At 47.1% G+C, this 70491-nt stretch overlaps 13 protein-coding genes across 13 annotated transcripts in view; 3 read left to right on the forward strand and 10 right to left on the reverse strand.

The window, feature by feature from the left end:
* Positions 1 to 3473: 3473 nt before the first annotated feature.
* Positions 3474 to 5732, forward strand: TRIVIDRAFT_163839 (uncharacterized protein; the record flags this gene model as incomplete). Its single annotated transcript, XM_014094794.1, has 2 exons — positions 3474 to 3664; positions 3752 to 5732. 2 exons carry the CDS (start codon positions 3474 to 3476, stop codon positions 5730 to 5732), a joined length of 2172 nt encoding a protein of 723 aa, XP_013950269.1.
* Positions 5733 to 9635: 3903 nt separating this feature from the next.
* TRIVIDRAFT_228001 (uncharacterized protein) lies at positions 9636 to 10054 on the reverse strand (the record flags this gene model as incomplete). Its single annotated transcript, XM_014094795.1, has 2 exons — positions 9636 to 9870; positions 10020 to 10054. The coding sequence occupies 2 exons, from the start codon at positions 10052 to 10054 to the stop codon at positions 9636 to 9638; spliced, it is 270 nt and encodes an 89-aa protein (XP_013950270.1).
* Positions 10055 to 17395: 7341 nt separating this feature from the next.
* TRIVIDRAFT_228002 (uncharacterized protein) lies at positions 17396 to 17936 on the reverse strand (the record flags this gene model as incomplete). Its single annotated transcript, XM_014094796.1, has 2 exons — positions 17396 to 17630; positions 17896 to 17936. 2 exons carry the CDS (start codon positions 17934 to 17936, stop codon positions 17396 to 17398), a joined length of 276 nt encoding a protein of 91 aa, XP_013950271.1.
* A 5876-nt stretch (positions 17937 to 23812) lies between these two features.
* TRIVIDRAFT_18203 (uncharacterized protein) lies at positions 23813 to 24331 on the reverse strand (the record flags this gene model as incomplete). Its single annotated transcript, XM_014094797.1, has 1 exon — positions 23813 to 24331. A coding segment is annotated over one exon (519 nt), but the record flags the coding sequence as incomplete, so codon positions are not given.
* A 3557-nt stretch (positions 24332 to 27888) lies between these two features.
* On the reverse strand, positions 27889 to 28266 carry TRIVIDRAFT_228004 (uncharacterized protein; the record flags this gene model as incomplete). The annotated part of the gene is made up of 2 exons (XM_014094798.1): positions 27889 to 28111; positions 28223 to 28266. 2 exons carry the CDS (start codon positions 28264 to 28266, stop codon positions 27889 to 27891), a joined length of 267 nt encoding a protein of 88 aa, XP_013950273.1.
* A 7997-nt stretch (positions 28267 to 36263) lies between these two features.
* TRIVIDRAFT_206729 (uncharacterized protein) lies at positions 36264 to 36962 on the reverse strand (the record flags this gene model as incomplete). The annotated part of the gene is made up of 3 exons (XM_014094799.1): positions 36264 to 36365; positions 36477 to 36729; positions 36919 to 36962. The coding sequence occupies 3 exons, from the start codon at positions 36960 to 36962 to the stop codon at positions 36264 to 36266; spliced, it is 399 nt and encodes a 132-aa protein (XP_013950274.1).
* Positions 36963 to 46846: 9884 nt separating this feature from the next.
* TRIVIDRAFT_228006 (uncharacterized protein) lies at positions 46847 to 48547 on the reverse strand (the record flags this gene model as incomplete). Its single annotated transcript, XM_014094800.1, has 4 exons — positions 46847 to 46885; positions 47007 to 47112; positions 48113 to 48183; positions 48248 to 48547. 4 exons carry the CDS (start codon positions 48545 to 48547, stop codon positions 46847 to 46849), a joined length of 516 nt encoding a protein of 171 aa, XP_013950275.1.
* Positions 48548 to 56270: 7723 nt separating this feature from the next.
* Positions 56271 to 57518, reverse strand: TVC15 (glycoside hydrolase family 18 protein; the record flags this gene model as incomplete). The annotated part of the gene is made up of 4 exons (XM_014094801.1): positions 56271 to 56523; positions 56628 to 56854; positions 57015 to 57317; positions 57453 to 57518. The coding sequence occupies 4 exons, from the start codon at positions 57516 to 57518 to the stop codon at positions 56271 to 56273; spliced, it is 849 nt and encodes a 282-aa protein (XP_013950276.1).
* A 1454-nt stretch (positions 57519 to 58972) lies between these two features.
* Positions 58973 to 61155, forward strand: TRIVIDRAFT_80163 (uncharacterized protein; the record flags this gene model as incomplete). The annotated part of the gene is made up of 2 exons (XM_014094802.1): positions 58973 to 59583; positions 59640 to 61155. 2 exons carry the CDS (start codon positions 59022 to 59024, stop codon positions 61004 to 61006), a joined length of 1929 nt encoding a protein of 642 aa, XP_013950277.1.
* A 1691-nt stretch (positions 61156 to 62846) lies between these two features.
* Positions 62847 to 63813, reverse strand: TRIVIDRAFT_195946 (uncharacterized protein; the record flags this gene model as incomplete). The annotated part of the gene is made up of 2 exons (XM_014094803.1): positions 62847 to 63260; positions 63352 to 63813. 2 exons carry the CDS (start codon positions 63811 to 63813, stop codon positions 62847 to 62849), a joined length of 876 nt encoding a protein of 291 aa, XP_013950278.1.
* A 361-nt stretch (positions 63814 to 64174) lies between these two features.
* On the reverse strand, positions 64175 to 64612 carry TRIVIDRAFT_206733 (uncharacterized protein; the record flags this gene model as incomplete). Its single annotated transcript, XM_014094804.1, has 2 exons — positions 64175 to 64451; positions 64575 to 64612. The coding sequence occupies 2 exons, from the start codon at positions 64610 to 64612 to the stop codon at positions 64175 to 64177; spliced, it is 315 nt and encodes a 104-aa protein (XP_013950279.1).
* A 3924-nt stretch (positions 64613 to 68536) lies between these two features.
* Positions 68537 to 70034, forward strand: TRIVIDRAFT_184533 (uncharacterized protein; the record flags this gene model as incomplete). The annotated part of the gene is made up of 2 exons (XM_014094805.1): positions 68537 to 69329; positions 69384 to 70034. 2 exons carry the CDS (start codon positions 68537 to 68539, stop codon positions 69815 to 69817), a joined length of 1227 nt encoding a protein of 408 aa, XP_013950280.1.
* Positions 70035 to 70152: 118 nt separating this feature from the next.
* TRIVIDRAFT_39447 (uncharacterized protein) overlaps positions 70153 to 70491 on the reverse strand; it is a gene marked incomplete at both ends in the record, with an annotated part of 1620 nt that continues 1281 nt past the window's right edge. Inside the window, one exon of the mRNA XM_014094806.1 lies at positions 70153 to 70491. This exon is cut by the window's right edge and continues 1281 nt beyond it. Coding sequence (XP_013950281.1) covers positions 70153 to 70491 — 339 coding nt within the window.

The following is a 70491-nucleotide window of genomic DNA, read 5'->3' on the forward strand; positions in this document are numbered from 1 at the left end:
ACTCCTGTTGTCACCCCGGTTGCTCCCAGCTCCCCTGCCAGCGTTCCTCCGGTTGTCATCGCTCCTCCTCCTGCCCAGTCTTCTGCCGCCGCTGTCACCCCTGTGGTTCCTCCCTATGCTCCTCCTCCCGTTGGAACTGCTCCCGCTGTTCCTCCTCCTGTTGGCACTGCCCCGGCTGGATCCCCGGTGTACACTCCCCCGGCTAACCCCCCGGTTGTGTCTCCTGCTCCTCCTGCCGGCACTAACCCTGCCGGTCCCCCAGCTGGTGGCAACCCCGGCTCTGGCATTCCTCCCGTCAGCGGTGCTGGCCGTGTTGGTGGTAGCTTCTTCGCTGTCATTGCCGCTGCTGCAGTCTTCCTTTTGTAAATTGGATAAGCTAAAGTGTTTTTTGGGTTTGGAACATGTACACTTGGGAGTCATCCATCTCATGATGTTCAGAAACGTGTAAATAGTATGATTTAGAGGAAGGATTTTTATTGCTTTATTCTTACATAGCCGCACCAGATCCGGTAGATTTGGATACATGGACAAGGCTTCATATGGTAACGAAAACCATTTTTATTTCTTTATTCTTATTAGTTTTGAATGGGATGGCAGTCTAAAATTATCTGATCTCTCTCCCTCGTGATGTGATGTGATGTTTACTCTCAAGTTGTGAAATGAATCTTCCTGCAAATTCTAGGCTAAATTACAATTTGACTCTGAACTTGCGGATGCATCGGATGGAAGATGCTTTCTTACTGCTCATACCCAGTAGTAGTACGATTTAGCGCTGCAATCGAACTTTGTCGTCGATGCTAGTCAGGCACCGAAAGAAATGGCTCAGATCCAAAGTTACCTTGGAACGTCCTAATCTACTTAGTTAGATCTACAGTGTATCTTCATGCGTAAAGTGGTGTCTAAGACAGGATGAAGATGCCAGTAAAAGTGGAACAAGCCCCCCCACCTATTTTAAGACAAAGCGGAAAAAAGAAGGAATAAAGAAGGAAGAAAAACGCCGCACTGCGCCGGCTTCTTCGGCCTTGCTTGTTTGGGTAAGGTTGTGGCGAGGAAGAGGGGGCGGGTGGACGGCATTGGCCGAGAGGGGGATAGAGGGGATGGAGATGGGCGTATTTTTACGTGGACAAGCTTGGGAGAGTACAGTATGAGTTCAGGTACCTGCTGCTAAGAGATGAGCTGAGAAGAGATATGTGCTCGTACTGATTATACGAACATGTAGCACAGAGAGCCAATCAGTGCTCGAGGCGTGGATGCTTCTTTGCTGATTGAGAAGTAGGTTTGCGCTCGAATTAGTGGAGATGTGTCTTTGCGCAGCAGTGTTTGTCTCGTCCATGATGTGATGCATACACGAGTGATGTATCATTGGTGTCAGCACCATACATACAGTACAGTGCTTGTCGGTTGTAAGCCGATCCTGGTCTTTGTATCTTGGTTCCTGACAAGATGCACTGTACGATGTGTAGAGTACTTTGCACTGAATCCAGGGTGTGTTTGAGATGGCATGCCACATATGCACGAGACAGCCATTAACATGGCACTTCTGCAGGTACAAAAACCATGACACCCCTCGGAGGGGACTCTCCGCCGCGATCTCTCTGCCCACTTTAGTGCTAGCTAAATTACCCAGGGGCATGCCTGGGACCCGGCACCTGTTTCAAGCAGATGCTTTTCCCCGTAGAGGCTTTTTTTTCTGTCGTCCTTGTGCCTGGCAGCGGACGGGATGCCGGATGTGGCGTTCATTGGTGCGCTGGTTTTGCTGAGGCGTTTTGTAGTGGCATTTGCCTTTCGGGCTTGTCATTTTTTAATGTGACGACGCAGCCGTCGTAGTGCCTGGATGAATGTCACTCACTTTGTGTGTTGCGATCGTCGATGGCTAGTGCGAGACGGATAAAATGGGTGAGACGGCAGAGTTGCATGGGAGGTGTGCGATGATCGATCTGGGACTGGCCACGCACGAGTTTTGCGCAGCGCCGACACACAGGGTGAAGGAATGAGACACCATGTGGGAGGGCATGCCGAACTCCGCACACGGTACGAGCACAGTGTCTGTACCTGTAGCTGAACCCATGCCTGCAGCCGAGCTGAACGTCTCATTGATTGAATGACATGTAGCCGCATTTCTTTGGCGACGCGAGCCATCCTCACCGCTCGCTTCTCGTCGACGGCGCTCAGAGTAATCAACCTGCCCTGGCAGCTGGCACGAGTCATCAAGTGTTTGTAAGGGAAATCTCCTTTTCCCACCGCTCTCCTATTTGGTTATGTGGAGCGGCAACCGGGGCACAGGCACAGCCGAGCTGCTGCGTTTGCCTTCCGGATTAGAGCCTTCGCGTGGTTGTGATCCTTGCGGAGCCGGTGCAAATACAGGTATTTGTGGTCGCTCTTGGCAGATTAACTCGTATAGCACGGTATCCCCCCCCTTTTTTCGCACCATGTCAGTCGGCGTATATTCGCTCTTTTGCTGGAGGCATGTTAAAGTGGGCATTGGGAAGTCTTGAAACCCGAATGTTATGCAGGGGCCGAGAGAAGAGCGCAGATGCCAGCATTAGTACAGGTACCTGCAGAGCGGCCTCCGGAGGCTTTCCAGCTGACCGGGGTTTTGCTGCAGCAGCCGGGCGCTGGTTGCCTGCTTGTGTGTGGACTAGATGCATGCGGAGTACATACAAGGATGGACAAGCTTATGCTGCTGTTTGTGCTGCGCATGCAAAAGGCATCGCTTCCATGTGCATTCGAAGGATCGTGTTAGGTAATCTAGAGGTTGCTGCCTTGAAGCCTGGTTGACCGCAAAGCGACCGAGAGAAGCTGAGCCACACGTCTTTTGGCATGTCGAGTCCTGGCTGATGACTGACGATGAAGAGCCTCACTCTTTCAAGCGAGACAAATGGCTCTGGTGCTTGTGCTGTTGGCCGGATTCTGACCTCGCAATGGGGGCGGAAGAAGTGAGGGGAGGAAGAGGCATCTTGTAATCCCACGACATTTTGTCCTGTCTGACTCCGCCACAACAGCCACACCCTCCTGGAGGCCAGCGTTGGGTGATGGTTGCGTGGCGCAGCAAGGCTGGCCAATCAGGCTGCGTCAGGCAGCTGGCTTGCATTGGGCATCACAGGAATGACCGCATCAACCCGCGAGAAAAAGGCATCGTGTCGCTCCAACAACGGTTCGCGGCCGGCCGTGAGACCAACGGATGCATGGAAACTGCTGCAGAGCTTCTGCAGAGCTGCCTCCCTCTGGTCACTTGATTGCCTGCTCCGCCATGGTTTAATGTTTGTTCAAATAGCGCCAAAGCCCGACCAACATGATGCATCTAACACTTCTCTCTGACTTGTTGATGCGGGCTCGGCTGCCCCGTTGCCTAGTCTGTGCTTCTGCTGCTGCTTCTGTCTTTGACTTCTGAGGAAACCGAAACGAAACACGGACTATCTCTCCCCTAGCTGGATCGCAGAATAGCGCTACGAGGGACCATGAGCGGACGGCCAATGCCCACGCTGGCTATACCAACCCAGCCGGCTTCACCCAGCAATCAGCCAACTAGTCCAAATGGTCGTCCCGCAACATGGTCCGTGTCTGCCCAGCGCAAGATGGCAAGGCTCTATCTGTATACGACGCTGCCTGTTGAAAAGATTCGCGCCATTATCAATGGACAGCAGCCTCCCGACAAGACTATCCAGTAAGCTCCTCCATGTCCAAGGCAACTATATCTGCCGACTATACTTTGTGCAATTAGATCACTAACATGTATGCAAAAAAGACAAAGTTCCGCGAACAAGAGACTCCAGACGCTCTTCGATAAGGAGCCGCGATGGCTACATCCTCGCGATGAAGATGATATGGGGCGGCGAGTCACCGAGCTAGCTAATTCGCCAATCCAAGTTCGTGCTGCATCTGAAGTGGAATTCACTTCTGCCCACGAGGGCCGAGACCAGTCGCCCCTGTGTGGTGGGAGCGAATATCTTGATGTAGGATCAAGGCCATCGAGTGCATCCCCAAGCGACGCTTATTCGGGATCAATCCATGGTAGTGATGCGTTCCCGGAATCACAAGCGTCCCGGCCCTACTTCCTCTCCGATATACCAGAGGAATCTCCAAGCCAGAATTGGGGATGTCGAAGTAACTCTGGGGGTGTTCATCCACGCGAGAGTCCGTTTGCCAAGTTCCTCCGCGCAACAACCTTCATGACCGAGTCAAGCGCGAACACCACGGGCACATTCAGGAAGCACCTTTCGGAATATGCAGAGCCTTATGTCAAGGTAGTCAAGCGTCTCGTCAAGAGATTCACCTCGCCAGCAGCCGGCCAGCTGAGCACGGCTCCAGAGCACAACTTGCACGTGGCTTGGAATGAAGATTGGATCAGCGATACCGAGGCAAGGACTGTGTTTAATATCGACATCCCTTTACCAGGACACCTCCTCAGCGCGGACTTTTCTACCCGATTCGGCCATATCCCTAGCATAGAACCGATGTGGGGGGACAGGATATCCAACTCTCCAGGCACTTTCCACTGGATGACACCAGAAGGACCATCGCCTGGTGCTTACATGTATCTTTCCATGGAAACCAACAGACACGATCCCATGGTGTTGGACCCCCATCAACACACTGTGCTTCATTTTCTAGCAGCCCACGCCCCATTTCAAGTATTATACCAGGTTTTATGCCAAGCTCTCATGAGCGGTACTCTCAAGGACATTATCAATGTGCAAAACACCGCGGGGCAAACATTTATGCATGTCATTAAGGATGATGAACTTTTTGGACCTGAACAAGTCGAAAACTTGATTAGAGTTGTACGGGCTTTGGAATTCAACATGCTTGCACGGGACTGCTACGGTCGCTCCTCCTTGCACGTTCTCACCATGCTAGGCAAGACAATACGCTTCCATTCATTGCACGACCTTGACCCTCGCGAGTATCTTCAACGCGATGCGTTCGGCATCGTACCGCTCATCGAAAATTTTAACCCAGTGCCGCCACGATTTGGTGGTGGGATGAGTTCAGACGTGTTGGGGTTCAGTCGTTACGCAATACCCCATCCGGCACTTGACCCTGCATTGAGTAACAATCCTGCGGTATCGCAGGAGAGCCAACTTGTACAAAACATTAGAGTATCGATGGAGAATCGGTTTCATGAAGATGAATTCGGCCATAATGGCCTCCATTGCCTTGCCATGGCGACGTTGAGTGTGGGCAGTATTGCAGAGAAACACGGATTGGAGAGGGGAACAGAGAGTTTCGGTCCGCACGAGAATCGGAAGGTGGTAGATTCGTCAGAGCAGATACTGGAGCTTCGACGCGACACACTGAGCGCCTTACTCGATGCTGGACAGGACCCAAACCACAGGGACATCTTCGGAAATACACCTCTCATGGCCTTTGCTGCAGCGCTGCCGGAGGAGAACGAATACAAACTTGGGCCCTCCATTTTGCAACTTCTCATTTCGAGAGGAGCCGACGTAAATGCACGCAACCAAAGAGGTGAGACGGCGTTGCACATTGCTGTGCGCTTTCACCGAAAGCTCGCTGCCAGAGCTTTGGTCAAGATGGGAGCCAATGTTGATGTTCGGAATTCCGAGTTCCAAAGCTTGCTCGATGTCTGCGACGAAAAGATACAGTCCGAGCCCCAGGCGTATGCCAAATACTCGGCATGCAGAGCTTGGTTGAGTGGCCCAGCCCATGCGGTGCAATCTCCCTCGTTCTGGCAGGAATGGGAGGTCAAGAACCGCGTTGTGGTTGATTGAGGGTTAGATGCTTGAGCCTCCCTCTTTTTTGGACTTGGAGTCCTTATTTAATTTCCCACCTCTTTCTCTCTTTCTCTCTGTTTAAGTGCTTATTTGTTGCCCTTGCTATCATTTTCGTCTCCTCTCTTTAATTGCTGCTTTGATGACGGCTAGAATTTGTTGGGCGCTTTACATGCGGCGCTGGGCTCGCGCCTTTTATTGGAGGTTTTCTCGTTTTGTTTCCAACGGATTATAGGATAGATAACGATAGACTGGAGGATACTTTGCCACAGACCGATTGGATAGGCTTTGCATGCAGGTAGCTTGAGGATTGATGGTGAAGATGGCTAGGAGCCTGGTAGAGGTATGTTCGAATGAACCCAGAGGAATTTTCCCCACCCTCCTCTCTCCTCATCATTAATTAATACTTTGCTAACAACTCATCTCCATCTACAGGATTTCTCAAACAATGGAATATTCCGGCATAGCTAAGGCCCCGTTCGCCACCTCTTGATATCAATCTCTACTTAGCAAAGTCGATTTTAGCTTCTTTATTCACTGCATCTTTCGCATGGAAAAATTGGAGAAGTTGCTGGACATTTACTGAAATCGTATCAAGCGATGGCTATGCCATATTTTTAACCCGCAGCTCAGAAGCGGCAGTGTTAAAAATATCGTAGCTAGTGTTTGGTAATGCTTACAGCGTGGGCACAGAACTCAGCGAATAATTTTCAGCAACTTCTCCAGTTCTTCTATGCGAATGGTGCAGTGGATAAAGGAGTTTGAATTATAGCTAAGATGACTTTGGTTCTCGGGTGGCTGCCTTTTGTGATGCACGTGAAGTGAGGGTTGGGCCATGACGATTCTTTGGGTTTCTGTTAGTCAGTCTAGGGAATATAAATTGAATTGAAGAGTACTGCTTTAATTGTTTTTTGGGTTTATAGCTGCATGGAGAAAGAAATACAGACGCGGCCTTTGTCGTAGAGTTATTTAATATGGCTTGTATTATGATGGCTGCTATGTGCGTGCGTGCTGCCTTCTACGGTACTTTGTAACAATCTTGTCTAACTAAAATACTACTACGTAGGCATGTCTCCGTAATACGAGCTCTTAGGGAAGATATACTACCCATCGATTGTCATATCAGGGTATACTTTTGTACTGTTACTTTGTTTGACAAATTTGGACTTCGTGGTCCTATTCGCCTGCCGTTTGATGGGGTGATCTAGGTATTGGTGAGGCTGGCTCGAGTAGCCTTGTCCGAATATATGATGAATTCGTGTGTATTGCTTGTTTTAAGGCATTGTATGCTTTTTTGTCGCCGCCATTTAAACCATGTGTTGGAATAGCCTCTGATGCCACTTGTGCTTCCTGAGTACATGCCACCCCCAACTAGATCCACAGCAGTGATGACTTCAATGAAGATGCCGTACGCTCAGCATGCTTTCTAGAACTGGCTTTGACGAAGCTAGTATGTGTTTTAGAACATCCCAGTACAATGGTTGCCCAGAGCCGTCAATCAGGGATCATGACTCGCCCAATTCTCATGGCGTTTCTGCCGAGCACAGATCAGTTACGCAGGGAATTTCCTTCCCAGTTGGGCATCAGTGAGCACGGTGATTGGCTGACTGATCCGGACCTCAAGGCGGTTTACTCCGTAGCGAGGTGGAGTATGTTTCGTTAGTCTGTCGTACCAGGGAGTAGTTTATTTTTACTTGCCGCTTTGTGCGTCTGTGCGAGGTTGAGCCGTGTCCTGAATGGCCTCTCGGGGTTTCTATCGGGGTAGTATTGAGTACAGAAAAGTAGCCGTTATTATGCCAGTTAACCTGAGACGTCGTCTGTGTGACTTGGTGTGAAAGGGGGCGAATGAGCTTTGACTGTCCTCATTTGTAAGCTTGAACTGATTAGCTTGATGACTTATTAGATCGTGTACTACTTCGTTCCTGACCTAGACCAGTTTTTGACACAGGAATCCGGCCATTTTTCGGTACGGCATCTTTTCAATGCCGCGGCTTTACACCGCCTGAATGACAATACCGGAGATGATACTGCATCTGGCCATCTTTAGGCCCAAACCCCTGAAAACAAGAGGCGTTAGGGGTATGGACTCTAGATGCGCGGTAGGAATGTTTCTATGAAGCTCCGAGTAGTTGACTGGAATGCAACCTCGGCTCTCGCTCCAGCCCTATGAAAAGAGCCCACTTCTATCGGCCTCCTGTAGCATGAAGCAAGCCTCGGGCTGGTGGTACTTGGAGCGTTTGAGTTTAGGGTCCCCGGCAACTTGTTTCATAGATGAGCCCACAAACAGCAGATTCCTCTGAGATTGTGGGGATGTGCTGCTCCCATGGAAGGGATGGTCTCTGACGTTGCCAATGTCAGGCCAGCCACTTAAATCCTTCCATCAGCCACTCGCCTTTCTCGATCTGGCATGTGCTTATATTCAGCTCTGAAGGATGGCGATAAGCCAAAAAATAGTTGCAGGACTTTTCGCTCCGGAAATGGATAGCTTACACGTCTATGCCCAATCAAACGCCTGGTTTTGCGTGGAAGGCAAGGCGAAGACGGAGATGCTTGAACCATCCGAAACAGGTAAAACTTACGTCTTCCTCCCCGTTGTTACATCTCTGTTGTTACATCTGTAACTTAGTACAGCTCGACGTGTCGTGGCTGTGAATGATGGCTGCGTGTGCCGAGGGTATTGGCCGAAATACACCGAGAAGAAGGCTGCCAGCCGCATGAGCATTAGCTTAGCTTCAACTACGTGTCCCTTGTATGACAAATATCGAAACGCGATAACAATCCGAGACGACTGTTGCAACAGGAGCCTCAAAAAAAAAAGAGAAACAAACGGAAATATGGAAGGAAACTGCAAAAATAGAAATCTCAGTGCGTAATCTGGGAATCGAACCCAGGGCTCCCCGAACGTTGCGGATGGCAACGGAGAATTTTACCACTAAACCAATTACGCGTACCTGTTGAAAATGGGGAGTACTATTTTCTTTCATAGAGCTTCTATTGTGGCGAGCCAAATTAAGGCTCGTATTCGGAGAATGGAATCATTGATGCTGCCTCGATTCTGTTCAGCTTCGCTTTGGAGGGGGCAGAGTGCGTCTGCACCCCCAGTTACTACGTCTTATTGAGCTAGCCAAATATTTGGAGATTTTTCTGATTGGCTAGTATCGTGTAGACTCACAATGGCCCTGGCGGAGAATTCTCTATTCCCCCATTTCCTATTCCCCCATTTCCTATTCCCCCATTTCCCCTATCTGGTCATGTATGTATGTACTCCGATTCATCATTTTGGCCCTGCGTATGCGCTCGGGCGATCAATCACATGCTGCTCCGAAAGACGCTTTAGTCATGGGGAATTTCAGGGAAGAGCAAACACGGGGAAACCTGACTCGTTGATTTTCGGCTGTATTTCTGCCTGCTAGCCTCATAGCCTCATTGACCCTCCGTATACAGCGTTTCAGCCGCCAGTTACGAACACCACACCACCCTCATGTAAGTAAGATCTCATTCTCCTCTCAATCCAACATCCGCGTATCCGCTTATCCGCCCATCCGCCATTGGCTCCCTTTCAGCCTCATCTCACGCACAAGGCAAAAAATTTGTTCAACTCATCCCCAGAATCCGCTGCTGACCTTGCTATCTTAGCGGATGTGCGCTTCTGCTTCGCCGTTGTATCGTTGACATGAACTGCTTGGGCGCTCCAAAGGCTTGTCTAGGCTCTAGAACAAAGTAGCACCGAATCTTCTAAGCTCGAGGATGCACATTGAGTTCGGCCCGCCGCTATGGAAAGGCTACGACTTATCGCCGCAGCACTCCCTTTTCTGGTTCCCTCTTAATAGCTGCAACCCGAACGTTGGTTCCTAGGTGTTACTGCTTACATGTATAGTAGCACAATGCTGTGGTGATAGTGTGCTATTGATGCGGTGGTTTGTAACCTGGGTTGAACTGCGTATCGAAGGTATGTATCACGGCAGATGCACGCGCTTGCGATTGTGCTATGGCTGTTGTTTCTGCCTTTTTCTGACTAAACCCCAAAGGGGCGCGTGAGGATTGACCGTTGCCGCCTACAAAACGATCTATATTGTAAGTCGGGTTGTTCGGGATAGCGCGGAAGGTGGCAGTTTGAGCGCCCCGGGTGGAATCGTCCCTACATGAGCTCGTGAGTATATGGCATGTATTGACTTAAGCATAAGCGACGTGGTAGAAATTTGAGATGGGGAGAATGAAATGTAGCAGCATGGATGGGGATACTGGGCAAAGTAAAAAAAAAAAATTCTTCCTTTGGACTTGGCATACCTAGAGCCATTGTAAACGGCGCTGCGTGAAGACATTATAGCAAGGACTTATGCAATTGCCTCGAAAAGTAGAGTTGAAAGGAGAATATGAGACAAGTATACTGCAGTCAAGATTTCACCAACTACTGAGAGGCGATGTAGAATAAGTCATGGATAACACAGGTTTGGAGCATTTAGTGGTAGAGAAATAGGAGACTATATATACTCCTACACAGATCTCTGTAGCACCACTTACAACACCATCAGGTACATGCGTAGGCATATCGCATGGAGGTCTTCAGGATTGGTACCATAGCAAGTCATTCTTCCGGGCTGTCTCTCACTGCCGGCGTCCTTACTAGATGCGGAAGCAGCTTGTCGCATGACAGGTCCCAGACATTTAGACAATTGCTTGTGAAACACGTAGTGAACCTGCGCTTGATACCAGTACTTCGCACGGGCTGCTGTGGGAGCACGGCGCCCAACTCGTAAATACTTTCACCACCTTGCCGAAAAGATGCCGAGACCGACATCTCAATCACACGGATCTGGACTCTTGGCTCAGCCGTTTGTCATACATGTCGGTAGCCACGACATGCCTCGTGGCTATGCGCCCAGGTGTGTATGGCGCTTGTCAAGTTGGGCAGCGTATCTTTGACTATGGAGAGCCGGTGGCTATGAATGCTCCAAGCTGTTCGTGGCTGTGAACACCCAAAGTAACAATGTTTCATTGGGATTTTACTATAATGACTATTCAAGTAAGGTCTGATGTTTTGGAATGGCGTTTCTATTTCTCAATTCAGTCACCAATACATGGCTATTGAACTACATCCCGGCCTTTAAATTTTGAACCTTGCTGTTATGACGTCTGCTGTTACCCAGCGGTTTCTGTTCTCCCGCATAATCGGTGATAGGACTGGCCTATGGGCTTGATATAGGCATTTAAGCGCCGGAATGTTCAACCATGCGCGTTATTCTATAGATTGAGTGATCGAAAAGACTGTATTATTGGAGATCCAATATTAGAATTGCAGTTGGCGTGGAAGCTAATGCACAGGGTAATCCAAATTGATCAATCAATGAGGCCCTTTTGAGCTGTGTCTCACAAAGAGAAAAGATGATGAGATGTGTTACGCCAACTAGCAAAAAATCGCCCAAACGAGCGACCGAAAAACATGCAAATAGGATGGCTATCTGAATAGGCACCAAGCTGATCCTTTACACTGTTGCATTATAATAAGGAATCAGCCCGTTGGGCAGCAGCTAAGACACGATCTAGGCCTCGGGACGGATAGCATACATATACGTTTAATACGAAAAAGATTTATAAAATTCTCCGACAGAACACGCGGCCAGGTACTTATCCCCCAGCATACATATTACCGAAACATCGGATGAAAACTCCCATCGTCTTTTCGGTATTGCATTCGCTGGATAGCTAGGCCGGAAAATCACATGCCACAGCCAAAGTCCCCGGACGCCTGCTCGGCTCTCGCTAGGTAGGTATGGTGATGCATGCTGACGACTCAAAAAGACCAACCTCCAGAGGGCAAAAATACGCGCAGCTTCACAGGAGCAAGGCGATCGAGGATCTTATTGGGCGATGCCCATATTGCGACCGGAACGAGAGCACAGAAAAGCGTTCGGTTCGGACAAGCCGAGTTTGTAAATCGCTGGCGAACCGCCGCCCGTTTGCAGCTTTTTCGTCCGACGCCTCTTATCACCGTGCATATGCAAGGGGGAGTTGATGCGCAATACGAAGCGTTCGGCGGGAAAACGAGTATTGACAGTGATCAACAGATGGTTCAACATCACAACACATTTCTACCAAGAGGCTGAGTCTTAGACTGGTCGATAATACTGGGAGTGAGAGTGGTGGTGGGGGTGCCACAGGCTGGCTGTTGTAAGCCAACCACTCTATATAAAAAGTTACTAGTACTTTCATGCCCTGGAGACAGGCCCAACCATGAAAAAGAATTGAATTTATTCTCAGAAGAAGATGAAGCAAACAAAATGGCAGAACAACGGTTGATTGATGCCGTGAATGCTTGCCTTAGGTTCAATGCCCCTTGGATAACGGACATAATAACCACTGAGGGAGATTTCATCGGAACAAATACTAATTAGTGTCGGGTCCAATGAGAACGGTCAATTGATCGTAGTACTTGGGTTTAAACGAATGCCTTCTTTTGCGTAAGTCGTGTGCCATTCGAAATTAGACCACGAGCCAGGGTTTCGGGGAACGTAAAGAAGTTGGGGGTCCTGCAGGGATACTGGTCTCCCATACCCCCCAAAAAACCTAGGTATCGAATTTTTTTCTCGGTTTGTGTGTACTGTACTTTTAGGCAGTGGTATGGCTTGGGTGGAGTGGAGCAGAGCTGGACACCAATTGCTCAATAGTTCCATCGTGTATACCTCCTTTTACGTGCAGCTCGGAGTACACAGACTCAAAAATGAGGCCTCGCAATAGCTCAAGGCGGCTGGAGAGTCGTAGGCCGGGCGGTAGTCCGGTTGCCAGTGCTGGTTTGAGGCATGAGGCAACCGGATATACTTGCAGTTATAGCTCTGGACTGTGATGTGCCGCGCTCAATGTTTAGGCTCGTTGGGCAGGTACGAGGCATTTTATGGCGTTTATTTGTAAGTATACGTGGCAGACAGAGACAGGTTAATTGTTATATGAATGGATGGAATATCATCTCTTTGGCTGCGTGTTTTCACAGAACAAACTAATGACGCTTGAAGGGCTCAGCACACCGTGGGATAACAGCAGTGTATTTGTCGAACATAGGCAGCTGGAATGTTCTATCGCTATCAATAAAATTTCCATCTCGTAGAGGTGGTCTGCTAGGGGTGGACTCGTGACCTTGTGCAGATTTTTCCCCTCTTCAAAATGACGAGGCTGCGGGTTTTAGATGATAAGAGTGAGGCGAGGACATTGAGTCATCATAATATACACCATAATGTATGAGAAATAAATAATGGTTAAATAGACTTGAACTGCAAGATTCCAGCGGCTGAAGTGAAAACATGGAAAACTTGATTATATTAGCGGGTTTATTGAACATTCCCAGTCTGCTAGGGTCATACTTCCATGTAGTTTTTTTTGAGCGGGGTTTGATATGCAATTTCGGATTACATCATGGACAAGAGACAGTGAATATTTCACGCAAATATATCTAATTATCCCCTGTAAGTAAATTTCTTCCTCCAACGCCCCCGTCCTCATTGACGCCGTCACACTCAACAAAGTCACACTCAACGAAGTCACACCTCGCCGCCATTGAGTCGCTACTGAATCTACCTTAAAGGCAGCAACTTTCTGCTATCAAATTATGCGAAGATGGAACAACGCAACGACTTATAAGAGCTAGGCAGAAAGATGGCGCGCAAGTTGGGGCGTGAGGAATACTTGGAGGTCGTTCAATGGTTGACACGGGCCGCCTTGATAGAAATCCCGATACGAATGTACGACTGTACATGCACCATTATTGTGCCTTGCGAGTGACCTAGCTCACAATGCCGGACCAATTTCGATATCTGGATCGTGCGCGGATCGCCGCGAAGTACAGCCTTTCCCTCCTGACCTCCCGAGAAGATGCAATACGATCCTTCATCGCCAGAAGCGGAATGGCAATTCAAAAGAATAGCTGCGTCCTACTCAGTCTATGTACGCCACAGGCGGGTGGGCAAGACAAAATGGCCTGATTCCCGCGGTAGTGAGTTGCCTTGGTTGCCTTTTTCTTTAGCGAGTTTGAATCGAGGGACTAGACAATTGTCCCTCAAGCTTTGAACAAGGTATGAGCTAAAGAAGACAACAAACAATATTAGGATTGATAGGCAGTCCCGAAGATTTGTCAAATAGAGTGCAAGCCGAGTTGGGCATTTGAAAGGCAACCAGCAGGACAGAAGAGGCTTCTCTTCCCCGCCCCCCTTTGCGGCCGATCGACCATATACCTGGCACATTATATTAGTCTGGACCAAGGCAGACAAGTGATTAGGTTGACAGCTAGGCATTGCATCGGTGGATCCGTGGCCAGCTCATACCTTAGCCCATGACTTGAGGCCTCTGAGCAGGCGAACTTGGCTAGACATACGCCTCTAGTTGAACTCCACAAGGGTGGAAGTCCTGAAAGTCACAGGAAGTCGCTGAAAGTCTTTTGAAAGTTATCCGGGTGTGGACGCGAACCGATTAGCGTTTATGGAAGTGCTTCAGTGGGCGCCTTCTCGCGATGCTATCTCTCAGTCCTGGGCTCCTTCACCCAACAACAAGCGGATGGGATTGAAGCCCCCTCCCCCCTATTTGAATTGACTGTGATATTATTGGTATTCTGCTTCTAAAGTTCTCGCTTCTTTTTTAAGAATGAAGAATTGTATGGAATCTATCTAACGAAATAAATTACATTGATGACCATTGACTGGCTTCAGATTCGATCTAATAAAGGTGGAATCAGCGTTGCACCTTTCAAGTTTAGTACTTACAGCGAGAGTAGCAAGTGGCCCTGTACTCTGGCCTAGATTTACCACATGTTTGTTGATCTTGACCACCTGAAACCTACCTTAACCTTACTTTCACTTACGTGTGCCTGAAAGGGACGTGTCACTACTTGGTTGTCCGATCTGCCCCGTACCTATTCAAGAAGAATTCAGCTAGTCAGTCGCCGGCATCGACGGGCTAGATGGTTCACTCATTGGAAGAAATAAACGACCTTGGATACGGATTACCATTGGAGAAGAGCCATCAATCTCCGTTTCTCTCATGGAGAAGCTTCCGAGATTTCTTACATCCAGACAAACTAATGATGATGAGTGGGGCTCTCTCATCAGTAGAAGACTCTCGGATAGTCACCGTTGTACCCGATTTTGTCCCGTTAGTTTCACTTGGTTGACTTTCTGTCCTCAGTTGCTCACATCAATGGATTGAAGGTTCTTTGTGCGATTTAGAACGAACCTGCGATACTCGATCCAAGATTGACGAAAAGGCTGAAGATTATCTAGTTAGGGTTTGATCCCAATGACCTTCTGTCTTCTACAACGGGAACTTGTGTGCGATGAGTATTAATGTCAATCCAAACAACTGACCACCTGAAAGATGTCATTGAGTGGTAGAGCTCGTGGAGCCTCTTGTTCGGGATGTCACAGTGGAGACTGGAAAACACGCTTGGCTGGGCGGATTTAGAGAGCTGGCACTAATACCCTCATCGACACGTACTTGGCTACGTGTTCTAGGACATTTTTTGATGAGGAGCCGGCTATCACAAGCGAAAATTTTCACGACCCGGAACTGAACTCTTGAGGAGAATTGGACAGCGACAAAGATTTGCCAACAACTTCAAGGAGAGTAAGACCAAGTCACTGAGAGAAGCGAGAGAAAAGGGGGCGGTGGAGGAGGGGAGGAGAGCATGAGCATGCAGACGTGGACAAAGAAACCACCATGATGGCATAGTCGCTGGCGATCTGTTGTCGCTATGGGTATGCTTGGAACAAGGAGATTGGGAGATTATCAACGCCGCCGATTGTACTCTGTTGAAATATCCGGATACTTTGTCCAGCACAGCAGTTTAGCGTCTCGGGAAATCAGTTCAGGCGGAGGCTGACGCTGCCCGACGGCAAATGGCAAGCTCTAATGCAAGTACCTAATCTGACATCTGTCAACGGGAGACAGCACATAGCAGGACGTGGTCGGTTCTGCATTTGATTGAAGTCATAGGACTGATGAAAGTCTTTCTCGATTTCTTCAGTTGGCGCTGTCGATTTCCAACTAATGTCCAAACAAATGAATAGAAGGTAAAATCGGGGCCGATCTGATCCCCCCTCTTTTGTGCTGACCGCTTCTCCCTCACATATACAAGTACGTGTCTTGTAGATGAATGATGCTGATTGGAGATGGCGTGGGAATTGCACAGAGTCACAGTGAGCTATTCGGGCAATGCAAGCGCAATTGGTCTGGTCTAAATGTCGACTCAAGATCGGGTAGCCCGGCAGTGAGAAATGTAGTAGTAATAAGATGTTGATGGGCGGAGGAGCTATCCTTCAATTGTTTAGCTTGAGGCTCTGCGGGATGGACAATCCATGCCCATAGACGTGACCACTAGTGGCGCCGCTAAAGAACTCTCAAACGTCTCATTCCTCGAGAGTATCAATATGTGTACGGTCCGTGATAATTAATAGCGGAATCGAAAAGAGTAGTCGCCGGCCGTATGTATTCGCACACTTGGTGTTATGTGCCGGCGCGTAAAATGACATCCACGAAGGTGTAGGGGAGATCATTCGCACTTGGGAAACAATACATTTGAGCTAAAAAGGATTGGCACGTTGTTGACGTGGCCAGCGAGCGGACTCTGGATACATAGCTAACAGCAAATGAGATCGGGCAGAGCATAAAGGCAGCCCGTCAACTGGTAGACCGATCGCGTTATCACACCGCATTAAGCTACATAAGTATCCAAGCCCAGCCCGTGATCATCCGTTGGGAGTGTGATAGCCGCTATGTTGGAGCCGACATGTATACGAGTTTGTATGTTCAACCAGGAGTTTTAGTGCATGTGCCGCACTCCTGCTTGCGGGGTCTGCGCATGTCTGAGCAGGTGAGAGTGAGATTGATGTCTCTGGAGAATCAGACGTGAGTGCGGCTCAGGCAGTGAGTGCTATTCCATGTCAAGAGCGGCACAATCTCCATGTCGTAATTTTTATTTGATTTCCAGATGCGCTGGTTGTCTTGCTACCTGTCAGTGGTAGTGTGAACAACAAAAGCCGGCTTGCGAGCTGTCATGGATGAGTTGATCCAGGGGCTTCTCCGCTCTAGTCAGAACAGATGTCCGCCTTAGGCAGGTACTTTATGTCTATGTACAGTACATGCATGCTACTAGGGAGGTACTAGGCAGGTACACATTAGTCTGGACGACTACCGAATCAGGTGGTAAGCCATCCTCCCGAGGCGTACGTGTGGTACCTATGGAGACATGTCCTACCTACACTGCCCAGATAGGCACTCCTATTACCTAGGTACCTAAGGTCAGGATGCTAGTGAAAATGTAGTACTACTAACATTATTGAGGGAGTCTAAAGGAAGCACTTCGCCACCTGGCTGTCCGCAATTGCTATGTTCTCACTTTGGCACCTAGCAGCTAAAGGGAATCGGTGAGCAAGACCTGTTTCAATTCTCGGGGGTAGTCTTCACACTATTTCGAATAGAAATCAAGATTAAAAATGCAATACCTAGAAATAACCAAAAGACAATTTCCCTGCTCATCCTTGTCCTTTCATCTCTCACCCGTAAAGCAGTAAATACCGTAGCGCCTTGCCAGAAATTCTCCAAGTACTCCGTGGCTGTCCTTGTGAACATTCCTCTAAATGGCTTACTAGCTTTAGATGATCTTCTGCATTTCGACTCTCCTACTCTTATTTGGGAGCAGGATTGTTACTCGAGCCAAATCGCACATCGAAAGCGTTCAGCCGAGTCTGCGCACGAGCTCTCGCTTCCTCCTCGCTCTCGGCTTTCCTGAAGCAAAGCGGCGAGCGTTCCTCGGTGGTCTGCGAGTGGCTAAGAAAGCGCATCATACAATAATTGTATTTTTCTGATATTTGTTCGGGATCAGACGTCGGAGGCTCGGCATTTGAGTCGATGGTTTGGCTGCTATGTCCGTTTTAGTAACTTTTAAATGATGGAGAGTACACCAGCCCGTATACATAATACACATAATTGTACACTAAAATGATAGTGCTTGGCCATGAAGTAGGTAACAAAAGAAGGAGATGGACGATGAAAGGGATCTGTCTACGTAGCGGAACGCTGGTAGTGGAGATATACAGCATCTCTCTACTCCCGAAGGGAAGTCAACTCCAAACGTAGGAAACTTTGAGAGGTGCAAGAGGAGAATTAGTATTGAATAAACACCTACTTCTCGCCAGGTTTGTGCGTGCTATGGTTATGCGATGACATGATCGTATGCAGCTCAGATCAATGAATAGTGGCTTGGATGTGATTGTAAGAAAAAAAAAAAAGGTAAATAGGTTTTAGAAGGGAATCAGAAAAACTTGTTAAGTATATATATGAGTCGGTAAGAGGCTACAATACCTATTGAGGTAATCGTCATGAGAGGGGACGTTGCTCGTCTGCCCGCCCCTCCAACAAGGCATACTTGTATCGTTCCGTTGGAGGCTGCGTAAGAGATGTGCACCAGAGTATGTACATATTATTGTACAGCAATGCTAAACGCCTTATATGGTCAGTATGCGAGGCCAGTCATTCGTCCGGGAGAAGGGGATTATTGTGCCACATAATGAGGGGGCTCACTTGCATAGGCGCACATGTATTGCAACGAGTATCATTGGGAGGAGAAATAAATACCCAACGTAGCTACCTAAGTGAAAAGGCAAAGAAGCGGCCCGCGTTTGAGGCAATATTTTAGAGCGAATGGATACATGGAGTCAGTCGCCTTAATTCGCATGCCACCTGCAGCGGCAGCACTGTGCATCTGATGCAAGGTAGGAGGGGTAAATGGATAGATGTCGCGAGGAAGCTGATATCTTCAAGTTGAAGGTGATTTGCCCGAAAACAATAGAGAAAACTAAAGTACATAATAGCCGTGGCTGGCATCAGAGATGACTCCCGGCCTTAGCGGCAATTAATCCCGTCATAGCGTATGCGTGCTACAAGGTAGGCGCCTTGATTTAGTACTTGGAAGCTACATGGCTATACTTCTGGCTTTTATTACTGTACCTTAGGTATGTTTAGAACTGCAGGTAGGGAGTGCCCTCGTTTGAGTTAGGTCAGTATATGTAACATCTGTCAGAGCGGAGGAGCCTTGCGCTTGCGCCTTACGCCTCACGCCTTTATGTGTACATACAAAGACTTGGAACAACCTATATGGCCCCAAAACTGATGGGTAATCTGATAGGTGCTTTGACCGTTGATTGATGTGTAGATGGTGCGTGGAGAGTGTATCGGAATGTACCATATGTGCCGCGCCCTCCTGACCTCCAAATTAGCCTGACAAGTTTGACGGCATGGCAACCTTGGCTAACTACCTAAGCATTATTGTGCATACACTTAGAACATTTCTTTGTGCATACTCGTATAAGCAGCACTGCACAACCTGGACCTTTCACAAGTTCCATGTTTGTAAGCAGTGGGCTTAGCCGCACAACACCTAAGTTCTCTACTGGAGTCTTGATACTGGCAACCCGGCCATCTTCTGGTTGCACTGTTATATGAATACTGTCAACCACGAAGTTATGTAGGTTAAAATGAAGTTAATTCTTGCCCTACATGACACACAAAGCACGTGTTGCAGAGGGGCGGTACTCCGCACATCGCGTGGCGATGCGCACCTACGCGACGCAAGGCTAACATTTGCATGTACACGCACCTGTGCGGGATCTGTCGACAACCGATGTCTTATTAGCCTTAATTAATAGCGCCGATATTTAATTTGCTATGTTTCAACCAGATTGAACTATCTGAGAAAACCCATGGTATTGGGCGGCCTCTACCCACCTGCGCCATTGACGCAGAGGCAGCATCCAACCGCATTGGAACGATTCCATTGGGGTAAAGGCGTGTACATAAACACATCAATGTATACACCTATCCCGAAGACACCCAATTTTTGTATTTCGAGATGCTGTGCAATGCTTCGCACAACCCCACCGCGCCCGAATCTAGGAGCCTTAGGAAGCACAGGCATGCATGCATGTTCGACGTCAAACCACGTGGTAACTCAGTGATCTATAATGCATGCCTGATGTAACTGATGCAGTGTTTCTAAGAATATCTTTTGCTGGGTCCATAATATACCCAGATGCCCCAGATTAGATGAATACTGGTTCGATGTGGCGGCCGATTGGCGGTGAGACAATCTCCCTGGATTATGTGGGATCGGCTGGCCCTGAGGGGCAACTGGTGAGTTTTTGGATCAAATTTTGATAGAGCTTAGATTAATTATTCATTATTGTGTAGTATATAGCTCTTGAAGTTGGATTGGCATTCTAGTCGCTTTTGTAATAGTCGTGGAGAAGCTGATCCAGCCGCTCAAGGTTCTCCAAGGAACATACGATGGCTAATCTCTTAGTGTCAGTTACAGCAATTTAACTGGACTTGGGTCTCAGATCATACATGTGTGTTCTTACAATTGGTCACTGGGCTCAATTTGTCAACATAAGCAACAGTCATATCTACACATGATTGGTAGTTGCATTGCCTCTCTGGTGGTTTGACCTTGCAGCATAATATTTTTTATTTCAGCAAGCCTATAGTTTTATTTAATGCAAATTTATAGGCTGTAGCTCTCTACCGTTTTGAATTGGTTCTACGAATGCGCGCGCATAGTCTGCAGTCCTGGAGCCGCTTAACATGCAGGCTTTATCTGGTACCAAGGCTCTCGTGAATAATTCGCACTTTACACATTCATTTTACAAATAATTGTGTTCCAAGAGATATTGATGGATGACGTTTATTTCCATCATACCAATGTCTCGCCATGTGGATACCAGCTTTCATCTAGTGCGAATCTGTAGCCGAGTTTCCTCACCGATCCTTATTTAACAAGATGCTTGCCGCTCGAGTAAAACTCAGCGTCAAACGAATCCAATAAAATTCCCACGCTCCTCCGCTTCGGCCGAGCTTGGCACTCCAATTCTAGATGGTAGTGGGTCTTCGTTGGCTGACTTCTGGGAGATCTCCACGAAGTGATCAATGTTGTATGAGAGATGATGGAGGACGCTGAGGGGGGTAGCAGATTGGGCTCTGTTGTTGCACATTTACTCTTTCTTCCACACGATTTCGCGCTGAGGATAACTGGGCAGTATTCCGCAGACGCCTCAAAATAGTCAGTGATGTACAGTCCTGCATATGAGCTCGAGAACTGTTGAACATGCTCATCGATCTGACGAGACGGCTCCACGGCTTAATGACCGAGCGGATGAAGCCTCCTCGCCACAGTATCATGTTCCCGCTCGAATTGGTGAACGACTCTATATAATTCACTTCCCGTCAACACGGAATTTCCGCTTCGAATCTGGTGCAGTGTCATGACTTGGCGACTATTTATCCTGGCACCTTGTTGCTTATGTCTCTTTATGCGTTCGCGCACGGGGCCGTCTGCAATCATTTTACACGAGCTATAGGGCGCTACATCGATACTGGCAATCATTTGAATGTAGTGAAGCTGTTGCCATTCAAATAAATTCCCTCCTTTAATATCAAGTATTGTCATTACCAATCCTCCAACGGCTGGTTGTCAGAGTCACTTGTGTAATCTCTCATATCCTTGCCATTGGCTATCATCAAGACAATAGGGGAACAGCGGTATGATCTGTCTCTTATCATTCTTTGTGTGCCTTGAAAAGTTGTGCGCAACTATGAATCCAGTTTCTTTGAAAAAGGCTGGTTAGATTTGCATAGTCACTGAATTTTTCTTCTTACTAGTATTCTCCGCAGGTAGTTGTTGTTACGGAGATGGACCCAAAGGCGCTCAGAACCATCGTGGTGCAGCTACGACATATATACCTGCATTTTGCAAATATTTTGGGCCCTTTGAATTGCATTAATCGATAGGCTTCCTCCTAAACCGCGATCTTGGTTAACTTATCAATGGATATCACTTCGCTTATAATCGAATACTTCACCATAGCACACGCCTACATGCGCCAGAGCTGTAGGAACTTAAGCGCACAGGAAAATATACCAATGGAACAATCCTTGGTGACGGCTAAGTCCAAGGTTCTCGGTGGTCAATCGGGGGCATGCTTAAGAGATTCGTGGCAGACTTTGTGTTCTATTTTCGTCATCGCACATTTTGCCATCTTTTACTGGGGCTCCTCTTCGACTTGACTGTGCTCAGCTTCGCTGGTCAAATGATTACGTATTTAACATTAATTAGCGATACGTCAACGCAAGTTGGTATTACGAGGACCCTCAGCGTTATATTTGAAGCATCGGTGACGTGAATTGCGCCCTGGCCAATGGGGTGTATCGATCCAGCAAGAGCAGCACTTTTGTTAGAACGCGGAGCCCGAAAACCGCGGCGCATTTTCTTCCGTTAAAGCTGCCTGAAAAAATGCTTTCAGACTATTATCTTTCACATCTAAAGTGATATTTTCTCGCTCCGAATAGTTCAAATGGCCTTCGCCCATTTTTGCCTCGGCCGCTATAAGTGCAATATTGCGCATGGAATATTTTTCTTTATGCGAAAGGAACATTTAGTCCAATTATAATCTTTAACGGCCCTTTCAGGCATAAGGGAATACAGGGCAGAGGGAACATTACTAGGTGACTGAACAGATCGCTGATAGGGAGGGCTTTAGACAACCGCTATTAGACGAGTACAACACAGTAGCTGCTATGCGGATTATCCGTAGATGGCTTTACCGGTTCGTGGGACTTTATAACAACGACCCAGAACTGGCTTTGAGATGGGAGCCAACGAAGACAAGCCACGGTTCTCTCCTCGCACTAAGCATTCGTGCGCACGAGCCCCAGCGACGCCGTTTTTGTTCAGTAATCACTCTGTAACTGTCAAGCTTCTTCTACGCCCACCAGCCAGAGGCAATCCGCCTCAGCTTAAACGCCTGTCATCCACAACAACCACATCTCTTCCCCAAAGCCTCAGTCGAGCGTGAAGACAACCAAGCATCGGATAACCGCCACAACTAATTCCGATTTCCGATGAATCCGACGTCGCATTTGTTGAGTACTCTACCGGAGAACTCAAAATCTTCTGGGTTTGCGCTATTTGCGTGTTCAGCATGTCGGATAGGGAAGCGAAGGTGTGATAGGCAACTTCTGGGATGCCAGCTATGCTCCAGGTGTGCTATAGCGTAGATCACTTGCAAATTCAAATCGTGTATGGGTCAATTGACGCTGGAGAATATAGGAAACGCATAGAGTGCGTTTATAATCGCAGAAGCTCTCGAGCACGACGGCGTAGAAAACCTTCAATCGCATTGCCGCTAGAACAACAATCGATTGCAAACCCAAGGCCTAAAGTGCCAAAGACACAAGTATATAATCATGATTTGACATTCGCAGCACGCTTCCTAGAGTCTAGGTTACATGGTACCGCAAGGGACCACATAATTGTTCATTCAGTACCTGTGGCACAGTTTGTCCGACAAAATTGTCTGCTAGGCAAAGAGGATTCTATTCGCTCCTTCACATCTGAGTTATTTCGAACTGTGCATAAGTGGCTACCGATCGTATCAGAGAGGAAGTGCCACGAACATATCATTTCCTCCTCAGCCGCCCGTCAACCTGAAATCGTCTTAACTCTATGCTGCATGAAGTTGCTGACGACTTCGGCTGATAGTGAAAACTTTGAGCCAAGAAGCTCACTTTATGCAGCCACCAGACGACTGAGCAATGAGCTGGAAGATATGGGCAATTTCTCGCTACAGGCATTGCAAGCAAAAGTATTATTGGCCTATTACGAACTGGGCCATGCGATTTATCCAGCAGCGTATCTCGCGACAGGATCCTGTGCCAAGTACGGTATCGCGCTTGGTCTGCACAACGCCTCTCATCAAACTGTACAGACGCTCTCTCTTGATGAAGCTGAGGAGAGGCGTCGTACCTGGTGGGCTATTTTAGTCCTTGAACGGTAAGTGTACATTTGGTCTATTTTACTCCTGGCCCATGTTCAAGTCCTGTAACTGCATTAGATGGCTAATCAAGATATTTTTAGTTGTATCCGGTTGGGATACCCCGATCATGTTCTGTTAACGCCGGAACCAAATATTTGGGACTATCTTCCTATCGATGATGACGTGTGGGATAACCAGGTGATTGTTATACGTGTCGTAAGGTTGACCGCAACTGATGTTTTGAAGTCCGTATCGTTCTGCCAATTCCGCAGGAAAATATTGTCCCCCTATTGCCACCTCCAAGGCTCGAGATCGCCCGATCTGAGTCGGGAGCCACTCCAGTGCACCCCCGGCTGGCAATGTGCCGGTAGTGATTTCAAACTGCGAAATAATGGCGCGCTCAAGGCTACCAAATCGAACATCGAGAGCAAGAGCGAGTTCACTGCCTCCGCCTCGAGCTCGACCGCGTATGGAAGCAACCGTGAGTACGGGAGCGTGGACGAGCCGAAGGAGGCTCTTCCACCACCAACCGTTCTCGGCCCATGGATAACTGGACCCAAGAGCATCATAATGTGCAATCCAGAAGTCAGGGACAGACGAATCAAAGACCACGACCTTAAGATCTTGCGAGGCTTCAATGGCATCAAGGAGCTTTGCCAAATCTGAAAAGAAGCGGTCGTTCATCAAATTCAAGGGTGGATCCGAAAAGGTCGCTCGCCAGTAGGCTGGTGTAACCTGCTTTACTTTGATGAAATCGGAAGGGAAATATGTCATGTTCTTTACTTGTTCAGAAGCGAAATGTGTCTGGGATATGTGTAGGTAGTTTGTGCCTCCTATCTGAAGATGCAATATCGACTTTATATACTCGGATCAAAATCGTCTAAAATTTGTAATTTAGGAATGACTAGGTTCTGATTACGGTGATGCTGAGCTGCGGAATTCCCGCACAGCCAAAGGTCGAAATAACGGACATATTTGCGAGCTGGCATGTGGTGGAAAGAAAACACAGCCACTATAATTTGTATGTGATGTGTGGTGGTGTATTTTCTCCCCCCCTTGGCTGGGTAATGGGTAATAGTACTTCGTTAGAGCCACATTATTTTGTGGGTGTTACGGGCATCGGTCCCTAACACCCACAAAATAATGCTTGTTGTTTCGTGACTGGCCCCGCAATTGTGCGGGAGTTCCGCATAAGTCGGTTCCCACAACGAAGCACCATCTTCTGTTGGCGATCACCGTCTCATGCATTATGGGAGTACACGAGGCCCGATCAATCCTTTCTAAGATGACAGTATGGAGTCTTTGTAAGCCACAGCAAACATATTACAAATTCAGCGTTCTGCGTAGTTCAAAGGAGGAAAGGGTAGGTGGAGGCTATACGCAAGTTGTCCGGCGACGAGAGGTGTAATACACATCACAACCTCCAGCCAGACATCGGTCATGGGGACATCTCGTAGAAGGTGTCGCTTTGCAACATATCATGAGTAATTTGAGGGAGGGATTGTGAAAACCAATCTGTTAAACAGCATCACGGAGTATTGCTTTGGGTTTGGCTGTTTCCCTGTGGAAAAAGCCTACATATGCTCTTAACGCCTCACTCAAGAACCGATGAAATGGAAGATTTTTGCGCATTAAGCGCGTAGTCATGGTTCCCATATACAAAGAACTTGAGACCTTCCTCGAGGGAAATTTAATAAATGCGAATTGCCCAGAAGATTTCTGTCTTCTCGCCAGTGTTAAACCCGTCAATATTAATAAACGCCCCATAGCAACCGCGGAGACCGTTATGAAGCGTTGTCTCGTTGGCTAGAGTTCCTTCGAACAATTCCACGTTTTCGAGTTCGTACAGTTATTGAGCACGCCGAGATGATGTGTTACGGGTCAGAACTCTAACCTGATATTTCTTATCACTGACAAGACTTCTGATGGTAGGCATCCCTTGGGCACCTGCGCCACCAATCACAAATATTTTAGAGGCGTGTTGCGAATCCATTGAGACTTGCCGCAAGAAAGAGGTCTATGGAGTGGAATATCACTGCAGCAGTAGGAACTCGCGGAGTAGGTCCCTGCTATGTGGTTATATACGGCTAGTTGAGGAAATGGCCTCCGACCTATGTGTCTGCTATGTAGAGTTCTTTTTCAGTGTCTCCACAATCACTAATGCAATGCTTTGAAATCAGATGCTGCGACAATGTAATCTTTATGATATTATGTAAAGTCCACAAACACACAACAATTACTTGATTACTGAATATTTGTCATCTTATCTAATTTGTTTCTTGGAGATGAGGATGCCACTCATTTGTTATGATTGTGGGTAATAGTGACTACTCTTCTGAAACCCATCATATGCCGTTTAAATTTGCCTGACACTAGCTAAATCCTGTATTAACTCCCAGTGGCTCGAGGGGATTATGTTCATTGCAAATGTGTTCCTAATTAATAGATGCTAACCAATTGCATTTGTCACGTTTGTGGCCTGGGTTTTTGCTGCCCAATTGCCGTGTTGAGTAATCCCTACCCCACCAGACAGCTTTTAAGTGGCTCTGTCGATGCTAAACATGAAAATGGCACATCTGCAGTGTTGCGATTTGGCTGAAGAGAGGTAAATGGAAATATCTGACTCGTGTGGACTCTCATTCTTCACGATGTTAGGAGCACATATCTTGATGGCGACAAATTTATCCGACTTTTGCCAACGGATCCCAATATCATATTGTTAATTTCCCACTGATTTGAGTATAAAATGAGAAGCAGACGAGATGAAGCCAAACAGACGAGAAATATGGAAGAGCGACGCAAGAGAAATGCCAAATTACTAGCTGATATCTCAGGCAAGACAGGCAATGGATGATGCTCCCCAGCAGAGTTTAGCCAGCAGTTAAAATTTATCATTTGGAACGTCTCCCGGCTTTGCAGGGTAAAACAAATCTAGATTGTGAGGGGAGTGTTCTCCTCGTCAGTGCGAACATCCAGTGGAAGCATCTCGGGCGACAAGGGTGAAGAACTCTCCCTTACAAATAGATGAGGCAAATTCCCTGAACAGTATACTCAAAAAAAGCTGCCTGGGAGTAGCAGATTGGAACTGAGATGGAACCCAGCTGGCCACCGGCAGCTATTGAATGCAATAAGGAGCCGCAACCCTGCGGGGCCCGAAAGTCATCTTATCTAGGTAATTAAGTGAGCACTTTCGCATTGAAATAGGAATGTTCTCCCGAAATCGATTGAACTCCAAGGTGGTGAGATGGTTGGTTGTTGGCTGAAGTCCTAGTCACCGAGACTCGGGGCAGTTTCCCACTCTTTGGAACAACTAATGGTTTGTATCATCGCGCGCTTGGTTCCCATGAATTTCACTGGCCGGTGAATCCAGCGACGTACAGGGCCTCGACGACCCTTCTGGTGACCATGGCCGGAATTTAGAGTACCAAAATGTGGGAAATAATGGTTAGTGAGAGGCTCGGCCTGCCGTATCCAGGCTCGAATCTCCAGGTACAAATGATGTTCCCATCTCCCTTTTGGATCCTCACGGACTTAGTACAGCCTGCAGCATCAGCTCTCTCTCCTTGAAACCCGAAACTCTGGGTTCAGAGGCTTTGTCTTCCTTTAAAAACCTGGATGGCGTACTTGCACTCCGTAGGATCTTTAAAAGGGCAATTGGATGGAACGGCCCAACTGGGCAATGCATGTTGAGATTTACATAGCCGATAAGATACAAGCGCAGACCAGCGAGGAGCTTCAATTGTGGCGTATAAGCACTTGCGCATGCCTCTAATCTCGATCAACACGACTCTTAGAAGAAGACTAGCCTACTATAAAAATGCATAAATGATTATTTGTCGAGGTTCAACGTCAAGAAGTTCGTCTAATGATGCGCCAGGAGGGGTTGTGGCGTATAGTGGTAGCGATCTGACCCGCTATGGAGCAAGCCACAGGCAGTTTAGGCGGGCAGGTAAGCAGGTAAAGAGGGTGCAGTCATGTACACGGAGGGTGCATTCATGTACCAGGAGGGTGCAGTCATGTACCAGGAGGGTGCAGTCATGTACATAGGTAGGTAGGTAGGTAGGCTGTGAGGCGTCAATCATCCCTTTTGAATAGCTGAACCTATTACAATATATTGTTCCAGAGACTAAACAACCAGCTTCATTCAATAGAAATGGAGCCAATATACCAAGCACAAATAAAAATGAACTCGCCTGTTTTTCCATACAGCCCCCCCGTTCTTTAACTTTTAATTATCTTCTCTGCAGTGAATATTGAAGAGCTTGCTGATGGATGTATGCATTTGCCAATGGCGAATTGCTTGTTGCGCGGGTTCAAACGTTGTTGCCCGGAGGTTTGCCACTGGAGCCAAACTGGGCTTCGAAAGCACGCAGCCTCGCCATCATTCGGGCTTTGGCAGCAGCTTCAGCTTCGGCCGGAGATTGGATTTTGCCGAATTCTGTGGGACAGCGCTGCTCCGGATCAGCAAGGAAGCGATCGATGCGATAGCTGTGGCTGGAGGAGCGGCCGTTGGTATCGGCGTGTGGCTTCGTGTTACTGTGCCAATACATTAGCATGAACACTTCAGTTATTACTTGCAGCATAACAACCGGCGGCCTATAGCCAAGTTACGACAAACGAAAATGTCAATCTATATCCATGACCTACTTATCGCAACCATTGCGCACGGTGTGAGTAGAAGAGGACGGCATTCTAGACAAGAAAAGTTCAATGTCCTATTTTGGTGCAAGAGTATTCCCCACTAGGTGCTGGGTACTAGGGGATAGCGGCAGCGAGAACGTGCTTTGTGCACCGGGAGCACCAAGAATAGGAAGGACAAGAAGAGGAAGGACAAGAATATAAAGAACAAAAAGAGAAAAGAGACACAAGAAAGCAGGGCGCCGCGTTGGCCTTTGGGTTACCAAGGGATTTCACCCGAGATTCATGTCCATAACTTGGCGCCGTGCCGTAATATATATATGCACCCGGGTTTGACTGACCACCAAGGGTAGACCGCAATATCGGTGCCGCAATCATAGCAAAAAAATAAGCCCGACCAGCAAAAAAGCCACGCGAGAACCCATCTAAGAGGCGGCGAGCTCTAAAAAGAAGGCAGCGTCTCATCTCTGGATCCGGACCTTGGGTGCCTGTTCGGGCCGTGAGCCATCAGGCTGGCAACATGAACCGTCTGTGACACCCGAAATAGGTAGGCAATTCTAGACCTATAGCAGTAATTGCCTCCTGTCCGGGGCCATCTCACGCCCTGCTTTTCATCAGTTTATACAAATATATTAAAAGCACGATAAAAGGAACTGTAGCTTAGAAGGCTATCATCCTCCTATATATACAGGTTTAGTTTATAAAATTATACACCCGCCTTAAAAACACGCGCGGTGCAGTAACTAACACACGTGTAAGTGGGATTGAACTTTTACATTACGTATATATCTAGATACGATTTTAAGTTGATGGTGTTACAGTAATATTTACATGGCCGAGAATTAATGCTCTACGCCAAGACATTGGAAATCTGGCTGCACAGAATTGCTCCATTTGATCGGCGCACTTCTATCTGTGAGATCCGATTGCCCATTGTTTCTTTTTATTCTTCCAGCGAACGGAGAAATGGGGTTGCACCTATCGGGATGGAGGGCGAAAGAAGGTTATAGCGATGAGAGATTGCACCACCTTGTCCAGATGCCGATAACCCCACCCCCAACAACCTTACGGATGCCCTAGCTGAGCAGTTGAAGCCTTCCTCCGTATTGTTATCTACTTTGCCTTTGGATGGCTGACATCTAAGCGGGGACTAGAGGACGCCTCTCCTTCATTTGGTGACGGCTAATTCATTTCGCTGACGGTGCCATTCCATCTAGTCTGATCCACCGGTCCGGAGTATTCCCAGGGCTAACTTGCAAGTTGCTTTCATGGTGTGGGCTGCATATCTTGATATCAATTCCCCGTATTCTGCAGTAGGGGCAGCGGCGGCTCCAAAACTGACCCTGTTCGGGCATCGACCGGCAACCGTCCGCAACACCAATATAGGTAGGTCTAAACCAACAGACGTGCAAGTGGGATTGAACTTGGGCATTAGGTACCCATGTACCTTCATAGGTAGGTAGGTACAGTTTTAAGCCGACGGCGTTGTAGTGATACATGCATAGCCTAGAATTGCTTTTGCTAAGCGGGCGCAAGCTGGAGACTTCGACGAAGAACTCATTCTACAACAAACTGGCTCGCAATCAAGTCTTTCTCACACCAGAGGGTTTACAAAAGTTACGGGATTCGTTTGTGATAGTAGTGGGTTGCGGGGGCGTCGGTTCACATTGTGCTGCTACTTTGGCTCGGTCAGGTTTTTCCAGCTTCGTCTCATCGACTTCGATCAAGTGACATTCGGTTAATGCCGGATAGCTAAACAACGACATGGTATATTTACAAAGAGAAAGGCTGTGATGGAATGTAGATTGCGCGAGGTGGCATCCAAGGTTCAGGCCTTGCGCAGAGGCGGAAAATTAGAGCAAGGCGGACAGGATACAGCTAGATACCATAACTTCGGGATTGATGAAGGACTTGGCGAGCCTCGTGTACTCGGTCTAGACTTGGTTTTTATCCTGGATTAAGCCTGATGAAGATTATGCACATGGAGGTCGGAGAAAAGCCCAGAAACTACAATTGTAACCGCACGAATCGAGAGCCCATGTCTTCGTTTCGGGCTGGGCATATGTACCTGGTTTATGCATTGGATCCTGCGTTTTCAATTGAGCTCGTTGAATAGACATGCCTTGGCAACTCTAGCAGACGCTGGCACTCACAAAGTGCAGTGCCTATACCGACACCTTATCTCCATCGCTCCTCTACACCCTTATTGCCATCGCTCCTCCACACCAAGACATGGCAAATCTAGCCGCGCATTGTGCTATTTGATGGGCGCACTTCTACCTGTGATCATGATTTCGTTTCCTATGCCGGGGTAATACGGAAAAGCCAAACCAGAATGGCCAACTCGCAAGGCATAGGAACATTGAAGGCAATGGTGGTATGAGATGCGAGATGCCGACGTGTCCACCCTACATCAGGACGAAGCCACCTTCAGTTACTTCAAGGATGCCTAGCTGCGTAGTTGAAGCCTTACTCCGGAGTGTTACCACTTTGCCATTTTGACGCCACCTCGCATGCTGCAGTGTAGCCACTAATGCTTGGGATGGCAGATTGATGTCGAGGTAATGGCATCTAAACGGGCACTAGAGGACGCCTCTATGTCGGGAACGGCTGATTACTTCCAAGATGGGAATGGCAGAGCATCAGCTATCGGCGCGAATCCGATCAGCACCCGCCAAAAGGACACACAAAGACCGTCTCGATGCTAAGAAGGACGGTGTTTACATGGACGCCTCTTCTCTGAGGGCTGTCTTTTCGGCTTTAACTGCATGACTAAGACGGTGGGGTGCCTGTAAGATAGTCCCTGACCGAGCAGTTCGTTCTGTCTTTAATGCTAGATCCTCTGGGCTGTGGCCTGCCTCGAAGCCTCGGACAAAGTCCTGTCTGCACAGCGCAAGTCCCGGCCCACCCCACGCGCAGCTACGAGTGTGCACGTACGGAGTACATGTACGGAGTAATCCCGCGCTACAGTACGTGTGGCAGAGAAAATCCCATCCAGCGGCAACGCCAGGGAAAAAAAGAGACAATGGCCCACTGCTTCTGCCCCTTAAAGTCGTTGATGGATCCGAATAGCAACCCAATAGATATGCTGTATAGAGAGACGCCACTTTGTACGCCTTCCCGTTTATTGTAATGTCTGTACTCCCCCTTTGCCTTGACCTCCGTCTCGGCCGCTGTCCAGGCCCTCTTACATGCAGTCTGCCCAGCTGTTCCGTGTCAAACACGCCAACTCTAAAGCTGCAAGCATTGACAGCGCAATCACAACCTCGACGCCTAAATTTGATGCTAGACTCCCTACGTTGAGAGAAACGGTGACCAAGAAGGTTGTACGATCCTCCCATTATAAAATGGTCCCCTCCCCTCAATATTTCATCTGGGCATCAGCCAGTTTTCTCGTGCATCATAAACTCCAGACACATTGAATCTTCGCCCATGTACCGTGCCTTATTCAATTCTCGCCTGTGTACCAATAACATTTCTCAAGATGCCGTCCACTTCTGCCGACGCTGTTTATAATGGCAGTAATGAGTAGGTAGTCTTCTAGATTTATTTTATCCCTTCTCCTTTTTATTATCATCATTAGATATATGCTCCATTAGACTCTCATATAGTCGTCAGACATGCCCACGCACCTATTACATTGCCCCGCCGTTGAGCGGCAATACATACATGTACTCAGCGCCTTACAATTATACATCAATGCGCATGAACAGGTGCACTTGCTTACAGGCAATGCAGAGGGAAAATTGCCCAAACCATCACATACAACATTGATCGCTACATCGGTAGCAATGACAATATAGATCATGCCCGCCCTCCCGTACCATTTATACCCGCACGGGATGCGGCAGCAGCCGAAGTCGAAGAAACGGCGGCGATACTTGCTCGTCTGGATGCATTCGATCAACAATTTAGCTCAAACGCCAATCATGCGAATAAGTAAAATTCCATGATCAATTCTAATGACTGATCAAAGTGAAGTAAGTGTTTGCCTCAAAGACGTGCTATTTCCGACTGCCTGTATAGATGCACTGACAGCAATAGCGCATAATTCGGTCAGGTTGGTTATGGAGTCAATTTAGGTGTCTATGTACGGGATGTTGGGCTTGGTCCATAAGGGACATGACTGGAAATCGTGGCACTTGTCGAATTGAATGCGGCACGCGTGTGCTGGGGCGTTAAATTCAGCCCTTATTTCTAGAAGAAGTTAAAAGGATTCAGTAATAATACAAGAAATGCGTTGTCATCAGAAATCTTTCTCGGGGCTTAACGGGCTGCTTGGGCACCAGTAGGTTCGAATTGATGATCATCTGATCGTTTCGATTTTAAAGGTAATGGGTCGCGCGCCGTGAGTGTTAAACGCCATGTGATATGGTTGCCTTTACCGAACCCTTCGGCATTGACTAAATGAACTAAATATGTAGGTCTGCTGCGTATTACTTTGATACTGGCGCCAGAAGCTCACCCCTACCGCCAAGACATTTCCGTGAGAAGACCCGTCATCTTGAATCGCTCTACAAAGATTGGATGAACATGGCACAGTACCTGTACTTACCAGAAAGGAGTGCTCCTGTTACATCATAGGAGAGTCAGCTTTTCCCGTCCAAAATGCAATCTTTCTCGACTCGCGCCGTCTACAAAGGGAGGGATAAGCATCTAGGTACTTCCCTATATTGACGCTCGCTCGTCTCCTTTAGCCATGGGCCACTGAATGGTTTCTATGATCGTGTCTTCCGCCACAGTTGAAGTGTCCATGCTCTGCATTTGCCGCTGGCACAGGAACAACAAGCCAAATACCGCCATCAACGGCCTCTCTGGCCATAGCCGGAGTATCGGCCTTGAAGAAATATCGGGCTTGCTTTTCCTGAGTGATGCACGCTATACCTCAGAGGGGGATACGGAGCCGAGCCGTTGCAGGGTTTGCCTTCTCCGTACATGTAATAACACCGTACGAGTATAGCGCTATGCTGTAGCCTTTGAGCGCCTCCGGGCGATTCCCGATTAACTGAGCCGCTCGAACATGCCGCCTCGTCAGCTTCCTTGTGAGCCCTTCGGGCCGGGGTCTCTCAAGGTCCTGCACACCCCTGCCGACCCTGATGACAAGGGTCCGGGGTAGAAGCATGTCGTGTCGTGACATGTTCGCGCAATACCAAAAAATCCTAGCTTCGGGTCAGGTCGAGCGGCAAGTGGAATCCATCCTGGTGGGCTCGATGGCTCACCGGTCGACTTACCCGTCGATGATCCTAGACTTCATCGTCCTACTTATGCGGCCACGGTCCCCGCCTTTGCTATCAACTCATCCATATGATGAATCACCTTTAAGCTTATGTATTTATATCGCTATTTTAAGCCTTTTGTTTTCCTTTTTGTTAAGACCTTATCTTTAGAAAGCTCATATACATATTTGCAAGATATTTCTGTCCTTAGACCATTCGTGACCCTCGCCTTATCTCTCCCACAACAATTATAGCTCGACAATTAATTATTCACCACTACCAAGACTAGTATCCATTCTTCGCCCTGGGACATATCGATATTGAGTATTTCCAAGGCTGGTAGTGGAGTTGTCTCGAGAAGGGGAGAGGGGGCCCTGGCGTCTGTAAAGATGGAATTGGATGTTTTTTATGCGGCTTGGGCAGCGAGTGAAATATCTTGCACTCTGGCTACAAGCGCTTCGGTACCTATGTGGTTTTCGCGATGATGATGTCCCCCGATTAAATCGCGAATGTGGTATTGAGGCTTGCCCAAGCGTCGAGAGGGTGTGTGCAGGGCAGAAATATGTGTTAATCGTGACAAAGTGCTCCTCTCATAGAGTGCAACCACCTATTAACGCTGTCCTTCAGTGACAACATGCGACTTGTAGTATACCGAGACGAGCGCGTCGTTAATATTTGAGACTTTTATTTTCTCCCAGAGTGAACATAGAGATGCATCTTAATCTAAATCCACAGTCACTTACAACAGTTGAAGGGGCATGTATAGCAGCGCAGGATCCTGTGAATTGGCAGATAACAATTTGTCAGCCTACATGTACCTAAAATTCGTGTACGACCGGTGTTGAGATTTTCTGGTCGGAGCTAGGCTGTTGTTTATAAAGATCTTAGTGGTACCAGTTATCGGCGAACGGAGATGCAGCTTCGCAATCTTCCTCACCGGGAGCCGGCGGGCTGCCTGGCGGGATTAGGCTGGGTGAGGACTTGACGGGCTAATGACGAACTCAAGGGAGCGTTACGGTGTTGTACGATACCTCTCGTTGCAAGCCGTCGACATGTTCTGCAGCGTTGGTGGCCAGCATAATGGCTTTGAAGTAGCCTCCAAGAGCAGACTTGTAAGTGCATTGTTTATCTACCTTCTGGTAAACATCATAAATCACAAGTCTTGTCCCCATTTTGTAATACACAGGTGGTCCTCCAAGTCATTATTTTATAATTTTTTTGAACGCCAATAAAAAAAACAAAGCCTTGAAATGAAATGAAAGATTTAGTTGTCGCTCGGACCGCCTCCTCCCAGGCCAAACTTCTCGTTAAACTTTGACAGCAATCTTCACATCCGTTCTTCTGCCTCCATTTCATTTTGTGGCTCCATAAGTCCTGGTAATGGCCGCTGGTAGTTTTTATCAAATTTATCGCCGTTGTGTTGGAGAAACCGGTCCATGTTGTATGTGGGATCGTGAGGGACCTGGAGAGGTTGAGCGCGACAATTAGTGGCGGCGCGGTGTTCTTTGTCGCTTTGTGATCTTAAATTTCATTAGGCAAGGCACATGTATAATCGTCGCAAGTAAAAGATACAAACAATGACAAAGAGGAAGAGTAATTGATGAAGTTTTGTGACGAAATTATGTGTATTTTTTTTTTTTTTTTCGCAAGCAAAGACCATCTTGAAGCTTGATACAATGGCATGTTTTGTGTCTTGTACATACAGATTTCTACCACTGAGTATTGAGCACGTGGATGAACTGGGCATTTTGGGTGAAGTGTAGTTGCAAGGAAGCCAAAGAATAGCAGACAGACAAGACACAAGGTCTACTATTTAGTAGTAGATGCGATGATAGTGCGATATTGATATGCGACTGTTTCCTGACTGGAGACCTCCGGCCGTATTTATACCAAAACTTGGACAAAGAGCAGACCCATGTACCTACGTATCAATTCACTCTGACCTTGGAGATCAAGATTTGCAAACATCCACAAAGACAGGCATTCCCCTTTATCATTCTTCATTCATCTTGGAGCCGATTGTAATTTCGAGTCTTCAGGAGGAAGAGCGTATGTTGGCCAATAGATGGGTCAGTTCAAATTGCTGTGGCTGCCATTGAAGTTTGCACTTCCAACTGTTATACTTGACACTTCCAAACCAGGGAGCGGATGAAGACGCATCGTAACAGCACCAATTATATTCTGAGCTCCACAAGATCGGATGTCCCTTGCCATATGCACACGCGTTACTTGCATGTGGCGTTTTGCGCGCTTCACAACGGCGCCTCAATCACTATTCTTTGCTTTTGACATCTTTATCAACAGTGTATCTCTACTACGTATTGATACGCACGTCACAACCAGTGCGAGTAAAGTACAGTTAGGTAGTTCCCATGGCTAGACAAAAGTAGGTGGCTTTGTATTGACCTCGAGACAAGGGTCGTTCCGACCGGGACGCCGTTTTTCTCTCCTCGAGGACGCGCCTTTAATAGATCTATGCTCAGCGAAATCGACGTATACTCACCAATCGGCAACGCCTGCCGCACCCCGGAGGTTCTACGCGTGTTTCGGCAAATTCGACAAGCTCGAGGCTATTGAGCAGACCAAACATGAAGGCGCTCGGATTGTCGGATGCCCAGCATTTGACAGGCCAGAAATCAAGGGGCCGGTTTATCGGTAGCCAGCCTCTCACATTTCTCCTCTGGGTGCGCGTTGCTGGTCTTTTAGCCATACCGACGCCAGCTTCAGTGATACTGTACATCCTCCAGAGCGCGGTATTTGCAGAAATAAAACGTAGTAAATTATATTGTAATGAAGATAAAGCAGCTCAAGTATACTATCGTCAATTTTTTTGGTCAATTTCCCAATTTATCAGTAGCCCTCAATACGAGAATTGCCATTCTTCTCGTATCTTGGCGAATCACATTTGTGCGCTCCACTAGACATTTGTTTGCTATCTATCATTGACCAAAGTCAAGCAACTCAGAGTTTCCGAAGGCTACCATGGCCACACACACTATATTGACAGCTTCGGTGCGCTTATGAAAAGGCAAACTCTTGTTTCATACATTCCGACCACTCGTTGAGGCAAGTTTCTTGTCAAAAGCGCACAACTTGGCAAGGATACGGGTTTTCGACTTGGCTTCTGCTTCGTCTTCGCTCTGTGTCTGGCTAAATTCGATGGGTGGACGCTGATACTCGGCAGATGTTTCGTTGTTATCGCTGAGAAATCGATCCATGCAATATTTGGGATCGTCGGGGATGCCAGCGAGGATGACTAACTTCGCACCATCGCTGGAGGCGGCCTGAGGCCCGTTGTCCCTGTATAAAGTTTATATTAGCATATATGTTCTTCTGAGAGATATTTGTTGAGGCAAATGAGACCAAGGATGGAGCGTCATGGGTCAGGGCATAGTCACAACGTTTATACGTGGTTTGGCAGGGACGCCGAGTAGAATAAAGATATATAAAATATAATGAGAATAAAAACTGTAATCAGGATGCACTTACGCATTGGTAGGACTGTAGATGGCACCAGTAGATGAAGTAGGCATCGTTGCCGAGTCTTGAATTCTCTAAGATGAATCCAGGTAGATAGGTAGTAAAGCTTGGCCAAAAGGCTTATTGGGTGATGACTAGGGCATATTAAGTACCGATATATGACCACGAAACGGCAAATAATAGAATGGAATCACTGGCTATTTATGTTGAGATAAGGAATAGGTAAAAAGCAAAACGCGCTTTTGTATATATTCCACAGATGCGTTTCCGGGTAGGTAGTCAAATGTTTAGAAGCAGAGGATTGATATCGTGGTGTGGCAGACCGGGGACCCTTGTACACCGGTTGCGTCAAAACGACACTAAAATGTTATGTATGCTAGGCAGGCGACGGGCCGTGATGCCGATGTCTCCTTTTTGTCAGACATACTGCCCATGCACTTTGCGTTTCCCAGAGCCTCGTGGAGACTTTGTCTCTTGTCTTGGCTCTAGGCTGTATGCATGAACCAGAAGTCTACACACTGTATACATACTTATTGACTCTTAGTCTTACCTACTCTAGGCACCTTGCATGTGAGGAAGCACAGAAGCTCTTTCTTTGTGGTATCGAGGTTCACACTACTCCGCACCTGCCTGAGAATATGGTGATAACCTCGGAAATCCCATGCACCGATATACCAAGACTACATGAATCTACATTTACGTCTAGGCATTGCCATTTTGATAGGAATACTAGGAATACGTATGGGACGTGTACCGTCTACTCTAGATTTAGTACCCAAGTCGCTCAGCTGCTACGGTAGTTGCGCCTTGGGTACACACCCGTGCTTATCAGCCGTATGAGGTACAAGGAGGTAACAACGTCTGGTCTTGATCTACTAGGCATAATCTAGGCGCTTTATAGAGGTACATAGGAGTATGACGGCAGTCCCGAATTGAGGCGCACCGTTCCATGGCCTCGGGATTTTAAGGAGAAAGTATAGAACAGCCTTACACAGCGCGTGCTTCCTGCTTCGTACCCCGTAGTGGTGCTACGTATACGAGTATATACGAAGGTGTTTTGTACTCTTTACTTGACATAAGCTGTTTCCCTCATGCCTTGATTAGTACGGGGTACTCTGTACCCTGTACAGATCTAGGTCCCTGTCAGTGTCCCTGTTACGGAACCCTCCCGATCGGTGGGGGTAGGCAAAATGTCAGCTAAAGAATAGGACAAAGTACTGCGGGGAAGGAAAAGGCACTATATCAGTGGATGAGTTGAACCTATTGATGAGCTAGTACTGTAAAACAGGGCGAAGGCAGCTTAGGGGGTGGAAATGGATGAAGTGATGGCCAGGTCGAGAAGAGAAGCGATGGAAGCGTTTCACAAACACGACGGTTGGGAAAAGAGCGGATTTAGGAAGATTAATCACAAACAGGAGGCATTCTTCTAGTTAGCATAGGCTAGCATTATTGGGATTAACTTGATGTGATTATTGTTTTATTATGTAGTTAGCTAACACAATATGCCGAATAACGGATGACTGAATAAAGGGTATTCGAAAGGGCCGGGCTCCATATCAATCATGGCTCCGAAGTAACCCGATTGAATATTAGTTTCGGTGCCGAAGTTCATAAGGCGAAGTAAGAGAGGAAGCGTGGGGGAGCGGCTGGGGAAGGCTTGGCTTGAAACTAAGGCAAAAGCTCTGGTCAATGTCGGGGGACCGGATGGTGCCTAGATTGGAATATAACAGTCCGTCGTTCTTTTCTACGCCGCTTCAGGTATAACCTCATGCTTCATCAGTTGTACAATGCTTTTACTACTAACCTTACCTAGACGGGAGCTACTGCTAGTGGTCGCTCATCAAGCCTTACATTAAAACTATATCCCTGGTACATACAACAACACTGGCGCTGCAGAGTGACGGCATCGATGATGCATATGGGTATGACATATGATATGCATATGGTATGCCTCACCGGTCCGGCCGAACTTAGGAGGATTGCCTTGTACATTTAGTTAGCCTAACATGAAGTCCTCATTCCGGCTACCTTATAATTTCTCCATACATGTCATTTCGCGATGCATGCAATAGTGGTTGCTAATAGATCCTTGTCAATAGAGATGAATATTAACTACGCCTTAAATTACAAGGTACATGCACCGCCGGTATCATAGCCTCAGATGTATTATTTTATTTACCCTAAATGCAAACACCCGTGATTATACAAACGATGGATTATCGAAAGCAATCTGCATACCTCCGATTTCAGAAGGTATTGAGGAAACGCGTCATTATTTATATAAGTGTGTGCAGAACAGGTCTCAAGTGTCTATTCTGCTGTATTTTTATTGGTGGATGTATATCTAGAAAGCGCTATTACTTTGCCAGCATGAACACCATTTCCCTTATCCTTTCGAGGTTCGATGTCCGGGGAAGCGAGAGAGTGTCAGTACCTATCCATGCTGACGAAGCAGATGTGAGGCGAGTGCCGCAACCGCGGATGTAAACCTTAGCCAATACGCTACGATACCCCATCATTCCACTTTCTACAGCTATTGGACACTGTCTGTAGGCAGTGACGCAAACACGGCGTGTGGAAAAGCCGATGTTGGTGTGTGGACAGCCCTCCAATCTCGTCGTAGTATGAGCGAGCTATAGTGCTCGGCCCTCGCGTCTTCTCCAATCTGTTTGATCGCTATAGGGGATTGCCCATCTAGACGAAGAAATAGCGGATAATGCCCCCTGCTGCATGTGTGTCGGCCCGCCGAAAGAAGAGGGGAAGGGGACTTTGCCGTTAATATTACCCAGGCAAGTCCACATTATCTTGTAGTATTTTGCACGTTATCCGACGATGGTACCTGCAGAGCCGCTTGAACCCGCGACCTTTTATTAATGGTTTTCATCACCCTTGTATATTTACCTGCAGATACCTCTAAGCTCTTCAATACACTCTGATTTCCATAAATGTTGATGATGCTTCCCTTGACCTATCCTGTTGCTACCTAAGCGGCTATTTTGGAGTATCTATTCAGAGTAACTACCCAGAGAAAGGAGTTTCACTTACCGTTCCCGTTTTATCGGTTCTGCGATGAAGCAAATTAGCTGCGCTCACTTATGTGTCTGTCGCTTACAGTACATGATCCTATTAGGGTGTTGCTACAACAGGTATTATCCTTTGTTTCCCTTCGGTATGGATACCGTACATGTAACTACACGGCCCGTAGCCGAATCTTCCTTGTCGAGGCCGCCCTCTTAGCGGTGGCATAAGACAACGCAGGCGTGGACGCTATGCATCCTTTCAAACGCTGCCGTCCATAACTGCGCATGCAGGATTTATCCGCGGCTAGATATCGCTGAACCCGGTCCAATCGACTGTCGAGAATCCTCGGTAATCCTGAAAAATGATTGGATGCACTCATGGCCACCGCATACTACGACAAATTAAGCAAGCGTACATCCGGTATTCTTGATAAGAACGAGTCTGTTTATGTATCTCCACGGAGCCCTGAGCCTTATGTCTCTAGCAGGCTGAGTGCATGAAAATGAGGAAAGTGAGCCGATTTTACCACACGTGCCTAATATATACGTATAAAAAAGGGAGTATGAACCTTAATTGGCCCAAGAACGCTGAAGCAGTGCTCAAGGGATGAGAGCTTTGATGTGTCATAAATGACGTGTCCATGTTAAAAGGAGGCGAAAGGCAGCAATTGACTTTCTCTATAGAGCTATGGCCATAAGATGTGCTGCTGACGTGGTAATGAATGAGAAAATGGATGCTACGAGGTGGGATGTTACCTACCTACCTACCTAATAGTCGAATTCCTCTTTAAAGTCCATTGATTATATGGCATATCATCAGAATTGTAAACGAGTAACCACACATGTCTTATTATTCGCTCTACTTCTGATGAAAACATGTATCAATTCTTATAAAATGACTTCTGCACAATCCTCTGAATGCGCTATTTGTCTCGTAGTCAGGAGGTCTCGTTTTCCCGTACTTCTTGTACGTACAGCGTGGCGCTGGTGGGTAGCCTGACGTTTCAACGCAATCCCATTTGGAATCCATCATGTAGTTACGCTCTGATGTGGCACGTGTACGTATTAGATAGCGTGTGACTTTTCGTTAACCCCTGCAAGGCGGTGGTTTCCATAACATACACAGCGAAACACTACGCTTGTACTGGTTCGTCTCACTTTTCGATAGTGCAACTGGATACCCATAAGGAGACGTGGAAGCTTAGAGAAAAGTTTAATGTGATAAATCTCTTTCCGCTGTATCTTACAGAGATCAGATCCATGTTCACCCAAGACATTAGGGAAGACAGCTGGCAGCCTGCTACCATTGACGCTGGAATTGTGCCACTTATCTGGTAAAATATCAGGTTACTTGTGAGGGAAACCATTAGATAGAGACTCTAAATTAGGAAATTTGCTACAATACCATCACCACGAAGGCCGCAAAGAAAACAAATTCGGGTACTTGAGTTGGAACATATGGGTGGAGAGTATATACATGTATATAGAAGTTAATTTTAAGATCAAGATGAGAAGTTCAATGCTGTAACGGCTGGTTCAATAACAGGCTATAGATACATGTATACTCTGTCTCTTTTCGCGTGATGGAGATCTGTGTTGCCGTTCTGCGCGTCCTTGTTCATTTTCGGCACCTCACTTTGTGTCTGCAGCTCTTGTAGGTGATATGTATACTTAGAAGGTATTTATAGTATAAAAATTCAATGAAACGTCTTAATTGCTGGAAGTGTTATTAGGAGGCAATTATATTTATCTAGATATCTAATCGAGCACATATAGTAGCTATACAACACAGATGATCCAGCTGTTGCAACACTATCAGACTTCTCATGTTGATTTTAAATTTGGCATCTATAATACAGATGTATACGATGTGACGATACATTATATATACGTATGTGCTAACAGGTAGCGGTTTAATTCCTCATAAGTGTCTAGGTTTGATGAGATTCGCGGTTTGCGGCCAATTGGAAGTCAGAGTTGTGTAACTCTGAGAGTTCATGTATATCGCTTCGCTTCTTCAGGACTCTGTGCCTGAGAATACTCATAAATTTGATCAACATAAGAATAGCTGTAGTGATAAGATGGGTTATAGATATCATATTCCAGGTTGGAAAAGCAGCCAGGGGTCATTACTAGTAGCCGAGGCTGTTGTGTTGCTCCTAATGGTTTTGTTAATTCTGGAAACAGACAATGGAACCCTTGCTTCAAGTGAAGTAAAGTAGTGTCCGTGTATCTTCGTTTGAGACCTCATAATCAGCGAATGCTTCCTTCATTTCCGCTGCCCAGTTATGGCCCAAACACAAGCATACACCCATTGTCGCCGGCTATGCAGACATATCTAGACAAAACTTGACGTCATGCAAGGTAAATACATAGGTCCTTTGTTGAAAGATCTGCCTAAAACTGTCTTTCATTCTTGCTGCAGTGCTATCAGTTGCCCGGCAATGCTTCATCTTAGGTTGCTACCTTTTCCAGCGTTTCTACAAGACCTCTTGTTGTTGGTTCTCACCATACTACCGAATTTGATGCTATTAAAGTTCAATTTCGCCATCCAGCCACGCGCCAGCCTCATCACGCAGTCAAACTCATGTAAGCACACCAATTGGGAAGAGATCTGGTAGCTTTACCGCGCAAATATTGACACTAGTTGACTTGTCTGCCACTTTGCAAAGCTGGTTGGGTCTAATCTTCAATTGAAACCTCCGTTAAGGCGCGAAATCTAACACAGTGGTTTAATTTGATCCTGGTAAACTGATATGAATATTTGAGATAATGAGAGTAGACCGGCCAGTTCCTCAGAATCTTGAAGCTGTGGTAAGAATCTCTGAAATTTGAATCAAAGCTCTTCACATAATAGGTGGGTCTTATTAGCAAGATTGGGTCGTACCATTAGCGGAATGGGTGGGCGAGACCGTATTACGTCGGGTTGCTATGTTTAGAATGTAGTAGTTTGAACGAAAGAAGAGAGAATAGCTCCTAGGATAGTATTAATCATGCGTAAGCGATTTAAGTGAATACATCGAGCGTAATGACGAGCAAGTGCTCCTTCAAAGGCTGGTAGTCGAAGAATGTAAGGGTCCGTTATAGGAGATATAGACGTAGGACCTGGACGAAAGTGGATATGCAAGTGGTTATATTTGTGCGGCCGAACAAGCATCTCTTGAAGTAGACCAATCAATTGAGGTTGATCCGGAGCGACCGGGTGTTGAGTGCGGCAGAGGCAAAAGTAGGGGCAACCTCCGTTAATATACTGCGGTGGCCACCGGCAGACCAAGAAGCATCCATACATGTTGCGTTGGAGAAAGCATGTGGGTGGGCAGGCCGAATCATAATGGTCGAGGGTGGAATTCGGTGTCAGGCGAAACGGCTCCATTATTTTCTAACAGGTCCATTGGCATTGGATAACCAGGGATTGCGAGGCCGGCTCATGCCGGCTCAGCAAGCACCAGACTGGGACGGACCCATACCAGAATGGAACGATGTGAAAAAGCATGAGAACCATGGCGCTAGGGGTCTCAAGCTTATATGCAAGTACGGAGAGGAAACACTATTTTGGCAACTGACCAACTTGAGACAGGTACAAACAAGGAGTGCTAAAGGGCTGCAGAAGGCATGAGGCTCGGGCTGTCTGGAGCAGTCTGTGCGGTACCTGATCCGAAAAACTGTCCGAGGCAGCACCCTTGTACGCTCATGGAAAGACCTGGCATTCGCTGAAGGCATTAGGCCTTGTAATTTAACAACCCCTCAACTCTTACAAAACTGTCAAGCCGATTATCATATTGCAATGCATGTGGCAAATGTCAAGGGACTAGGCAGCCGATCTGCGGCCCGTGCTTGTAACAAAGGTGGGTCGAAGAAACAAGGTAATCTAGGGTTTCCTTCTTGGCTTTCGGAGATCTGGAAACATTCACAAGCTCCCCGCTACACCTTTCGGCCAAGTGATTTAGCAACAAGAAGAAATACCAAGTTCGATTATATCTAAACAAACTGAGCGAATATTAATATTAAATATACATACAGACCAAATACTCCTCCAACCCATTCCCAATGTATACATGTTCACATGCTGCAACCCCGTCCCCCACCTCTTAGTTGTCATTAGAAGCTTCGCCACTCGGGGAAATTTTCGTCTGGAAGCTGTGCAGCTGTTCTTGCATACGTTGCTTCCGCTCGGACGGGCTCTGTGCCGACTGCCCTGGTGGGTGGTTTTGGTCGGCAAGATAGCGGTTTAGGCTGTACGAGCGGTTGTATTTATCGGCCGACCGGGTGTTACTGGTGGCAGTTGTAGATTCATTGTTGCTACAAACGAGACACTTTGGTTAGCAACCAAAATGCAATAGAAAAGTGCATATAGTCTGCACCCAATTTTATCAAATAGTTTGTGTCTTATGATGTAAGCAGTAAAGGGTGGTAAGAAATGTTATCTTGGCCTGAGAGTTGTTTGCGCACAGGTATCAGACACTACGACGCGAATTTGCATTCTACCTAGCCATGTAGAGAAAAGCGAAAGAGTAAAGATAAAAGAAGCAATATCAATAACAACACTTACACATTACTGCCGTTATAGGCGACGCAACTGGATGAATGGGGCATATTGATAAACAAGAGCCCGAAAAATGGGTAATTGAAGATGATAGAAATATGCCGGATGATTAAGGCTGTGACTATAGGTATAATAGAAGTTATAGGATTGAAATTGGGAGAGAAGCACGTATAAGAAGTATTTGTATGTCGGCGAAAAACACACAGGCAATGATTTTGTCCCAAGCATGACTTATTCCGTAGAGACAGGAGCAAGTCTGCGTTTTCCTTGGGGCGGCAGGTGATATTTAAGAGGATGGGACGGGTGGGACGCGATTGAGACTGAATGACGTTGATAGCAACACAACTATCATGCCAGCAAGAGGCAAAAGGAGGCGCCACTGAAGAGACTGGGATTGCGTATTTCAGACCGTCCTCACCTGAAGGAACCTGGCCTTTTTTGCAGCAATGCCAGCCATTGAGACGAAACCCTAGACCTAGACGGTACCTGTAGCTAGGGAGTGTTTTGTGTGATGCCACTTGACCTGGTTAAAGTATGGACGGTTGTCGGCTCACTGCATTGGCGTATCCACAAGTTTCAGGCATAAGGACGAGCAGAGCCGCAGGAGAGTGCCGGAGAGGGTGCCTTGCATGCAGTCCACCTAAGCTTGGTTCTAGAACAGTGTTCCGCCCTGGCAGATCCCCTCACTCAGCTGCGGGATAAGAACCAGACAAGTATTGATTAACGGAATGCATAGTGTGTGTGTGGAGTCAAGGTGCCGATGACTGCATCCTCACCTCGTAATTCCATGCCCTTGTCCCGGGATAAGAGCTTGAGAGGCATATGTTGGGGCAGTGTCGGCATGGCAGCCCTGCAGTCGACAAGGCTTCATTCTCGGGATTGGACCCAACGCAAAGGTTAGTCTTGAACTTGGAACTGAAATAGAATAGTCCATGAGACCGAAACGCCTCAAAAGTATTGGACGGACCAACGCGCGATCTCCGTCAAGTGTGGTGAACCAATGTAAAACGACCATGGAGCTACTACTATCACCAGTTGTTGTGACTGTAACCGCGCTGGAGGAATCTGCTACCACATATCAATACAAACTAGAGGAGACAGCATTACCATATATCGTGAGATCAAAGTTGGGGACATTTGGAGATGGAGACCGCAAGATTACAACCAGGCAATATCTCCATGCGAAGAGGTGCTAGTAACCACATACCGATGAATACGAATAGATGAATTTCGCAAAAGGAGAGAAAAAAAATTCTCTTCTATCCCATTATACCCGGCTTGGCTATTACCTGGCGCTTTCTACGCAATATCGCACAGGGTCCAAAGGGCCAATCCCCGCACTTATTTTAGGCTAGCGAATCAAAGGAACGGAGAAGCTTCCAAGCTCAGTTGAGTTCCCAACTCCTGGCTCTTGATGGAGTATAGAGTATACCTACTTTCGACTTCCTCTTTGTCGCATGCTATTGGTTCTACACGAGTAGCTACCTTCCATGTTAGGCTGTACCTACAGAAACTCTGGGTAATCTTGGTTTCTTGTTTTCTTGCCATCTGCTAGTATTTCCCAATCACTATGGGTGCTACAGGGCCGCGCTCTCCCTTGCGTTGCGGCGCCACTTGTGAGGGGCCATCTAATCCTATGCGGCATGGCCGATGATATAAGGCAACAAACCTCCTCGCGACCCTCACTGCCTTTCTTACGCGTTCGGTGACCTGAATAGCAGTGGAGCAAAAACAGTATCGCGCGATAGCGATGCTGTAGAACTTTTGTTGTCAGCATAGATCAAATACGTATACTGACCTGGCACAATCAGATTATCAAGTTGCATTGGATAGCAACTCACAAGTCAAGCAAGGGTACCGTTGAAACCAAGAAACGAGAGATTACGAAGCTCTGGGCCTGAGCTATCAGTAGACGAAGCCATCAATTACGTATTGGTGCCAAAACCGAGGCACAACTATTCATATCAAAATACCGCTTCGTACTGCGGCGTGTGGAGCAGCGTTGCCTCTTCGGCGGCGGCCGGTCTAATGCTGCCTTGCATTCATTCCTTCACAAGGTGGTGTGCTCAGAGGCCGTAGCGAATCCAATGGTGAACGAAAAAAGGCGACCTATGAGGGGAAGTTATGGCCGCAAGAGGGGTCATGTTGGATTGATGGTGCATTTGAATCTCTCAGGTCGTATATGTGCAATTATGTAGCTAAGCAATATGTCCAAAAAAAAATAGGTATAGGTAGTGGTCGGTTGCATCTCTCACCGCCTCAACATGTAACATTGGGAGAGCCCTTGTTTGGTGGTTTCATCGATTGCAAACAATATCCAATATAATTACATCTATAGGTGATGTATACGCTTGAGCAAGCAGTAACTGATATATCAATAACCTAGCTGATCGACCCACTTCCGCACAGTCTTCTGAATCAAAGCATGTCAGCCGCGAACCGCTGTGAGAGCTTGACACACTTAGCCGCCTTCATTAGCGATCGCGCCTTGAAGCTTGCTGTAGGCTCTCCATCCTAGACAACATTGAGCTTACCTCTGCCACCGCCCGCGCCGTCGAGAACGAGACTGAGTCCGGCAAAAGCGCAGATGTCGAATCATTCTTGACGTCTGCAATAGTAACAGCAGTCTCACCAGCTCGCCTAGGAGAATGCCCATTAAACCTCACCGATGTCCTTAAGATGCTGCTCCCGATATAAGTACACTAGCTGCTACCGCCATCTTTAAAATCATCGCCATCATTGTCGTCTTCACTATTACCCTCTTCATTTATATCTTCGGTGTTAGAAATTGCAGGCCAATGGCATTCAGGTACCTATGGGCACGTTCATACACACACACCCAATGTCAGACTCTGGACTTTACTCATAACTTACATGTCTCATCTAGATATGGGTTGTACAGCCTATCATCCAAAAAGACTACTAAATCATCATAGGCATTGTGCTATTGATAATCTCTTTAGACTGCATACAGATCATACCACCTCCCACCTTTACATGGGCAAGTATCTCAGTCTAAAAACTGTGTTACTTCCGTGATTATTGCACTCACTCATATTTGTGCTTTCCGTGGGTGGATATACTCCATAAAAATCCACCAGATACTAATGCCGCACGACGGAATCAAGGCAATAAATTGCCTGCGACCCTCAGTGTCGTGATAGGATTTTTTGTGAGTTCAGGCACCTTGAAACAACTCCACTAAATTTGAACGACTCGAAGCTAAAAGGTAGCAGATGAATCTAACTAAAATAATACACTTCAACCTTTTGATAAAATCACATCCATCGGTATTGCCCTAGGACGAACTTAAACTAAAGGGGTACTGAGTTCACCTTTACCCCCCTGGCTCAGTTTTCAAGGGCTGTGAACCATTTATCAACATTGGGGAATTTCTCAAATGTTTTTTTTTAAATCCGGCATCCTTTGCAATTGCACCGTAGGGAAGATGAAACCAGTCAACCAGTGAGACTTCATTACCGGTTAGATATTTTTGCTTTGCCAGAATGCCGTCGTAGACGGAGAGCGCACCTCGAGTTCAATCTCGTATTTTTTAGTAGGCTCTTCATCCGTTGACCTTCCGTGGAAATTTTTTTTTATCAGCATTATTCTAAATCTCGTGATTATTAGCCAGTCTTACGTATTGACTACTTTCTCAACAGCAATCCCTTCTGTTGGCGGGCTGAAGTAGCTTGTTTCAATAGAATAGGCCTATTTAAGACGAAACGGATTAGCATTCTTTCCTAACTCATCTCCAAATCTGACATTGCCCTACCTGTTCAAACGATCCATATTCCTCTACGTCATTAACGGCAGGTATCAGCTTTGTTCCTTGTCCGGCATATTTCTTTGCGATATGTTTCGAGATGGCTCGGCTTTCATAAGCAATGAAACCGTTATCTTCTAGGACAGGGACTTTCCCAAACGGCTGTTTTGCAACATGTGGAAGCTGCTTCTGCTCTCCTGAGGAGACGCCGATGTTAATTAGTTCATAAGGGACATTTTTCTCAACGAGCGTAGTAAGCACACCCTTCGTGCATGTAGATGCTGCGACTCCATAGGGTTTCAGAGCCATTTCTATCTAGCCCTCTACGCTAAATAATTATATCTAATATGGTCTAAGTTTTATGTTCTTTAGCAAAGCCGCAATTGTGGGTGACTGAAAAGACCAAATCAAGACTTGGGAAATGGGCAATATTTATACCGCTGCTGGTCTAGAAAAGGTCTTGCACCTCTACTCTTGCCCATGGCATAGTTATTCGTATCTATTATTCGAGTTAGGTTGTGATGCTTTATTCCCGACTTTTATTCCGGATCTTTATTCACGATCTTATTTGTAATGGATTCGTAAGAGGATGAGATAGCAGGGACGGGGCGTAAATTCCGTAGTGGTCGCCGGGGTTCAATAGAGCAAGGGAGCAATACCTATTCGCTGAGATATATACATAGGTTGGTACTTGTAACAAGAGACAAATATGCTTCAAGATCTACCACAGTTCCAAAGTTTTTGAGGTTCACAAACAGGCAGGTAGCCACTGCCGAGGTATTCTATTGCATCAGCGATCTGCTGCTACTATATGTAATTAATGGATTGGTTTCAAATTGATTGCTCCCAGATCCGTATTCCCACTCTGCTTATAGTGTCAGAAAGCTAGCTGCATTTGGCAAACTGTTTGATTATCTGAAAGATACTACTCGGATGATCATATCTTGCAGTTACCAAGACCCATGAAGGGTGATTTACTGCGATGATATGCCACGACGTTACTATTCCTGTCGATTCGGGGTGTCTCAACCAGCCCGTAGCCTCTCAAGTTATTAATCAACTCTTAGAGTTCATACCAAGCAAAGTATCTGGGCACATTCTTAAAAATACTAGATGGTTCACTATGCTTCCATCTCCTTTTTAACTTTACCTTACCGTAGCTCGGTTCTCATTCCTATCTAGCACCACGAGCATTAATTAAGATGCAGTTACTGTCATAATACATTAGCATCTGCGTATACTACATATGATTTCATTCATCATCTATATATACCCTGGTCCGCCTTTATTATCTGCCTCATATCTACCTGATTTAGATTACAATTATATTGAAGAAATATGGGCGAGAGATCTACTAAATTTGTATAGTAAATACATATTAGTAGTGTGAATTGACTAAACTACTTGGTTGTGGATATATTGGATGGTTAGAGGTATTTACCAACTCTCTCGGTCTTGAACCGCTGAAGATAAGCTCAAGGATAACAAAAAGCCTAGAAATCAGACCTTTGATAATGTCGACAATGGCAACAGCAGGAATCCTGGCGTCATATAGGAAATGGGGGCGTGGGCCAGGGCTGCACGCTTCGCCGACGATTAGAAGAGCCATGAAGATGAAGGCAATAATCTTCAGAATGAGATCCACCACCACCAATTTGTCGCTACACACAGCCCTTGATAACCGTCTAAAGCAGTCTTGATGGAGATGAAAAGCTTCAGTGTTCTTCAAATCTTTGACTTAATAATTTACCCAGAGTTTTGTTACATTTTTTCATGAATAGCCCACGCAATCAATCAATCATTTGAGAGCTCCTGGTGCTGATACTGACTCGCTGGCCACAATGTATCTTGATATCATTGATACTTGCATACTCGAAGTCAGCCAGCGGCTGTCCAACAAAGGATAGGGTCACATGTGCTCCTCAGATGACAAGTTAGAGGAGCTTTTAAAAAGGGGGAGGGGTAACGGGAGACCAAAGGAGAAATATCAAGCTGATCTTATCACGCTCCTCAGCTTGGGCAGAGAAACAGGGAGCAGGGCTGGGGAACTGGATGTGAGAAGAGAAAACCGAGAGCACGGCTAAACGGTAGCCGTGCGCTGTTTGGCCACAACCAGGATTGGGTCTTGGCCGTTTCAGCAGTGCCCGCGAGGCCACGCTAAAACAAATGGCCAGAGGACTACTCTCTCCAACAAGTCATAACACGCTGCGAAAAGGCAAAGGCAATGAGCAACGGAGCAACATACAGGTATCTATGCCGACTACAACAAGCAGCAATACACTGGCCCTGCTTCGCCATCATGGAACACATGCCTTGTCTCCCGCTCTTGATGGCGGACTAGCCACTTAAGAGCGGTGCTCTTCTATACAAGTCGTGAGACGGACGGATTTGAATAAGGAGTGTCGGGTATTAGAGTGGCGGAAAGTATATCTTTGTGGGGGTAGCTATCGAGGTGTCGGCTGCACACGGGGACGGCGGTTGCTGTTCGTGGCGGGACGTGGTGGTGAGAATGAGCGTGGTGAACAAAGAGCAGAAACCAAGATTTTCGCCTGCGGGAGAAGAAAAGAGGAGGGCAATGCTGGTCCTCGGAAGCCGTGAGCAGATGAAGAGGAGAAAAAAAGAGTTGAGGGAGAAGCGTGCCAGCCCGGCAAGGGTAGAAATTGGGATCAAATGCTGGCGATGAAAAGAAGGGGCGTGAGCACAGCGGCAGCTGGTGATGGCCTCCATGCTAGCGGCCGTGCCTGGGCCCTAGGATAGGCTATCCTCATACTTCTAGCACCTACCTGATCTTAGCCATTACTACTGTACTCATCCATTGATTGATGTTATCGGATCCCCTGCACTGGTACAAGAACTTGGACCGTACAAAACGGAGAGAACCGCTAAGGGAAACGGTGGATCTTGGGCCGCGGCCCGTTCCAGGCGACGAAAGAGGCACCCATGGCCAACGGAAGTTTGGCCTCACTTTCAGGGATGAAGTTGCTGGGATCCCCTCCCTCGGGGATCAAGTCGCCAGGTCCGTGGCTAGGCCACCCTCCAAGCCGATCGACGGCGGCCCACCATCTCAGCACACTCCATGGGCCGTGGACAGAGTGTGGCAGCCCTCTCTCCAAGTCCCTAAGCCCCCAACATTAGAGGGCGCAAAAAAAAGGTACCTTATTAGAAGTCTCAAGCGCAGGTCATGATCCAGGGTCCGGAGCAAAGAGAAGATATATACACATATATACACATATATATAAACATGCCCTTCCCACCTAATATTTTGGTTTATAAAAATAACTACCTCCATCAAGATTTCTTCTGCTGAATACGTTATCATAGTCTATAGCATCTCCATATCCAGACTTTCTTCGCCATCGATCCCGCCTTTGAAGCACTCGCTTGTCGACATGCCTACCTGTAACTTATCCACTGGCACCGCTGTCAATGGCAGTAATGTGTAGGTGCTTTCTTTTTTCTATCTATCTCCATTCATTTTTGAATAAGAGTTTTGCTTCCTCTTATGCACTCTGCCCATATGCAGAAGTGATCTCAGACACAAGATGGTATCTAAGGGTTTCATTACAGTCTTGCCCATCAGAATATTCTGCAACCAACGTCTTTGAGGCGTGACTACGCTTTTCACTATTTTCAGTGGCTAACCACATGATTGCCGGTAGTAATGAAGTTTTAGCCACCACGAGCGACACCTCGCCAGCAAACGACTATGACCGCTCGTACAGCATCAACCGCTACCTTGCTGATGAAAACCACCCGCCGGGAATATGGACCAATACAGAGCACATCTGAAGGGGAGAATCGTGCGCAACAAGAGCTCCGAAACTTTGCCGCCAAGTTTTCTTCAAGCAATGACCCTCCTCATTGCAGCTAGGAGCTGGGGAACTGAGTTCCTCGTATGGGCGCATGTATACACTGATAAAGAATGCATTAGAGATATACAAAAATACATGTAGACATGCACGTATAATAATTGATAAATATTACTTACATGATTCTAATTGTCTCGTTTCTCCAATAACCAACTTCCTGAGCATAAAATAGATTGGTGCAGCGTGGCCCGATAGTTGATGGCTAGAATGAGCTCCAGCTTGGCGGCGTTGAGCTTCAGGGATAGGGAACTAATGATGACTTTTAGATTTGTGGTGTGGGTTATTGAGAACGCCACCATGTATGTGTTTTTCTCGCGCCCTTGCTCTCGGCAGAGTGGCAATACAGCCGTTTTTGGGCCCAGTGATTGAGCTGGGAGAGCCAATAATTCCTATGTACCCAAGCGTTGTACCAGGGAAAGGCGCCGTTCCAAGGATTTGTTAAAGTACATGTACTTACTAGGTAATACCTAGTAATGTATATAAGATGTCGGACCCCTTTATGAGTGGTCATAGTTACCTTGTCGAGTTATGTTGAACATGGGCGCGCTGGATGAGCTGAAAACCAAGAGAGAGGGGGAGGGAAAGGGGGGGAGGGGGAAGAAAGGCAGCGGCATTAGCGCGACCCACGACTGTACCTATGTATTACATGTAATCTATGCCTCGGTAGGTGTCAGAGGCTCTCTGTTCATGTACCAGGAGTCTCTGTGCCTCACAAATTGGGTGCCAAAATAGGCCGGTCCATCACAAAAATGGAGGCCGCTTGTAGAAAATACATATGTAACAATACGAACAGCGTTGGGGGACGAAGGTGTGAGCTCCGTGCTCTCAGCTGTGTATCGTCCGGTGCCTGTGCTCATTCCTCAGTCTAGGTTTACCTCCGATTGGACTGGCTAGACATATCAATATAAGCATTTACCATAATGTGGTTCAAGTTACATAATGGAGTTGATTCGTGTTGAAGCTATCAAGATGAATTCAGAATACTACTTTGCAAGTTACAGGGAGTGCAGCATATGACGTGACGTCAAGAGGGACAATGCAGTTGGTTGGATGCCGGAGTGCATGGGATTAATGGGGCCGCCTTGGACAGAGCAGAGAAAGGAATAACAGAGTGTAAGTAATTACTAATACTGTAATTTGCAAATAGGCTGTTAGACTTAGATTAGGAGTCCTTTTCCTATATATACTTACTATGTTAAGTGTTTTTCTTATGTCTACGGACTCGAACATCTCGTTGGAATTCTAACGAGAAGAGAGTTTGGGTTTTAAATGCACGATTATCCCAAGGCTCAAGCAATAGGGTTTAGCTCGCTCTTGTCAATTAATAAGTGGTGTACACCGACGGTATAATCGAGTGGTGTTGTTTGTCTGAGGACAACCTAGCACTTCAGCTTGAGGTCGGCTGGAGGTGATCTGTCAGAAACGCTTGGAGAATCCCTGTAAAACCACTGACATGGATTTTGAGAATCCCTGTAAAACCACTGACATGGATTTTGAGAATCCCTGTAAAACCACTGACATGGATTTTGAGAATTCCTGTAAAGCAACCGACATGGATTTCGAGAATCCCTGTAAAGATACCGACAAGGTATTCACAGGTGAGCGACGCTAGCAGTCGGTTTGAGAGGCTGAGTGGCCGATTGGAAATGCTACGAGAATCCCTGTAAAGTAACTGACATGGATTCCACCCGTAAACGGGCTATCAGTCGGTTTGAGAGGCTGTGAGTGGTGATTGGATATTGCTGATGGGATTTGAGAATCCCTGTAAATCAACTGACAAGGAATTCACTGGTGAAAGACGCTAATACCAGTCGGGAACCCCCCGTTCATGAGCTGGTCGAGTCAAAATGATGGGTGACGTGCACAAAGGTGATACAGTAGCAGCTAATATGCCACACCAATCTATGATGAAAATGGGGACGCTTCGACGGGATTCAGATTCCATCACCAGGCTATCATATGAATAAGTCCAAGTCCTCAATATGTCCATCCTTACAACTCATAATTTAAATTTCGGACTTTCCTTAACATGCCCTAACTGTAGATGCCTAATGGCCATCCGAACATTTAAGGTGCCAGAGTAGATGCCCATCAGACACCACAAAAGGCGTTAGTACATCTTGACAGCAGGACGGTGGCCATGGAAATCGAAATCCGCTAAGGACTGTGTAACAACTCACCTGCCGAATGTGCTAGCCCTGAAAATGGATGGCGCTCAAGCGTCTCACCCATACCTCGCCCTCGGGGTAGAAACGATGCCCCGAGGAGTAGGCGGGCGTGGAGGTCGTGACGAAGCCTAGGGCGTGAGCTTGGGTTGAACGGCCTCTAGTGCAGATCTTGGTGGTAATAACAGACAAGCCATTGATAAACTACATTTCCAGAATACCTGGAGGGGTTTACACATTTTTAGCTGCGATTTCGTGTATTTCCTATCAATGCTAAGTAATGGGGGGTTTCCCGTTTCTGGAGGGGCTTTTTTGCTGTTCTTGGGCGGACGTACATGGTGCATGACATTTGCCTGATGTGCATCGTTTCCGAATCGTACTGTTATGCCTGAATGCTGGTTTACTTGCAAACCATACTGCAAGCCATGCTGCAGGCTGCACGCGGCATCAGCCAGCGCTGGGTCCGATTAAGGCGCGGTCCTTTAGCCCCTGATTAGCCCCTGGACGGATAGGAACAGGGAGGGATGGCTTCCGCGATAACGGTAGGGTACGGGAAACGTTGGCTCATGCCGTCTACGCCGGTACACTAGGACAGGCAATGAAACCAGACGGGAATGAGGCATTGACTAGCCCGCGTACCGTCAGGTGCCTTCAAGTCACCGTTATGTTATACCGTACCGTCCCAATGCTGCATGTAAGCAAAACAACGCACGCGTTGACGCTGATACTGCTCAGCCCTTTGGGATGTGAACAGCCTGTGAATGCTGGACGCGTTACGCGGACAGGCATCCGTATACATAATACAAGTGTGGTGCCCGCTAAAGGCGTCCATAAGGCAAGCAAAGCAACTGCGCCGATCGCGATCGGCTAATTAGATCAAGGTCAACCGGATCGTTTGAGGTCAACTGGATCGTTCGGGGTCATCCCGTTCGTTTAAAGCTACTTGATAGAACGAGACCACCTAGATAGATTGCGGTCAGCTTGTTTGATCAAGGTCTTCCGGATCGTTCGAGGTAAGCTAGATTGATCGGGCCTACCTAGCTTGATCAAGATCATCCCATTCGATCAAGGTCATCCCGTTCGATCAAGGTCATCCCGTTCGATCAAGATTCAAGTTATCGCTATCTGTCATAAATACCTACCTACTACATGTATCCAACGGGAATTTTGTATTCATCCTCCGGGAGCGCCTGCAACGGGCTTGGCCTGCGGCGGGCTTTTATATATAATAAGATCTATATCATTTTAAAGCTAAAAAGATATTATTTTTTTATGTATTAATTACACAAATTTTGCTAGAGCGTTGTAAAGCAATTTACGATTATTGTAGTTAAATAACGTCGAGGAGCAATAGGCATTTTTTATAGGGTATATTAACGCTACGAAATCGACATCGTAATACGTAATACAGGTGCAGAAAAACACCAAAAAAAAGAGGTTTAACTACATCACAAGGTGGTGACACCGGGTAAGAAGAGCGAATTGCCAGTCGAGTTCGATTTTGACCTTTTTTAGCGTTGGCATTTTGTCCCCTTAACGAAGCAAAGCAGGAAGCTACACTTCTCTCAGGCTGTCACCTTCGCAAAGCAGCTCCGCAGCTTTGCTTAATTATGTACTCACCGCAGACGGATCGCCACGATGTCATCAATCTGTGGACACATCTCGAGGTGTTGGGCTCTGAGAGTATTAAAGTACACGCAAAGTCCGCACCTCGATTACAAGGTATAGGTACATGTAGACAAAAGCATTGTGGTTGCTAATGAGCCAGTAGATAGCAACTGCATCACCGTTTCATTCCGCAATTGTCGGCGCATTCCCCTCATCCACTACACATCTATTACATACTGACTTCTGCGCAATCTTCGGGATCAGCGCATCCTGGTCTTGGAACCGCTGCGGGAACTTGGCCAAGTCGGCCGTCTTCATGAGCGATCCCGCCTTGGATGCCTCCTGCAGTCCTTCCGTCTTGGATAGCTCGCGTTTTTTCTCCTCCTTGGCCTACTTATCAATGTCCCCAATCTCCTTCATGCCGTCGATAGATTCTGTCAGCTGCAACACGGTCATGGAGTAGACGGCGATGCCGCCAAACTCTTGACCGCGCACCGTGGCGTCCTGGTAGATGTCAAGGCCAAACGTGACACCTGTGGCGAAGAACGGCTGCTGGTTCCCAATCATTTCTTTGGGGTTGGCTACCACAATTTTATCATTAGAGGCCTCGATGGGTATGTTGAGCCAGCGCCTGTAGATGCGTCTGCATAGCGGAGTATTGCCGCTTCCTCCGGTCTTATAGGTTAGTCTTCGGTGTTTGCAGCGCAGTCGTAGTCCTTGCCTCGGTCTCCCCATGCAATCCAAGACTTAACAATGCCCAGCGTGGCGGCAACATCATCGTAGTAGCTATCACCGTCTACCAGCTCATACTCCGTACTAAACGACTCCTCCAGGTTCCAGTAATGCAGCACGCTTGTGAAAGAGTCCGAGCCGTTGCTACTACGAGTTTTGCACTTGTAATTAAAGAATTGGTTGCCGGCACTATTACAGAACCGCATGTAGCTGTCTGGCTTGGGATCAATGAGCTCTTTGATCTATTCCTCGTAGTATTTAAATTTGTCGTTATAGTTATGTGAGTTGACTGAGAATAGGGATAAGCTATCATTGAGCATTAAGTAGAGCATTTCAAGCATGAAGAAGCTAGGCATTGCTCGTTGAAAGTGTCGACTTCGTTGGCGATGCCATCGAGAGTACCGGGTCTGTCGCTCTCGAGACAGACATAAGCAGCGCTATTGCCATCCCAAAGCCGTCATCGTCTTCATCGCCACCACTGTCACCATTTTCGCTAGTATCTTCGTTGTTAAAAATATCTAGATCAATGCCCCAGCCTAAAGAGCCGCTGAACTTGGGCGTCTTAATCCAGTTAATGCGATCCGCCTTGAGGCCTCCATCCATGTAAGCGACACAGTGGACGGCACCGGGGCTACCATGCATGAGAGCATTGGTGGCGGAATCACCATCAATGTAGTTTTTAACAATGGAATAATATCTGTGGTCCTAGATAATCTCATTGATCTCGGCTCTGGCAATGTATCTCGCTGTATCCGTGCAGCGTGCTTTGTAAGCTTGTGAATCCGAATTTCCTCCAAGAAACGTGCAGAAGAGACTGCCACAGTCACGGATCTGACATACAGAAGCTTCTACCGTTACTGGTCTCAACAACAACAATCTGGAATGAGCGACAGCCTTGGTAAGCATGGCGAGGGCATTTTATATCTCAGTATTGTTGACCTGTGATCGAAGGCAGTTGCCGCCCTCACAACTGGGAGCAACCCATTTATTGTCCACATCTATGGGCGTTTAGTAAAAAAAGATTGATAGTATGAAAGGAGTCACATTAAACTTACTCCATTGGCCATATAAGTCGTACATCAGATAATATCGTCGAGACAGAGCTCTGAGCAATTTATGCGCCCGAGTAGAGACCAACAACGGGAGGCGCAGAGTTGGAAAACATACTGTAAGTACCGCATTATGCACCCTTTTGTAAAAGATTATGAGACGATAAGTGGCTAGTACGATATATGCTGTGTTCGGTTTCGTGCCAGAGCCGGGGGGAGACACGCTTCCACCAAGCTGTGGCTTCACAGGAGTCTTGATGGTCTTGCCACACCACCACGGCTAGTGGAAATTATGAGGTTTCCATCTCCTCGGCTACCATCAGTTTAGAGCAGTGGGAGATACTCTATGTTGTTAGTCTTTTGTCCAGTAGACACGCATACTTGAATAGTGAAGACTGTTTAGGGATCGTCAACTGAAGTTTGAACGTTGACATTAAGAATGATATGCAAATAACAAGTCTTAAGCTCCTTTAAATGATGGATGTGTGTACAATTGGACGGATCTGGTCCTGATTCATTGCAAAGACCGCGACAGTCATCTGATTATTAGCCGTTCCAGGTGTTTGTGATGGCGCCACGCAGCGAAATGAGTTGGACCAAGGCGGCCTAGGAGGCAATGAGAGCTACATTAATAACGGACTTGACAATTACAATTAGGAAGCGGTGAGGTAAGAGTCGCGAGAGACAGAAGACGATAATGCCGTCAACGTACCTTGGCCGTTACTGCTGCTGCGGCGATGTGCTCTTGGCTCTCGGCTTATCGGCACCGATTTGATCCATGCCAACTCCTCGGCCTCTTTTATTGAACTCCCTCCAGAGTCTAGACTCCTGGAACTTTTTCATGTTGGCTTGTTGTTGGTAAGCATTGCGATTGATATTGCTCAACTGCATCTCATGATGGAGAAATCTCAGGCGAGGACGTTGGTTACATGTCCCCACCCTGCATGCTACTCTGCCGCTTGATGCAGGGGTTTTCAGTTTTTTAATCCCGGCTTACAAGGTTAACTCATGGTTTCTTTTAGCCATAAAATTTCTTCAGTGGAGATGCGATGTATGTTGGTTCTTTGTGGAGAGTCACATTGTGGACCTGCAGGATGCAGATACGCCCACTTACTGTATTACCTGCTGTTGGATACAGAAATGCAATTTCAAATCCAGGGACAAACCCTTTGGTCTAACTGCAATGTGCGCCATATTTCTCACTTTTCACATGTAATTCTGGCCTTATATATGAGAAGAGAATCTATAACTATCACATCGCCCCTTTGCCATTGTCCTCTCAACTTCTTTCGATCTCTTCATTCCCAATCGCCAGTCGAAAATCTGAGTTCGTTGGCTTTGCTTTAGCCAATCAGCAAAGATGAGTACCCAAGTCAGCAGCCCTGTCTTCTTGGACAATACCGAGTTCTTCATGGACTCGAGCAACATTGTCAATGTCTCCTGGCCAAGTGTATCAGCTGCATTTTCTAAGCCCGTGGAGAATACCACAGCACCTTTCATTGGATATGACTGGACTCAGCCTTTTCCAGGGGTGCAGTACGTCAATGGTCACAATGTGTATCTGACAGTAGCTCCTGAGGTTACTGTGAGCGAAACCGTTGCGGAAAACTCAACTTCGGTCCTGTCCTCGTTGACTTTTGGTATTCCCGATAACATGATGTCCAATGGAAAGGCTTTGCCCATGGACCCTTCATGGTATATCTGCCGCCACATCTTTATCTCGACTGATGCCGCGACCAAAACGGCTGCTGGGAAAGGCAAATGTGGCTCACTCCCTCAGATCTGTGTGGATGACCTCCATAACGCCTTGATTCAGAACTGGGGAACGGCGGACCCTAATTCCATGTGCGCTCAGTTGAGCGGTAACCCCATTCCTCACAGCTGCTTCAGTTCATTCGGATTTTCTCGTCAAGAGGTTATAGGTACGTATGGCTAAGAAAAGACTGCAAAATTAGTGCCGTTTCTGATAGCTCCATAGGTTTCAATAGCACCACCATAGCCGATCCTGTGCTAGGTCCTCTCCAGACAAGCAAGCAGCAGCAGCAGCACAGCTGGCGCATTGGAACTGGCTATCACGACCCTGGCGATGCCCTTGCCGATGAAATTGCCGACAATAGAACCTACCTCGTTGCCACAGTCTGGGGCTATAGCAAAGCAGCCAACCCTAAGACCATTCAAATTCCTCAAGCATCTTGGTCCTGCATTACGCCTGGGGGTGCTTACGTGCCGCCTCCTCCTCCGCCTCCTCCTCCTCCCCCGCCGTCGTCTACCACCACCTCGTCCGGCGCAGCAACTTCGACTCCTGCAGCGCTTCCCATCTCAGAAGCTTATTATGATGACTTCTCTGCCGGCATGACGCACTGGGCCACATACGACGGCTCATACAGGGTGAAATCGGGGGCACTTGTTACTGATAGCTCTGAGGGCGGCAAGGCCCTGTTGTACAGTTCTTTCAGCGACTTTACCTTTGAAGCAGACATTACCCTGCCGACTAACACCGGCAATGCTGGCCTCGTCTTCCGAGCCTCATCCCCTGGTATAGGTGCGGATGCTTACCGCGGCTACTATGCTGGCATCAGCACAGAAAATAATGTTGTTCTTGGACGCTCACTGAATAGCTGGACCCAACTCAGTCTTGTCGACATGACTATCAATGCTAACCAGGTCCATCACGTCAAAGTTAGGGCCCTGGGAAGCTCTATTGATGTCTTCGTGGACGATATGACCAAGCCCAAGATCTCCACGCAAGATACCACTTGGCTCTTTGGTATGGACGGTGTGCGCGTCTTCGACACGGGGGCGACATTTGATAACGTGCAGATTCTGCCTCTCAGTTTCGCAGAATATTTCTCCGGTAATATGGATAAGTGGGTGACCTATGGAGGCAGCTTTGCGGTGCAGAACACTGCCCTAGTTGCCCAGTCTTCGTCAGGTGGCAAAGCACTCATCAGCAATACGATATTTAGCGACTTTGTTTACGAGGCTGATCTGACTATCACGGACGCTGATGGAAATGCCGGCCTCATCTTCCGGGTTTCTAATCCATATGACGGAACAGATGGTTACAATGGCTACTACGCCGGCATCGGAGACGGTTTTGTAGTTCTGGGCCGGGCAGACAACGACTGGAACGAGCTCAGCAACGTCAATGCTGCATCAGTCACGGTTGGCACAGCTCATCACATCATGGTGAAAGCCAAGGGTAGCACTTTGACCGTCTATGTGGACGACATGAATACGCCAAAGATATCGCTGCAGGATGATACATACACCCATGGGTGGAATGGTGTACGGGTGTATGAGACAAAGGCAACTCTTGACAACGTTGTGATTTATACTATGTAAAGTGTGTATGTACATAGGTAGACAATAATTGTTGGTTTTTGGATTACAGATTCACTTTGTGTGTTAATTGTCTCCATTAAGCAATTATTGTATTATTCAAGCATTGTATGTATGTAATTGAGTTTTAAACGACTATGCTTAATTTTTGCAAAAAAAAAAAAATTTAGCTTCTTCATAACCTTAAATGCCGTTGCATAGTAGAGTCGTCAGCATAGGTAGGTCACTATGAAATGAACGCCAAACCTACATAGGTAGTTTCGCTTTCGCGAGAAAAAAAAAATCTACAACCCGACTACTATCCGAGCTAGTTCCATCATACCAATCAAACGTTTCATCCAATTCTTTATTAACCATCAAAATGAACATTTTAAACGATCTACGGAGTAGAAAGTCCGAAATTAGTCCTCCGTCGCTGGATGTGCCGGATCATCCCGCTCTTCAGCAGCTTCCTCTTTCAACCTAGCGGCAACCTATGTTGTTGGTTCTAACATCTCTTCTGACCCTGCCCCTGGAAGATATGGAGTATGTGAAAACAACGCAGCCGGAATAAGAACTGCCAAGCCAACGTTGGTTGCTTGCTGAAATGCATGTTGGTTCGTCCGAGCGACGGATATAGACGAGCGCCGTTCGTGCATTCGGAGGAAACTCCTCATGTGAGGTTATATTCCGTTGGAACTTTTAGCCATGGGACATTCTGACAAGCTGAAGATTGCTAAGTGGTTGAAGATTGACAAAATAACAACTCACACGAGTCATTTCGAATCTAGAACAAAACCTAAGGTAACATGGAGCCAGACCACCCACTAAAAGCAAAAGTTCCTTGTTCCGACCATCCGGTTCTAATATTCCAATCTTGCCTATTTGGTTGCTCGCTGCTCAAGCATAGCTCCTCTGCCTATCATAGTATCGCAAAGGGCCCGGCAGTCCGCTCTGCAAAGCTGTTCAATTGTCTCTCTCACCACAGTTCTGGCCTTTTCCTCACTGCACAATCTTTTTTTTCTGAATACATCGTACGGTCTACAATGGGACTTCCCACTATGCTATTTTACTGGCGTTTGGTCCTTCTATTGTTTACAGTCGCATTTGCCAACCTGTTGGCGGGGAAACATGAAACGATCCTTTACAATCGCCTCCGACAGTTCATGGTAGATTGATAAGATAAAGTCGCCATTCCAAAAACGTGCCCAAGGCCATGTGAACTTGAATAATTTATGAAGGATTCAACCGTGTCTCGAAGTTAAAGGCCCTAAGAGATGCAAAAGGCAAGCTCCTCGGATGCGTGGACAGCCAAAATATGAACAATTTGAAACCAGATTACTCAATGGCCCCTCTCTTAAAATGCTTAAGCTCGAAGACGAAAAAGCCGTTGGGGCTGCGGTAGACGTAATAGGATTCAAAGGAAAGTTTCTATATACAATGGTCTGGGGTCTTCCAGCTGAATTCGGTTATGCCGCGCTCATGGACGAAGTCGAAGAGGTCTCCAAGCCTGAAAAACGGCACTCCCAACGACGGCTTATTCAGACAAATTGAAGATTTGCTCCGAATCGTGGAGAATAGCCGGCGTATAGACGATTACCTAGTCACCTTAGACGACTTTTAAACGATTGTGAAACATTCTCGTAACCATACCTTAACACCTATAGGGTGCTCGACACAGATAAGCAATCGCTACAAACGCTGGCTTCCAAATTTTCAGAATTATAAGCCGAAACAACAGACCTTCGTAAAGGGTTCAAGTTATCAGGTAGTGAGAAAGAACTTGGCCCATCTGCTTGCTATCAACACAGCCAAGGAACTCAGTGATAAGCCAGATCTTACCTTCGGCAAATGTCCAAAACAATCAACAACTGTTCATGTATATCCTGGTTCGGTCATCCGAAAGGGGTGGATTCCAGACCAAACCCGGATCCCCATCGATTGGAATGCAGTTGTGGTAATTATATTTGGCACGGAGCCATGCGTTGGCCATCATAAGCCAATCGACTTTTTCTCTCCAGCTTTGAACTTGACACAGGAAGTCGGGTGCAAAGATTGAGGCGAACTGCTTGGATAGTTCTGGTCGCTTGTGGTTGGAGCAGCCCTTTTCAAAAAGAGCGTGAAATTTTCTTAGCCGATCTTCGTCGTCAAAGTCTACCAGCTGCACTGGCGAATCGAGAAGTATACCAAATAGGCCAGACTCCGCAGCATGCTCTCTCTTGGCGTGAACACAGATGAACATCATGGTAGCAGATAGAGAGACTCTTGTAAACGGTCTCTCTGAAGAAGTCGCAAACTCGTGGTAAGGGTCGTCCGGGTTGGGTTAGTTATGCTATCTCTTGTATATCAAAATGTGTATATTTAGGAACATCATCGAGTTCATGTGGCGGCTTCAAGTTGAATGGGAAAAAATACTCGGCTCTTAGCGAAAGTAGCATCATATCGAGTCGATAATACCCCTCGTCGAAGAATTCCATGACGATTTGTAAATCATCACCCTCCCAACAAGTCATGCTGTCGCAGTTGAGATGATAAACGTCCAGAAGAGGCTGAATCCATATCCGCCCTAGATTAAGCCAATAATCCATCGTGACCATCTTCCCCCATCGCCTGACGATCTCTCTTGATTCGCGACAGACCGAGGCAATGAGTGGTGGGGCGGCATTTTGGAGAGTCGATCGTACAAACCAGCATTTCTGTTCCTTGCGGACTTGAGTAAGGGAAAAAGGATCATCTCTTTGCACGACTCGATGAGGAAGACAGTAGAACCAAATTCTCAGGCGTAGTTCTGGAGGCAAGAGAGAAAACTGGGGGAATTCAATTGACTGCATGTGTATTTCCATGGCAGGCAGGTAGATGTCATTGAGACGAGAACTACGTGATAGATGGGGGAAACAAAATTTGTCTTATGGATGGGGTTTAACACAAGTTAAATACTCTGATGGACATTACTAAGCTTTCTGTAACATATCACGTCAGATATCAATAGCTCAAATGCATACCGAGGTTGGTAGGTATATATAGATGTCTCACAACCCGCTTTATCCAAAGCATGAGATCTCTTTGCAAACACTTTCAATATTAAAGATGCCTAATCTATTCAATTATAAGTCAATGATATTCAAATATTTTACGAAGCCCTTCACAAGCGATATATCAATATCCATCGTTTGACTCTTCAACGTTTCGCCCTTAGCCACGAGAAAGCGCACTGCTATGACCAAACTTGTCATCAAATTCTTGAAGCTGCATTAGAATGCGCTCTTTTGCTTTAGTTTCGGCTTCAAATTCGGTCTTAGCTCCATCTTGTTCCTGTCCAAGGCCGGGCGGGGGCCGTTGCTGTTGGTCGATCGGTATCTGCTCGATGCGGCCAAGAAACCGGTCAAGGTTATAAGTGGGGTTATCGAGGAAATGGGGGATGATGGTAAGTTGAGTGTTGGTCGTGGTATTTCCGGAATTGATGCTGCTGCTACTTAGTGGTTTGTATTAGCGAGAGTATCATTGAGCAATTCATTGCAAATTGTAGGTTGATTCAGGATTGGTGCGATATCTGGCAACTCAAGGGCAACACTATTTTAAAGGAAATACTTACGAATTGCTGCCATCAATCGAGCAAGAGGACGAGGACATGGTTGGAAAACTTTGATAATTGCTTGACAAAAGTTACTGAGAATTGGCCGATAATGCTTGTATAAGGTTGTCAAATCAAAATATAATTCAATACGCAATAGAGTGAATGAATAGATGCTGTATCGTTGGTGAAACGAGATGTAAGGGTAGAATAGAAAGGGTAGAATATATAAGGGCAAGCAAAACCTTGCTAATGGTGGCATCAAACTGAACGTGCTCCTCCTTTCTTCCCTTCTCTGCAAACTCCCCTATCACACACACACTCTCTTTTAGCCCGTTTATTTGCAGGTGAGGTTTGACGAAAACTAAGACCTGGCTCTAATTCATAGGGGGCACCAATCAGGGGCAAGAAGGGGAGCTTTGAGGCTGAATGTATATACATCTGCTGTGTGTTCCATACGGGTACATGCACCTACTAATGTTGATGCAAATTTATAGCTTCCCCACACAGAAATGCACGGTTCAGTTATAACGGTCCGCGGGGCTGTATCCGTTGGACAGGGGACCCATGCGCTACTTCAGAAGAAAATGACACCGAGTTTGGCGGATGAGTATCTCTGCAGTCATAAGGATGCATACACCATGGCACAAATGTCATCAAAATCATCTTAAGGATACCTAACGGTATAGAAGGAGATAGAGTTGACGCCTAGAAGATACGATAAACCATCACATATCATCTCACTGAGAGAAACAGTGCATATTGCCACAGGAGGAGCCTCAGCAATGCAAAGATATTGGTACTTTATCCAGTAAGCAGCCACTAAACAAGGCGAGTGTTTGCCTTGCAATACATCTACGTATGCACATATACTCACAAGGAGTGTGCTGGCAAGGGTGCTACAAGATCCTATTGGAACGCGTGCGGCTCGGCCAACTATTTCAATGTCCAAAATATTCCTGCATCTAATTAAGGCGTAGCATGTATGTCCAATCAATATATTTACTATCAGATATACTTCAAAACTGTCAGCCTAAGATCTGGGATCCATGTATCAAATTGGGCATTTACCGGATGCCAGGTCCGGGAAATCTACAGGGGTATATACGCCGTTTGGCGGCAGTCCACTTATGTGTACGAAATACGGGGTGTATATGGAAGCTGCCTACTACCCTATGTAAATCAGGCTTGCAGCCTCATTTTTAGCCAAGATTGCCCGTGGAATTCTCAGTGTGAGATGGCTATCGGGCTATTCATGTAGAATGAAGCCGTCTCTTCTTCGATAGATTTACTGTGAGTAGGATCCCTCTCCACTGTTTGATCTGCTCCAATTTCATAAACGCTTTCATAGTGGATTGAATGCAAGCATCTGACATTTACACAGAAGAGAAATGCTTGTAAGAGTGGGATAAACAAGTGACAGGGGTCGGAAAGAAGCAAGACCTGATGATCCGCGGAGGAATCCAAACGGCCAGAGGCTTTGAAGGATCTCCAGCGCTTGTTTTAGGCGGGGTTTCATGGTCCAGCTAAGTAAGGATGGGAATCCATTCAGTTGCAACGGTATGGATTGTTCCCCGGCGATAACAGATGCGACTACCGATGCACCTAATCGCGATTTGGAACTGCGCGAGTTGTACTCGTATCTATCAGTCTATTTAAAGACTATCTGCCATTTATCTCAGTCCCATATAGGGAGACGTTGCAGTCAATTCTTTCACCTCATTCATACATGTAGCGTATGACTCAATGTCATTACGAGATCGCCCTGGAAAGGCTCATGTTCGCTGCCTTCATAGCTGGTGCCGTAACAATAAGTGAGTAGTAGCCAGGCTAAAGCAATCACCCGCCCGTACCCGCAAGACGCCTCAACGGTCGCGATCCATGTGGGATTGTACTATCATGAACTTTTGATTGGGTATGGGCGAGTGTTTGTTTTCATTACATGCATTACAGGGTACCGCTCGGAGTAGCCGCAGAAGCTCAGCTCTTGTACGAGCAAAGGCAGGGCACATATGTGGCTTCGAACTTGGACAAGCACAGACCGAAAGTAAAGATTTGTTTCCATCAGGTCTCCTTCTGCGAAACCCAGCTGATCGCTGCACGGAACATCTTGTGCACAAAACTACATGTACTAATTCACCCTCTCCAGCGTACCATCTGTCTTGATCACTATCATGAGTCGACGGTCAATTGCAAAGGCTTGCTAATAATCTTGACCTGAAACTCTCCGTAGCCGCCAGACTAGTTTCAGGCATCAAATCCAGGATTGACGACTGAATACCACCGCGAATGTATCCGCGGTTGGCCCTGGGGCACTGTTCCGTATGCAAAGATCCGTTGGCTGGGGATCTCCCAATAGCAAACACTCCAAACCGTTTCTCTTCAGCTCTATTATTCCAAATTCTGAGAATGCAGCCGAGTTAGTGATCCTTTGCCTGGTCTTAATCACTTTTCCTGCAGCCTCTTTTGCTTTCATCTGACGCAGGTTGACAGCAGGCAGCCATCACGCACCATGAAGCTAACAATAAGGCGAAGAAGCTAGTGAATCTCAGCCTCTAGAGCAGGGATGAAGAAGTGCACGTGTTGCAAAGAATTGCATTATTCATTGTGCATGCATTTCTATTCTTGGCTCAGCTGTGAATGATGGTTGAAGAGAGATGGGCCTGATACACGTGGTGCAGCGACAGCAAAGGCGTATGCATCATCTGCTTTTGGTCTGTTGAGCGTCGTGTCATCAAACGTGGGCCGCAGTGCTGATAGCTGAGAAAGTGATAACGGGCGATTTTTAAACAGTTGAAACTGCGAAACAAGGAGTATAAAGGTAGATTCTCAAACCTTGGCCATCTACAAAGTTCTTACACCATCATGAGTGAATTATTGCTGGCGTGTATGGATTCACCCCAACTTTGCGCATAAGCGCATGCATCAGAGACTGTATTGTCCATTAGTTGGCTAATAGGTTGGCCCATTCCCTACTATATGCGGTATGGATGTTTCTTTGCCGAATAATTTTGCGATTCTCCAGATCAAGGATTCACGTCCACCGCTGTAGGCAGACACCATCATCTCGAGTGCTCCGTGAGGTAAGTATTTGTACCAAGTTGCGTCTCCTTTTGCTAGTATGCATAATGTAGGTATAGAATTTATTTATACCCACTGGGCCGCAATTATGGAAGAAATTATTCACATGCCTAGAGGTAGTTCTTCTGCCTGTGGCGTCTCTGGAAAGCATCAGGTTGAAGCTTGAGTGATGTGTGCAGTCAATTCATTGGGCCGCAACAACCACCCAAAGCAACGCACTGTAGGCGTACTGTAACACGCCCTGAACTACAGCAGGTGGCGCCCGCTAGACTCAACCACTAACTTCCCCAGCGCCTTCCACTAAGCCACCGGAATTCCGCATCGCACAGTACAAACCGGTCAGGTACCAGCTGCGCCTACTGTGGGCCAACATGTACCTCATTCACATGGCACGAGTGGTTGATGCCTTCAAGCTTAACGGTCTGATTCGATTCGCACGACTCCAGCCCTCTGTTCTTTCTTCTCTCCGCACTCATAAGACATCGTCTCTCTTTTCTCCTCTCACCGCAGCCAAACCTCTCCTCCTCCTCCCACCCATCTTTACGACCGTTCCAACATCATCACCGTCATCTCTCCATCTGCACTCTGGCAGCAACCCGCCGCTTCTGCTGCAGTCGTTTCCTCCTTCTACTTCCTTCGTTTCTTCAGCAGAGGCACATGCAGCTTTTAGTACGTCATCGGCAGGTGGACTATTTTAACTCTTCGTACCCAAAAACTTCCGAGCTCGTTGGGCAGCTCTCGCGCACGACAATCTCGAACTCTCCGTCCTGCATGTCGCCCTAAATTACGCACTCCTGCTTCTTTCGGACGTCTCCAGCCCTCATTGCTTTTTCCTATTCCCGTTTGTCCGAGCGACCTTGTTCGTCCCCTCATCCTCTAACGTCCATCATATTCTGCTCATCATGCACTCCTCTCGCATCAAATTCGAGATTCCCGATGAACGAACGTTTTCGCCTTTTCCCCGCCTCCCGCCTGAGCTTCGTCAGAAGATATGGAGAGAGGCCGTTTCAACCCCGGGAATGAGCTTCGTCAAGCTGGAGAGCAGGGGCCGCAACTGGAGATGGGTGTCGATGAACAGGCCATTTTCGCAGGTGACTCCCGATAATGCCTCCACTAAGAGCGACGACCTCGATGAGATAGCCTTGGAGGTCAAGAACGAAGTTGCCCCAAGGAGGTTGTGGGATACGCGTCTTGTGCCCATATCAGCAAACAAAAAGTCCGACATTTCCAGCTACCATGGCCTCAACAAACAAATTGCTGCACTCACCATAGCATGTGGAGAGTCCCTAGACGTAGTGAGCAGCCTGGTACGCAAAAAAGGCGCCGTTCGCACGAGTAACGGCAAGCTGCTAGCCTTGCCAGGCTCGTCTGACATCATCTTCCTGGAATATTTACCTTCGGAGCTCTTTGAAAGCGGTTGCAGCTACGATATCGACCCCAACTGCCCCAGCTTAGACAATATTCGACGGGTAGCGGTGCGATACTGTCACCAGTGGCAGGAGAAGCCAGTGCCGTCAGTATGTCCGTTGTGCGGACTCGTCCATGAGGCAGCGAGCAACAGCGTGGTCTATCCGAATCACCTATACCATTTCTTGGCAAGGCATTTACCAAACTTGGAGGAGTTTTATTTTGTGGATTACTTTCTTTTGCGCAAAGCTGCGCAGTCAAATCCCAGTTCCGGTGAGTATTATAACCGTTGAAGCGCTTGCTACCATGATTCCCTGCAACATTTATGCTCATACACAACAGGCAACTTGCCACAGCGCAAGTACAAATGTGGTCCCCGAACATACTACGAAGCAGACGACAAGACTTGGGACGTGAAGCCACAAGTTCTTCGAATGCAGGAGTGGCTGCAAGACAGATTCATCCGCTACTCCAAGGCAAGCCAACTGAGTCGTCACCAGAACCCTGAGAAAGTGAGGTTCGGCATTTTGGCATGCGAGTGGGATATTGCCCCGCCAGTATCGCTCAAGACACAATATATACCATCAACTCCAAAGGGTCGTAACAAGCGTGTGATTTACGAAGATCATGCACTACGTCGACAGCGTCTGCGCCGGAAGTCACGAATCGCAGTGCCGGTGGATTCCAACGCTGTGGCTGCCAATCTGCCATTTGTTTTCGGCAATCCGGACAACTCATTTGACTTTACCTTTGAGGTGGACTGGAGGCGGATGTAATGGCAGTTGGACCTGTAACTTGGCTTGTCATTCAGCAATCAGGTGATTTTGTGGATTGGATGATTCATGTCACGGAATGGAATCCGGGGCTGTGGCGCAAATGGAGTACGGCTTTTTCATCACCCATGGTCAGGCAAAGGAAACAAGGGAGATACGACCTGTAAAATAGCAATATTGAGATTAGAAATACCCTATGAATTGGACGGTTATTATTGTTACTTTTGTAGATTACACTTTTTGTACTATACATTTTCTAATTGCCCACTTTATCACAAATGTGCCAATCTCTATCGAAGTCTATTTGCAGTACCTAATATTCCAATGCGCTGTGTGCATCACAAGTGGTATACCACATTTTGAATAGCTTCCCAAAATGCTTGCGGGTCCTCAGACATGGGCAAATGCCCTGTGTTGGGAACAATCCTGAGTTCAGTGCCGTCCGGCCCGTAGAGGCCCTTGAACCCATCCATTGCCTTTACCAGCACTCCATTCGCATCTCCCTCTCCGACCACAAACACACCAGGGACAAGGCAAGCGGGCATGTCAGGCTTCATGTCGTAGTCTGAAAGAGCCGTGCAGCTGTGTTTGAACCCCTCGACGTCGTTTTCAGCAACCATGTTGGTCATGAAGCTGACTATCTCGGGCTTTTCCATGGACGCGGGGTGGTACCAGCG

The sequence above is a fragment of the Trichoderma virens genome (genome assembly GCF_000170995.1).
Source record: "Trichoderma virens Gv29-8 chromosome Unknown TRIVIscaffold_91, whole genome shotgun sequence".
Taxonomy (NCBI): Eukaryota; Fungi; Ascomycota; class Sordariomycetes; order Hypocreales; family Hypocreaceae; genus Trichoderma; species Trichoderma virens.